We start from the raw sequence: 72,089 nt of genomic DNA on the forward strand, positions 1-72,089 counted from the left end.
AATGATCATTTTCACTGTTTGTTCCTAACTCATCAAAATATTAGGCATTTTTAATATTTTTGAATTAAATTTTATATCATAGATACCTAGCCTAGATAAATAAATTCGTTTCTGTGTGTTTTACATAATATGTCAATATAAAAACAAACGTTTTTTGATTTAGTAAATTGATTTGAGATACTTTGAAAGAGGAGAATCATAGTCAAATAATGTACATATGCTTCCAGGTTAAAATACACTCTAATTATAGGTATGTATAGATACATTGATATTTACATTATATTATACTAGAACAGAAACGAATTAGGTACAAAATTGGTACTCTTTGTGGGTGGGGTCAGTTATTACAATTCGATTGGAACTAATTTTAATTTTTACATAATTTACAGTCTGCTTGTAAGATATTTGCTTTAAAACCAATTATACCAATTCCAGCGTTTTTATAATAGATCTTTGGTAGGGACATCGTTATCGTTCGGATTTGTTTGCTGGTAGGAAGGTAAAATAAAAAAAAAAAGCCACAAAAAAAAAAACGACTCCAAACACCTACATGTAGATTACCTTGGAAACTAAAACTTTTTCAAACGATTTGAGCTTGCTATGAATTTTGAAAAAATGCTAAAATATTTTTATAACTCAATTTTATCAGAAGTTAAAGCTTACAGAGACAATTTAAAGTAAGTACAATGAAATTTTTATGTTATGTCATAATAAATATCTTGATGAAACCAAACGTAATATACGCATATATTATGTTATGTCATAATAAATATCCTGATGAAAGCAAACTTAATGTACGCATATATATAGGGTTGACTACTAAATCAGAAGTTTGTCTTTTTTAAACTAATACTACAAATTATTCATACACTAAAAACTAAAGTAGCTTTAATTTTCAGAAAAACATCTTGTAAATTAAAAAAGTGAGCGCTAATTTACCAAGGTACGAAAGGAATATAGTTACTACCGGGTGTCCCACGATACCTCGCGTTTTTATGTTTTTGTTTTTTCAAGAACATTTTCTCTGAATTTTAATTTTTTCAATTTTAGAGCTGTACAATAAAAGAAAATGTTTGAAGTTGGTGGTCCATTATCTCGCTTGATCCAAAAAATATAAACTACAATATAAAAAACTGAGTTTTTTAACTCAGTATTTTACTTAAATTTATTTTGAGTATTAACATTGGGATTTCGGAGCAGTATTGAGACTTTGGTCAATGCACATCTATATCATTTCAATTTCTACCTCTTTCAAACATATTTCTTTAATTGGCCTCTTAATAAATTAGTATTAAATGCAATCCAATTCTGGATTATAATTTATAGTTTAGATCCTACTTAAGTGATTATTTATAAATAGTTGCCTTAAAAACCCTGATTATAAATAATCATACGTTTTAATATGACACTTGTACAATAAATTAAAAATAAATTATTTTTCGTTTGATTTGGTTAAACTGATTTATTCATAAGGTTGCAGGTAAACTTGGAATTTTTAAAGGTAAAAAAAGTAGAGGATTAACAAAAATATTAAATTATCGGTACCTGCTCTTTACACACACTGAATTCCATTACTCATCGATCCATAAAGTAAGTATACCTACTCAGAGTATTACATCTTATATATCTCCTAATATACATAATAATGGGAGCAATGCGGACTAATTTTTGAAGTCATAAAAGACACAAACAGTTTCAGGCTGGTGCAAAAATGGTGTAAGAAGGTTCAATAACCGCTCAAACACACTCAAATGAATTACATCAACTTTACCTGACTGATTTTATTAAGCAAAATACATAAATTCAAAGTCAATTGAAGTGACAAAAATTTCACTGCTAGTATGTCAACATATTCGGGGAATATTTCAGGTTCTAAATTTAGTTTTGGACCTGAGGGAGATATAGTTTTGTGGTGAACGTGGAAGAGCTAAAAAACGGAAAAAGGTAATCATAGAATGATTTTTTATGACTTAAAGCATTGCATGTACCTTTCTAAGCATATTAAAACTTTTAACTTAGGGCAGTATACCATGTAAAAAAGTGCCAGATTTACATTCTGGTTTCCATTTATAAATATAGAATTATGATTTATATTAAAAAAAAAATAAATAATACATTTTTTTCAAAGGAGTAAAAAAATTCAGTAGGTAGTTTTGTAAAATGTATAAAGTGTTATTAAAAATTTGTTAATAAATCAATCAAATTCATTGTATTTTTGTATGAAATAATAACAAATAAATAAATGAAATATAATATTGAAAAAAAATTATGATGCAAATTATTTTAAAGACTCTAAGTTGGTGTAGGTGGAGTGAATATGATGTATTTTGATATTTACTTACCTAAAATAGACAGTATTGTATTACATATTTAACACAGGTAATCACACCTAAACGGCTTTACTGCGTGGATATAAAAACTGGCTTTACTGCAAGGATATAAAAAAAAAACTGTCGAGCACCAGAGCTTCGTTACTTCTCCCTTATTAGCGGCTTCTAATTGTTTAAGTTTCATCAAAGAATCTATGAGAACGAAGATACTGACAAATTTGACAAAAAGGGTGCGTGTACTCCCTTAAACGGTCCAGAATCATTTCTAAGCGTTTCAGAGCATTCTCAATTGAAGAAAAATTCTTTGAGGATACTAAGTGACCTGCTTACTGGCCAATATAAACTCAATTATATGCACAAAATTAATCTTCCCGAAAAAGATCTCTGCAGATTTTGTAATGAGGAAGCTGAAACTGTAATACCTACTCCGTGTGAAAGGAAGAGGCGCTCTCTCTCAAACGACATCAAGTGGACACCACTTGGGGTGGCCTAATATCTACTCAAGGGAAATAAAATAAGTACCATTCAGGAATATCCTAAGGTTTATTAAAGCTGCAAGCCTTCTAGAGTACCTTTGAAGCAAAGGAGGTGCAAGAGAACAAATTGATCGCAGTAGAAAATATTATCTTAGACTTACTTCCAACAAAAATCTTGCCTAATACATTCTGTACTGCATACCAGAGAAGTAACAAAATTACTCTCTTATATTTTGAAATACATTTTTTGCAGCATAACTTAGGAAGATCTGTATTAAATATGAATTATTTTTATTTATTAAAAATGAATACCTTTTGCATATCACATTATTTTAAATATTTGTTTTGAGGCTACTTAATTAATACTTTTGATGTTATTTTTTTCAATTTTTTTTTCAGTGCAATTAACATTTATTAAATTAAAATAAATTCTGTAATTTAATGATACAGTAAAACTCTTATTAACGTTTTTAAATGTGAATATTTTTAAACAGCAGGGGTTGCTGTTTTACTTTGTTTTTATATAAAAAAACCAAAAAAAATAGTTTATTTATACTTGGAAACTTGAAAAATATAATTCTTGACAATTTAAAATATGTTATTATTTAAAGATTTTTACATTAATGACAATAAATTTTTAAAGGTTCTCATTATTATATTTTTTAAGTTGAGAGTTATTGATAGCTATTAATATAAATATTAAGTCTACCTACTGATTTTTATACCATGCATATATGTAATATGCATGGTATACTAAGTTTAGTTCCAAGTTTGTAACGATTAAAAATATTGATGCTATGAACAAAATTTTGGTATAGGTGTTTATAAAATCACCTAATTAGTCCATTTTCGGTTGTCTATCCGTCTGTCTGCCAATACGATAACTCAAAAACGAAAAAAGATATCAAGTTGAAATTTACAGCGTACTCAGGACGTAAAAAGTGAGGTCAAGTTTGTAACATAGCAACATAAGTCATTTGGGTCTTGACCTATGGGTCCGAAGGACCCATCTTGTTAGAGATAGAACAAAAGATTATATGTAAAAAGTCTTCTTAATTAAAAAATAAACAACTTTTGTTCGAAAAATTTTTTCGTAAATTTTATAGTATCTATTATATGGGGATATCAGTTACGTATGTGTGACATGTATGTATGTGTAATGTAATAGAGTAATCAACACTGTCCATGCATGGTATTTCAACAATTAACTCAGTCAATTGTTTGTTTTCACTTGTTTTTTTGTAGTTTCGTTGGCTAATTAATTGACTTTAGTAGTAGTCTAGGAAATTTCATTTTTTCTATACCATTTTAGGATGAAACGTACATTGAAAACTATCAATCACACGCAAAAAATTAAACAAGCCGTGTATCGAGTCTGATGTGACCTCTGAGGTCCACACGAATATCTTCCCAGCACAATAAAAAGAAATAAAAAAATTTAAAGAATAACTCGACCGATTCATAACGACTTGATCGAATATTCTGAAATTCTTTTCGGATCATATTGCCTTTAATACGCATCGATCGACACCTCAACTAAGTCGATATCACACACACACACACACACACACACACACACACATACTTCTTCTCGAAATTAGTGTTAATGCCTTGTGCTAACCCTGAAAAGAAAGATATGTTTAAAATTTCGATTTCGAAAATCGAACAATTACAATAACTTCCTATATGTAAGTTATCGAATATAATTTTCAAATTTAGAAAACTTTTTCAATGGCCTTGTAAAGCTTGAAAAGCCCTTAACTTGCGGCTTTAAACAACCTTTTCTGTAAAAAGATAAGGGTAGGTCGACCCAGATCGGGATCTCGTACTAATATGGGTACCGAATTCCACAATCTTTAGAACACTGGGAAGATAATGATTTATTCAATAATATGTAATATCTTGTTCAAACAAAATATTGGTTACTCCTTATCGTTATTTTAAAAAGAATTATAAAGCCATCATGTTTGTTGCTTTGTAATCAACTAGATTTCTTTTCAAACTTGTAACGCTACCTTTACAGTTGATACAAATTAGCAAGACTGTCACAGTTAAATAAAGAAATTACAGGAATGTTTCGATTTAAAAAAAAATTTAACGTTTTTTTCGCATCATCTTAAAAGTTTTATTGTCTACAGATTGCAGCAATATTTATTGATAAGATATATACTTCCAATACTAATTAATTAATGCTAAAACCATATTATCCATCTATATATGATTAAAATTGCCATTACAACTTAATTTGTCCTTATTTATACACATTTGTTCAATTGCATTTTTAATTAGTTTAATATGAGCTCATGTATATGTTCTATTTGTGTAATAGTGTATACATTATTTACGCTAAGTGTTAATAGGAAAAGATATGTGATGATACACAATGATATCCCTTTCTTATTCTAATTACACTTATTGTACTGCACCGGGCTAAAATGAACAAATTGCAATAATATTTTGTATGGAAGTTGTACTATTTAATACACATAAATTGTAACTTAAAAAGCATTCCATAACCATTTATAAAAATATAAAATGTTAATAAAATATATTAGTCCAAGCTCTCACATTAGTAACTATTACGTCTAAGATAAGAATTAAAGGTGAAAATTATAGTAAAAAAAACATATAAAAACTTGAAACTCGTAGCGCAAAACTGATACACGTCAGAAAAACATTAATTTTATTAAGTTAATATAAATTTATTGTTATCTATGTAAATAAAATTGTTATGTTCGTTTGTGTATTGCTTATGAACTGAAAAAGTTCTGCATCATTTAAGCTCAAATTTTTACACGATAGACTACCTGCTTCGAGAATGGTTATTATCTATATTTAATCCTCCGGGGATGAAATTTTGCATATGGCAACCCCATGTAATTACTTCAAATTACAAATACTCCATACTATTTTAAAGCGGACGCTTTTTACTTTCTCTGTGGAGGTATCTCCATATACGGATGAGGTACTTTTGCAAAAATAAAAAATGGGAGCACTAAATTCACAAAGGTTAGATTATTGAATATCCTCTTTATAACAGTGTGGATTATTACTGTAGCCATGGACCTTTTCATCTATCAGTGATGTATTATAACGAATTGGTAACTGACATTGGGGCTTGAACTATAATATAGATATATATTTATTTAAAAGTATAACAACTAACAAGAAATATTATATTTTCGTTATTAATATTTATAACATGTAGTTATTATTATTATTATTTTAATAATTATTATTATCATTAAAAATATTATTATTATATTTTATATAAAAACTAGTAATTAATTAAATAATGATTCTTCTTCATTATTGTATATTAATTTTAATAAAAATATGAATGTAAATTATTTTATGAAAGAAAAAACAAGATCATAAATAATCTTTAATTTTTTTATTATTGTTATTTTTTAAGTCTTTTATTATTTGATTTGTATAATTTTTATTTATTTTATATATTACCATGTTATCGACATTTCTAAATAAATTAATTGCAGGTTAAAATTAGTTATTCTACCAAGATTTTAAATGAGATGTTACCACTTAAATGGAAGAGACATCTTTTTGGACAAAATGCTTAACAAACTATTGATCAATTCTATGGAAGTTTTATTAAAATCCTAAGTGAAGAAGTTCGCTGGGTGAACAAATCTTTCAATATCACTAGGTAAGACAAAAATTAACTTTAAGAATATAATATATTTTAAAAACGTTCTTGTCTTCATACCACGAACAAAGGTATTTTAGTCCAGGTGAGCGGCTAAAATGATACTTTATTATTTATCTTAAAAATTTAGAAAATTTTGATAATTTTATTTTGATTTAACAATATATGTGGTTTATAACCACATAGAAAAAATCACAAATCAGGAGCATATTTTTTCTTGCAACATAAAAATCAAACTAACAATTTTCCGAGATATCTTCAAGTAAATAAACGGCCACATATTCTATTATGTTTATATAGATTTTATAAGTTATATTTATAATAAAGTATTCATTATTTCTGTAATAAACTCATATTTTGGTATGTAAACTTGTCGGGAAACAAGGTTCGACTTGCGATTGTTAATTTTTTTGTACATTGGGACACCTATGGTATAATTACGTTAATATTGATGATGAAAAATTATGCTGTTTTTATTAAAAATATTAATAATTTGATATTCAATATCTACGTGAGTCAATATGAATCCTTTTTTTGATAATAATATTATTAATTTAATACAAATTACGGTTTTTTAAATAAATGATAAATAATAGGTCTTAATTTATACTTGACCAGTTCACCTCCTAAAATCACCAGTCATTTATGTAAACATAATTTGTGACCAAGAAAAATAAATGGAGAAATAAATTCAATATTTAAATATTATTAATACAGTTAAAAATAATTTTTATTTATTTGACAAGTAGTACAAGAGATTATCCCAAAAAATTATACAAAAGTATGGAACCCAGTATTGACAATACATAAAATGATGTGTTTATAGCAAATAAATACGTATTGCAAACTAATGAATAACAAACTATCACATGAATGATTTATAAACCGCAAGTGACAGGATCATCAGGTTTCCCTCCTATTATTTCTCAATAAATTGATTAGTCAAGAGAAATAAGTTGTTACACAATAAACAACAAAATTTTTAGAAAGAGCATAGCTGTACAATTGAAACTTCATTGATATACAAAATGTGATCTTTTCTTACACCCTATCTTCTCTAAAAATAATATTTTTCGCTACTTTTTGTGGAGTAAAAAAAGGATTTTGTCGACGACAAAATTTCTTAAAACTTAAAATTATTGTTTTAACAAAAAATTTTTCCTGATAACTAAAAATATTTTTTAATTTCTACAACAAGAGTTCAATGCTCGTCAGATCTACAACTCATTCCAAGATACCTACACGGTAAGAAATACATTTACTACAATGCTGGTATGGTAGAGAGACAGAGACTATAGAATTTATTTTAGCGTAAGTAATATTATAGTATTAAATAGGGCTATCCACCAGAAATACTGTGGGTATCGGAAATCAGTATGGGCCTGACGCCCATTGTAGATTGAAACCTCCGCCATAACTGCTAATGTTACTATCTCCTCATTACAGTACACAGTATGGCGCTCACAACGATACTGGTATAGGCATATCCACAAAAAGTCTCTTACCAAGGTCTTTTCCGGGAAAAAAGTCTCCAGCGTTCTTCGTTAACTTAAATCAATCTATATTGAAGTATATTAAATAATCGTATAAGAAAGATTCCACATTTTTGTTATCAAGTATAATATTAAATATAATAATAAATTAAAAAAATTATATTTACATATGCTAAGAAAAACCACTCCTTTTCACACACACAAAATATTAATTTTTTTTGTTTCATACAAATACTTAACAAATTATCGAACATGGGTATTAAAATTACTAAATGAATTGTTTTTGCAATACTCTTAAATATTTTTAAAATCGGGTGCCCTGCCTTGAAGATAGTCAGACAGTCTTTTTTTGTAATTTTTTGGTGAATTATCCATATTTTATTGAAATCTGTTGATATTTGATCTTTTTGTGGCCAAATCATGTGTGATAATTTTTGCAGTTTAATTCATATTTCTGTTTTTATCAACATTAAGATTACAATTTTATATGTCTTCCAAAATAATCGGTGTCCCATAATCACTCGATCAAGCAGAAACTATTAATTACTTTTATAAGTATTTTTGAAGATAATAAATGAGAACTCTAGGATATTTCGAATTTAATTTTAATTTCTTCCTAATTCATTCACTGTAAGAGTAATTACGATTGGGTGATTCATACTGATGACTAAATGGTAGTCGAAATGCGTATTTATATAATACAGAAATTTATCTAGAAAATTCGGACGAAATTTAATTTAATACGATAAATTTACTTCTAGATATATAATACGATAAATTTACTTCTAGATATATAATACGATAAATTTACTAGAGTTCTAAGCTTAAAAATTCAAACTGTACATTTTATGGCTTTTTAAAAGAAATTTCCCTACAATTCCCAAGTCGTAATATATGTTGGTTTTTTCGTCAATAAGTGCTTTTAAAAATGTTACCATTTACATAGAAAACATTTATTGATATTCCTCAAGGTTTTTGTTCTGAAGAATGAGAATGTCGCACATACGTAGGTATCCTGGACAAAAATCTTAGAACGAATATTTATACGAACACTAATATACATGAAAATACCTGGTAGTATAAGTTTATAAAAGTTTAATAACCCTGACTCAAATAATGACTCTACGTAGAATTTTACAACTTTTTCGATACATTCAATTCTGCGTATATGATGCTGTATACACAATCATATGAGTAAATGTATAAAATATATTTATAAAATTTATTGATGTTATCGACATAAATAACAAAATTCTATTTAAAAACTTGACATTAAAATCAAATTTGATTAATGTTGATAATGAGAAACAAACGTTTGAGGATATATTTGAAAGGCATCTGGGAGTTACACCATACACAATATTGTATATTACTATATTATATTATCTTTCTAAACCAATTGCACCTAAATGTTCAGGAAACATTCAATGGTTTGTATACTTTTTATTGTGGTGTATTGACAGTTACGAATAAATGGAAACCCATGGAAAAAATTGTTGAAAGTGATGGAAGCCAAATTAGTAAAATTTAGTTTATTATTTTAGTAGTCCGAAACTAAATCAGGGTTGTGTTTGATACATAGTTGTCTGAGTGTTCCTAATTGCTGTTTTCTCCAAAGACACAATAGAAAATACTCAACTAGTCATCAACTAAACCTGATTTTTGTATTTTTTGAGTCAAAATTACTCTATAAACCCCTCACAAACTAAAAAAATTCTTGTGGTTTTTTCGATTTTTTAAGGAACACATACCCCTGTCGAAAATTGAGTATAATTTCGTGTCTCCAATTTTAAGAAAACTCTGTGCATACGATAATATTGCTGTAAAACTTGGGTTCATTTTCGAAGGAAGATTAGATGAGTAGTTTCTGTATTGTGGCTGGATTTTTAAAATTTTAAGCGATATCCCGAAAATTACATGACCAATTATAAATTGTAATCGGTTTTTGTATTTTTGTTTTGGAATACTAAAGCCAAAACTTATTTATAATATTTTAATTTAAATGTTTTTTCAATTTGTTAAAGAAGAAGTACCCTTTAATAATTTCTCAACAAATCGGGTAAGTTTTATATTTCTGATTTACATAAAAAAAAAAATAAAAATAAAAATAAAAATAGGTTCTTATTGGTGATGGAATGTGTAGTTTCTGAGATTTCCGCTAGAATTACATACGAAAAGCGATTTCTCCGATTCGGATTCGGATTCTCCATTTCAGAGAATTTTTTAGAAAATATTTGACTTATACAATAATAATCTGAATTCTCATTAATTTTAGATTTTATTTTCTATAGTGAATCCAAAACTATCGACAATTATAATTTGGATTGTTTTCATTTTTTTAGGTTACGGTTATGATTTAAAAGTAGGTGCAGGTAAAATCGTATATAAACTCATAATACATACTGTTACTGATATAAACTTCGTTAATTCCATGCGAGAAAGCTCATCTGACAAAACCTAATTTATTTTGAAGATTAAAATATCATATTTGCTGAGAACAAGGCTATATTATCAACGAAAATTCAAATTGTACGTTTGTTTTATAAATTTAACCATCGTCTGTGTTCAGTTTATACACAATTTACTATATTTTTTTTAAATAAAAATGTGAGCAGGTATATAAAGACAAATGCACTTATTTTATTTGCGTTTTATTCTTCACAACATCTTTTTACAACATAAAATTGTTTAGATGTACCTAATCTAGAAAACAATATCTTTTACTACGTATGGGTAATGTTGTTGTCATACATGATACTCAGAACATTCGACTATTTCTATAAAACACTTTATCATTGCGATTAATAAGTGTATTTACTGACAGTTTGTACAAATATACCATTTGTAGATTAAATGCAACAAATTTTATTACCTCTATATGTGAAACAGTAAGTAAATTTTAAAAAAAATTAACTTTTTATAAAACTTACTGGTAAATAGGGATGATATACAGCCCGATACGAAGCCAAGGCTTTATATCATATGCGCCAGGATCATTCTGGTCGTAAGATTTATACTATTTTCCTTAATCTTCTAGCTGAATACGGCCAAAGCAAATTTTGTGGCTGGCTCAGGTGGCTGCTATAACAGACCCATAAGAAAATGTAAGCCACAAAGATCGCTACATACATAGCAAAGTTATTATTCGTCATCCAATCTTGAAAACGTAATATGATGACCTTCGATTTTGGAATTATACTTTATAAGCTTTATTTTGATCGATTTTTTGGCAAATCGGTTTTATTCCGGTTTTTTAAAACGATAGAAAGAGTAAATTGTTTTGCAACGGTTCTGATATTTTTATCTGTAATATTTTTTTCAACCGAAACCTATATCAGTCGAAGTGTACAATACGGGTTTTATCAACGACTTACTTGTTAATCCTACATGGATGTTGCGTGAGTCTTCTAGCAAATTTTTTCAAATAATATTTTAAAAAGAGTACATTGTGAACAATTCTAATCATATTGTATGCATCTTTGCAAGTTTATGGTTTCACCTAAAATCAAGGCAATAAATGTAATTCTTTTAATCTCATTTCATCTAATGTAATTAAAAACCTATGGACAACTAAGCATGCAATAAAATTTCTGTTACTTCCCTCCGTATTAAAAGTTAAAAATTGCAACCCCCATTTTTACAAATATATAATTAGATTTCCCACCCAATTTAACCACAGTAATAAAATGGCAATCTGGAAACTAACTGCTCAACAAAAATTTTGTTTATTTGCATATTCATGCATAATTCTTCAAAATAGTTCCAAACATTTTAAATGGATTAGCCCATGTCTTAAATATTCAAAGAAAATAAATTCAGTTATTCAACCCCTTTTGCAAAACAAGTTCAAAAATTTCTATTGAAATAAAAACGGAAGACATTTCACAAATCAAACATACTTTTAAGATGAATACACAAGGTAGTAAACGTTTTGAAGATATGATTTATGAACAAATAAAAAAAGAAGGAATGTTTTGTCCTTTCAGTATCCAGCTAAGATGAACATTAGAAAGGAATTAGTAGTTTTAACTGTATCCATGTATTGCGGTTAATGAATATAATAATGATTTTTGAAAGATAATTTTAAAACTGAATGTGGTTGTAAATTATTGACAAATTAGGGGATGAACTTCAAACATGTTTTATTGAGACTTTAAACCTCAATATAATATATAATAAATTACAGAATATTTTTGGAATTTTTGTATTTTAGGAGAAATATGTATAGATCGCACTTATGGTCAGTTTTTTTATTTATTAAATTAATTACTGATGAGCGATAAAATAAGAGTACAAGTGAAATTTACAAAAATTAAAAAAACTCCGACAAATTGCACTTGAAACATAGCTAAGAACACTTTCCATTCAATTACCTTTCAAACGATTCATCCGTTTAGGCGCTACGATGCCACAGACAGACACACACACATAGGTGTCAAACTTATAACACCCCCTTTTTTTTAGTAAGTAAATATTTAGATTTAATACATGGGTTGAGTAGGTCAAACTAACCTGGTCCAGAAAAATTTGATCCAGTTGGCAGGTTTGTTGATCTAAGAATGCTTCCAATTTTGTGTTCAACTCGATTTTAGTTAAGTTTTCGCTTGAAAGTTTCATTTATAATTTTTTGTGATATGAAAAATCGATCTCCTTTGTTGAAAGAGATAATTGGAGATTCTTTTAATTTCTTCATCTTATGTACCAGATTAGTTCCGTAGCTTGAGTAGGAAATAAAACGGGCTGCGCCGCCGTCTGTTGGTTATATAGTCAATTTTTTATGAGGGCACACATACCCGATAAACGGACAGGGGGTGGATAAATGAAGGATAAAAACAAAAGGTGAATTGCTTAGGTAAGTATTTGCAATCAAGAGCAGCCATAACCGACAAAAAAAGCAGACGTTGGATTCAGCAGAACTGGAAAAGAAAAAAAAATTGGGTTTGAATGAAGCAACTTTTTTACACCAGTATCTTCACAACTATTAAACAAGAGCTTTTGATAGAATTTGCAGCATCAAATAAGTATGGATGTTACATCCGGCCATTTTAGCTTGAATGAGGTTTGCCTTTTAAATTTTAATTTTATCGTAAAGATAAGAAACAAAGAATAAACAATCGAAGAAGAAATCCTGAAATAGCAAGCAGCGTTTGTAAATTCTGCTCATAGAAACAAATTGATTTGCGCTTTGTATTTATAATTGGATTACTCTGGTTTCATCCTTATAAAAAAATTAATAGCCATTTATAGACAAATATTTGCATTGTTTTCTAAACTGGATTAGTATATCCGATTCGACTATCATGTACGTAGATTACGGGAAAATTAATAATACTATGTGTAAATAAATGTTGTCTTAGCTGGAAATTAAGTCGGAAAATCATTCAAGTCCAATGCCACATCAAGAATCATATTTTGGTTTTAATATCTCTCCTAGTTTATGTCACGAAAAGTTTATGTCACGTTGATATGGCACGAAAAAAAACGTCAAATTTCTTATACTGAAAATTGATCTAGCATAACATGATGGCCTATGAAACTGGTTTTTGTTTTAATTCACACAAAATTATTGAGCGGCATGCCGCTAATAAGAGAGTCTTTTATATTTATGTCTGCTGATTTCTAAGTAGGCTTGAAACACGTATTGAAAGCTTGGAAAAAAAATTTTTTTTTTTGGTCCTTAGAAGTGACATCTATATTCACAAAAGAATATTGGTTGTCAAAATTTGTAATATCGAGGCGGATATTTTGATATACAAAGACTGGGTTTTATTTAATACTTTAGGGAATTTAAAAAACAATAAAAGTATTTCATAAAATTTATTTGTAAATAATGAGCCAAATTTCAAAAGACGACTTAAACTCATTTGGGAATATCCCAAAAATATTTATGTATGACAAAACTAGATTAAAAATTTGTTAAAAAGATTTTAAAATTATATGTAACAAAACATATTGTTGCTTAAAAATACATGTACCAGCTATAGCTAAAGGAATTCACAACAAATCTGCCACTCATAAACTTAAATATTTTACAACCTATTGTCTATTTATTTTGACTTTTATCTTCACATAAACTAGCCATTTGTTATTTTAAATGTTTGATTACTAATCTTTCTTCAAAGAGGCGAGCATTATATATTTCCTTAGCATTGATGTTTGATACTAAAAATTTTGATTGTTTCTGAATATAAGGCTAGAAGGCGTGTTGAAAAAGAAATATAATGCATCTGTGTATTTACAGCATGGATATTTACTATTACAGATAAAATTGTAATATAGTAAAGTTAGGGCGTGTTGGTTCGATTTTAGTCCGTATCCCAAAAACTATTCGAACAGTCATCAAATGCACCCGATTTTTGTACTTTTTGGGTCAAAATTACTTTATATACTGAGTTCTATCGAAATAGGAGATAACAAAATTTCTCGATTTATTGCAATTTTTTAAGGATGTAAAAATTTGTAAAAATCAAGAAAAACGTAAAAAATAGAATTTGATGAAACTCGGTGGATGGGGTAATTTTGATCCAAAAAATATAAAAATCAGGTTAATTTAGCGGATAGGTAAAATCTAATTTTGGAAATGGATATAAAAATGAAAACTAGCCCATAAAAATCAGACAAGCAGATACTACGCGCTAAAAGGGGAGGAAGTAAAAATAAGAATTACTTGTATGAACCAATATGAAGGGATAACAATGTTGCAATTGTTACAGTGTATCCCCTATTATACTGTGTCCCCTTCACCTAAGAATCTTTTGAGGTTTTTCTCGGATTTATAACATTCAGTTTAATCTTGAATAGATCTTCATAAACTAACAGTACTTAAAAATTTGTATAATAAACAAATCTTAAATTTAATTAAAATATTTTGGTATAATTATTTCCCGGATCATATTGACCCCAAAACAAAAATATTCATAAAGAGGTAGTATAAGTATTATTAAAGTATATTATTTATGAAATTGTATTTCATTCATGATTTCACTTATAAATTGCGATATTATGCAAAAATATATGCTATGTCACTATACAAATATCATCAGTGATTTTTTTTTCATCTTGTTTTTGCATATTATATTACGGTTTAAGACATTATTCTGCATTCTTAATGAAAAATATGATGATTTGACTTCATAACTGCATTACATCATAACTGCAACAATCTTCACTTTGTCTTGATGTGGTAATTTCTAGTTTTTCTCTTCTTCAAAGAACATGTGTGTATCAAACATATCGATACTGTAATATGAAAATAAGGAAATTTTTGCCACGACTTAGTAAATTATAGTATTCTTTAATAAATTTTTGTCATAAATTCTCTATTATCAAGAGGAACGGAATAATATATTACAATTTTTACCTCGTTTCACTTGGATTATTTTAATTTAACCCATCTGTTATTAACTGCCCAGTATAGGAAGTTATTGTAATGGATCTGATTTTTGAAATCGAAATTTTCAACATCTCTATGGTTCATGGTCAGGACCAGGCCTTAGCACCAGTTTTGAAAAGAAGTATGCGTGTTTATGTGTACGTGAGTGTGTGTGTGTGTGTGTGTGTGTGTACGTACCCACATTCAAGGTCAATTTTTTCGTCATATCGATATCGTGCGATAAAAAAATGATATCGATTAAGTTGGCATGTCGATCGAATCGTATTAACGGCAATATGAGCCGAATTATTTATTATGGTGGGAAGTTTTTTTGTGTCGACCTCAAGGGTCGCATCAGACCCCACGACTTGTTTTATTAACGGTTGTATGAATTTTTACATTTTTTACAGTGATATAGACTATAGAACCAAGTCTTAGTACCAAACCTTTAAAATTTAATGCAAAGCACTTTCAGTTTTGTATTCACATAAAGTACGACAGAAAATATAAACGTTTATATAACGAAGTATGTGCGAATGAAAATTGTCGGAGTTAACTAAAGCTGTTTTTTTTTTTAGAAAAATCTAAACATTAATGCGGTAGGAGTAAGTCAATAAAATTTTGATTTACGAATAATATACTTTGCTTTTTACTTCTGTCGCCAACGCAATGGTTTTCAAATTATTACAAGCAACTTCAAAATGTAATACATGAATTGAAAGCCACTGCTGTAACATATCTTACTATTAGTTGACTGCCGAAAAATAACACATAGATACATATAGTACATATTTTTGACCACATGTCGCGTATTTTTGACATTGATCGAATGCAGACAAGTAAGGTGACAACTCTAAGAATTACTATTAAACCATAATATTATGATCTTACAACGGGTACAAAAAAACACAATAAACAACTAAATCCAACTAATTCAATACTAAATGCTATAGCCACTGTAGTGAATAAATACTAGGACGTCATACCAGGTCATTTTTATTCTACTTCGTAATTTTTGTATTATATTTATCGAAAATAATAAAATTGTATTCAAATTTTGATATTAAAAATAACCGTCACTTAAATCAGTTATGGAAATGGATCATATAGCTGAAATTTTTTTCGAGAGACACTCCTCTCGTAATAGATTTCGACACTCACTTACTTCAATTTTGTTCGTTATTTTTTCGTTAAAATCGCTTCTATAGAAATAGTTTTATCAAAAACTCAGACCTACGTGTGGTACACAGCTTTCAAAGAATAACAAAAAATCACTTCGAAAATGTAACAAGTGGGAAAATCGAATAAAAGCATTCTTAAAATAAAAACAATTATAATGGATTGTCAGAAATTAAAGGTCTTTACAATAAACTACTTCGATAATGATTTTGTGTTAAAGTGATGACGATTGGTCTTTCAGAAATTGGTTTCAAAAACAGGAAGTCAAAAACACTTTTATCTAGTTGTATAGGATCACTTGGTTGCGAAGATTCTTCAAAAATAATTCGCTCTATAGAACAATGATTTTCGCTGTGCAAAATGGAATGTTTTCGTTTATCCGTACTTCTTTTTTAACCGTAAACAAATAATTCCACATCTTGGTAATGTATTTGAGTATAACGTGTTCATCGTAAATTCAAATTCGAATGGAAAACAATCTAAGCGAATTGGCCGAAAGTTGTTGCTTGTTGTACTAAAATAATTTTTGACAAAGCACGAGTCGCAATACAAAATCTGAGATTCAACAGTATTTAAGCATATATTGTTATTTAGTATATTTCTTATTTTAAAGGTAAGAAAGACCCTAAATAAAATTCAATGGAACAACAAAAGTATCAACCATTAATAAAATGAAGATCTAACAATATATTTGATATAATTTCTTCAGAAACCAGGTCAAAATTTATTGATAATGTCATCATGATTAATTCATAATAATCTTTTTGTATACACAAAAAAAAAAAAAAAATACACTCCAAAACTTTTTGTTGTTATTTAATGCTCTTTTGTTATATATTTTTATTATTTATGTATAACAATTTTTCAATAAACAAAAGAAAACTTTATTAAATTTATTTATTTATATACATTTATGTTTGTTAAACGTAAAGCCAAAAAAAGAATTTGGGTGAGCAATAATAACAAGTGTTTTATCTAGATTAATTTTTATTTGAAAATATAATAATAACCCAAATAAGCATCGACTTAATACGCAGATTAATGTAGCTCAATTTATTTTAAGATAATCTTCTTATTTACATTTATTAAAGATTTAGAATTATATATTCAATACAAGGCAGTAAAACCTGTTGAATAATCAAGCAATAGTTCAATTACGATGTTCGTCGATGAAAAAAAAATCAATTAGCTTCTTTCATTTTGTTTGAAAATAATGTTTATACGCTTTAATATATAATTTTTCATCGCTTCTAACAAACTGTTTTCTTTAAAAATATTTTAAAAGTGGGCGAAAATGGGCTTACAATATTTGTGAGTATAATTCTTCATGCATGTTGTTTAGCACAACATTTTAGTGTAACGTGCAAATATTGAGAAATAGTTAAGAACAGAACCGTATATCATTCTGATTATGATAATCAAGTGGTAAGTTATTCATGGAATATTCCATTGGGTATTTATAATATGAATGTATTTTTCTCTTCTTGTTTCATGTGGTTTAAAAAGTATCTTAAATTCTTTTGAGTAACATGGAGTTTATGAAACTTTACACACAAAACGATTTCGGACAATATTGGACAAAGGATGCTCAAGGCACATATCCTTGATTAAAATAAAATTATTTTTTTTTTGTGCATATATGAATATTTCAACCCATAGTCAGTTAGATTTAGGCTAAAATTAGTACGACAAATTTTTAACATCAGGGCATTCAAATCAAAAAATACTTCTTCGTAGGTATTTGGGTGAACAATAATATAACAATTTCTTCTATATTAATGTTCAGGTATTTAACACGGAGAGAGTCGGGAGTTCTTTAAAAAACAAGAAAACAAAAAGCAATTTTAAGGTGAATGTCTAAAACACTACGCCTGTACAAATTTCGATTCGATCCAAAATAATTTCTAGAAATTAATTTATACCTATTTACAAGCTTTAATTTAGTTTTTTCTGTCCGTTGTTGTAATTAATTCTGGAAAATTAAATTTGACCCTCTTGCCTGTTTCCAATTAAGATGAGATTTTCTGTGTACGTATACGTTAATCGGATGATAATGCATTTTTATGGTAAGTATGATTTGATTTTCCTATCGCTTCCACTAGTTTTAATTTAAAAATACTCTTTTGAGGACAAGCATTTATTATACTGAAAAGTAAAACATATTTTTTCGTATGCGTGACTCATACAGTACTATTTGTAGAAGCTTGAGGCATCCAGATTGACAAAAAGTTACGTTAGAATGACTGATAAAATAAATTATTTTCTACTGTTTAGTAAAATAAAAACTTGCCCTTGATATAATTCCTCTAGCAAAAATATATACATCTCATCAGTCTCATTTTATTTAAAATATTTGATTGTCTAATGCAAACACACATCATGTCGGGAAATTTACCATCCGAATACAAGAAAATGTTGACAAATGGTTGTTGAATTATACATTTAAATAATTTTAACTTCAAATCGTTTGCTGTCGTCAATTGTTTTATGTAAAACTGTTGGATGCCTGTGATGAAACTTTATCATAATTATTTAATATAATTTATAATTTAATTAATAAAGTTGGCCATAAGAACCGTTCCCATCGAATTCAAAAATAAATAAAATTGTCTCATGATACATTTTTTTAAAGAAATAGTTATACAGTATTATAGAATCGTATATTTCGACTTTGCCCACCCACTGCTCTGTGAATAGTTCACACAAACACAACTGGATACTAAATTTATAAATATTACCTCTACACCCACAACATACACACAAATCTATTACATTGATCTTATTTCAATTCATATATAAAATACATATGGTGTCTCTATCTAATTTATGTAACTGTCTCTCATCATGGTAATGTATAACGTTGACGACAATCTTTACTTTAAAAGAGAAAAAAAGGACTAGTTAACGCAATTCAACACGAAGATCTGTAACAATAAATATATTATAACGATCTTCAAAAACTCAACATTCCTTTTTTGTGTCGAAGTGGTTGAACTTTTTTTTATTCAAGTGTGTAATATTTTATCTTTTTATTGGGTTTTGTTTATTTTGGTCTTTGTTAACAAAAAATATAAAATGTCAAACATTTTTGGTGTGTAAAAATATAGTCAAAATTAGTTCAAATATAAAATATTTTTCAAAGATATTTATTCTTTATCAAGATCGATAATTTATAAACATACCTATTTAGTTGAAATTTTAGTACATATTTGTCTAAAGAAGCAGTGCTATGAAATTATATTTTTTGGAAGTACTTAAGCTCTCTTTAAAATGAAAAAAAATTGGAAATTTCAACTACTACAATTGTTTCAGCTTCCAGTGTCTATTTTTTTTTTTTTTTTTTTTTGGTTAAAGGAGACATCAACGCTAGGATAAGTGTAAAACCCATTTTAATATCATCTCCTAAAATCGAAATTTTATTAAAGTACCTAGTTTCGTTAGATTCGATGATTATGAGTAAAGGCAAGCAAAGTGCTTAGTTGCTAAATTAATTGCTAGTGTAGTCAAAGTAGTAGTAATCAAATTATTTTGGTAAAAACTTTATGTGAAACTTCCTAACTATTAGACTAAAAGTTCTCTAAAATTTACCTTTTGATACTACCGCTTAGATCAGAAAGACAAATCACTGGTGCTTTAAGTCCAACAACACTCATATGGAGCCAGATCGTAACTAAACCTATTTAAATAGAATATTTTAATTTAAAACTCCATTCCTATAAGTTTCTTAACCATTATTTTTAAAAAAATTTTCAGATAATAACAATACCTTAAAATAACAATAAATTAAATAAATATAAAAATAAATAAACAAAATGAAATATTAGACTGTAATATTAAATTTTATGGAACCCACAAATTTAGTGGAATGTCATCAAATATTCATAAAAATAATAAAATACAAATATCTATTGGATATTTAGGGTATAAATGACATTTTGAATACAAAAAATGGACAATATTAAAAAAAAAAGATTCAAATAACCGATTAAATAATATTCCAACCAATTTTTAAATTGTTTTAAACGTCGCGACCATATTATTACCAACCTAAAAAAATAAATAAACATTATTGTATGGTGAAATAATATCAGATTACTGTTGCAAGTATGTATATGTTGAAAAATTCCAGATAATCGGGAATATAGTTAGTTATAGTCGGGACCACCACATAAAGAGAGCGAACACCATGGGGTCATCGCAGGTGTATAGTTCCAATGATACTTATGTTTTATGTATGACAACATACATACCTATATTGTGAGCTCGATACCTGAAATATTTAATCGTGACGTTTCTTAGTTAAAATTTAAAGTCTCTGATATAAATGCTTTTGATTTAAGAAAAATGTATTTCAAATGATTTTCGAATATATTTGTATTCTTTCATAAATATGTTACTGGGCAGAAAATAATTCTACTTTTTACTTTTCTTTGCGGAAATATTTCTACTGCAAAAATATACCACTAAAATATAATTACTTAAAAATAATTATACCATGTATATATGAAATATACATAGTATATTAAGTTATTATATCATGTATATAAGAAATATACATAGTATATTAAGTTTAGTCCCAAGTTTGTAACGCTTGAAAATAATGATGCTAGGAAAAAAATTTTGTCATAGGTGTTCATTAAATCACCTAATTAGTCCATTTCCGGTTGTCCGCCCGTCCGTCTGTGGACACGATAACTCAAAAACGAAAAAAGATATCGAGCTGAAAATTTTATAGCATACTCAGGACGTAAAAAGTGAGGTCAAGTTCGTAAATGAGCATCATAGGTCAATTGAGTCTTGGTTCTGTAGGACCCATCTTGTAAACCGTTAGAGATACATCACTGTTTACCCGTGAGGGCGCCAATTAGGCGGAAATTTTATAATATGTACCATACTTGATTATCAGTTATGTATGTGTCACATGTTTGTATGTGTTATGTGATAAAGAAATCAACACTGACTATGCATGGTATTTCAACAATTAACTCAGTCAATTGTTTGTTTTCACTTGTTGTACGTTAAATTTTGATTTCACTTTCTTGTTTGTTTGATGTTTGTCTGATTCATGGTTTGTATCATTATCAAACTTCAAATGACTATTTTCTTTCATTATTTTCTCTAGATTCTTGTATTGTAATTCATTTGTCTTGAGCAAAATTCAAAACTATTTAAAGAAAAAATTTGTTTCTCTTACTCCAACAACTTCCTCAACAAATTGTAAAGATTATCTAAAAATTTAATTCATCTCAAAAATTTAATCTTCTTTAATTCATCAAAAATTTGTAATAATTATGCATAAAATACCAAAAAATAAAATAAATTTACTTAACTGTTTCGTACTTAAGTTGAATAATAAGTATATTATCCGCGATATTAAGCACATGCTGGGTTCAAATGAATTCATTTAAAATTATACATATATATGTAACTTAAGTAAAGTAGCTCAGTAGTCATTTTCTGATAGAGATAAGGAACAGCAGAATCTTTTGTACAAGGTGGACCCACAGCTGAATCAAGGGTGTAAGAAAGAATTTTTTTTCAAATCAAAACTGCACTTTTCTATCAAAATCAAATTGACAGCGGTGAGTATTATATCTCTTAGGACGCTGAGTGAATTCCTATCGATGGCGACTAGTTTGTTCTCAAAATACGTATTTATGGTATACAAAATTGATCTAACCATTAGGACGCCTTTGAAACTATATTTTATCATACTTTGGGCTTAAAACCCCAATACCAAGTTGAATGATTTCCACTTATGGCCTTTTTCCTTTTCACACATTTCCTTTCATTAACTCTTTGTTTTTATTTTGCCCTCGATTCGTATAAGAAAGCATATAGACCCCTTCGGAATACTGATGTATACATTTATTTTTTCATTTTCTTTACTTTAAGAATTTGAATAGTTATAAAAAGTTTAAGCATTCATTTGTGTATTCGCGTACACGATAATTGAAAAACTTAAGTTCTCCGTTTAGAAAAAACCTTCGAATCGAAACAAATTGAGGAGTATTTGAATGCTCAAGTATCAGCATGATGTTTTGTGCTCCTAATGCAATTAGCTCTGTTACTTTTTGTTTTTATTTATTTCAGTTCAGTTTCAGTTGTTCTGATTTTCTTTCTTATTCAAACCTCGCATGAGTTTTATTTCAAGAGTTTTCATGGTGAAGATACACTATTTTATTAAAATAATTTTATGTATAGACTAGTCTATGGTTTGTATATATGATTTACATTGAAAATTTAATATTATTTTTTAACAAATTAAAATAAGTTTTTATGTTAATTTACATTTAAAAAATATTATGTATTTATGTAGTTCGTCTTTTTTGTTTTCAGTCTAACAAGTTATATTATTTTTTTAAAAATAAAAAAAATTATCTTACCCATGATATGCCCTCAATTTATATACAGAACTAAACGATATGTTTACGTGCTTTATTTTCGAAGGACTACCTGTAAACGAAACTGCTGTATAAATACAAGGGTACAAAAATCTTCTTAAAAAACAAAATATATTTTGAATTGTTAAAACAAAAGTATAAATTCTTTTTTAAACAATATAAAAACCTGACTTAAGTACGTTTATAATACAATAAATATAAAAAGCGTGGTCTTATTTTCTTGTGTGTGTGGCTGAATGACAAATGACCATAATTTAAATCTTCAATTATTTTTGTGATGTGCCTACTTCTTGGGTGCATACACAGAACAGTAGCGGATGCTAATACGATATTATGTATTGTAATATAAAAATAACAATTGACAAGCAGACAAAGTTATCTAGATCAAAATTATGGACTTAATATATTGTGATACAAAACAGTAAATGAAAGAAATATTAAAATATATATATCATAACTGTGTACCATTCATTTTATAATGTCCGTAAAGCTAGCGTAACCGCATCATAGAGCCATATTGTTTTTATTCACTTGAAGCTTTATTAGCTTTTTTTATGCCCGGGTGGAATTTTATAATTGATTTTCAACTTCCCGATGAGCTAGACACTTGAAATTTGATCCATAGCTCAAAAGTGGATGGCAATGTGCTTACAAAATCCTAAAAAGCACAAAATAAAGTAAAACATTAAAATTTTTTAATACACCATATTTTTGTAACGGACTAAAAGTATAAAATAATTTTTACTTCTCAAAGCTATTAATATACTTGTAAGATTGTAAACGAAAAATATGGGGCGTTTCAACGATATCTACCAACTACATGCGTCCCATGTTTTTCGCGTCCAATCTTATAAGTGTTTTACAAACTACCAAAGTAATACTTATTTTATACTTTTTAGTTCTTTATAAAAACAAGGTACATTATTTTTATTTTATTTTTAAAAACATGGTACTTATATCCAAGAAACGGTTTTCCCTTAGTTTAAAGTTAGGGATGTCTTTGTTGAATCTCAAAATATAAAGGTGATATTGACAGATTTACTGCGCTAATACAACAACAAAAAAAGTTGAATTTTTTGAAAACTTTGACTTTGGCTACGCTAGCTTTATAGATATTGTTTTAAAAAGCAGATAGCTCTAGTGCGGCTTAAAGGATACACATAGTTTTATTTTTTTTCATATGCATATCAAATTGGAATTGAAAAAAATTATATGCTACAAAGTATTTGTTTATGTAATTTATGTACAAAATTTGTTTATGTAATGTAATTTATGTAATGTATGCTGGGTATTGTTTAACATCGATTTGTTGCTTTGATAATCTAGGCTAAGATACATTTAGCAAAATATAGAAACCCAAAGTTAAAATTTGAATTAGTCTCTTTCCTAATTTATCGACTGCATACAGCTAAAATTATGATTGCAGTCAGATAGATGTAATTGTATTATTATAAGAAAACTAATAAGCTCAACACCGGTGTCCCAGTAGTAACATCACAACTTCAATTCATATATTTCAATTAAAATTTATTTTTTCAATCTTTGCTACTGTTTTCTTCAGCTTTGATTATTCTTCTTTAAGGGAAAAATGAAAGCTTATTCATTCTACGTGATCACAACACTATCCATCCCTTTAAAATTATTTGATTTGATTGAGTTTTTACTTTAGTTTTTAATTTTGAAATATATTTAAAAACAATCAATTTGTTAACTTTAACTTACAGGTTCCCCATAAATATAGAAATATTAAATTCATTGACAATTATTTTTGTATAACTAAAACCTGTTAATTTTACTCTGAGAAGAAAAATTTTCTCTTATTTGCATATTAAATTTCATTTAAAACTTTTTTCTCATATTTACTACAGATGCAATATTACATAACGAGACTGAATACTCGTTGAAAAATTATCAAATTCATTTAGTTTCAACTTTAAAAAAAGTCATTTATTATTGAATACCAAATTATAAAATCTTCGATTAGAGCTTTTGTATCTACTACAGCTATCGTGTCAAGTGAAAATTTTATATTAAAGGCAAGGACCACTGAAAAATTAAACTACTTTTTAAATATTCGCAAATTATATTTCCAAAAATTTCTACAAGTTTAATTTCTTTCAATTTTCTTCCCAACGATAAATTTTCCATGGGTTTAGCCAAAGAATCGTTTCAGCTTTTTTTAATACTATTATGATCAATTACATAGATTCTACTGGATATGAGAAGGCCATATTTTCCCTCCCATTTAGTCCGTCATAATGACGTAGGAGATTTCTTATCATTGAGCTGACAATGTATATGTGCATTATCAAAACAATTTTTAAGCACTGGAAGCGCATCCGACAGGAAAGGTTTCAAATCCCACAGGCCATACTTCGGCTTATGGTGAATTATACAATCAAGACTCACTTGCACAAATATTTACACCGAGACGAGCTCTTATTGGGGTTTAAACTTATAAAAAATTAAAAAAACCTTTATTAATGAATTTACGCAGAACACAATTTTTTTTTATAAATGTAATATTATAACATGGTAGAGGGATAGTTGGAAAAATTGATGGGATTTCTGTTTATACCGTTTTCCAAATCGCACATTTCTCAGCTCCACTCGTGTTTCATAATGGAAAATTCCAATTTTCTACGCTATATTTTTGAGATAGGATCTTCGGATATTCCACATGAAACAAAGTGTAAAATTCATTGTATATAATATGATTTGTTTATTTATATAATAATATAATAGCTAATATAAATATCCGGATTCCATTGCTTCATATTCAATACGTTGTTTGGTTGGTTACTATAATATGAAAAAGATACATAAAAATATTATTATAAAATAATAATAATAATAATATAATTGTAGGAATGCATTTTGTAAATTTATGCAAAACTATTTCTTGTACATTCATATAATAGTTAACACAAATATCAATTAAATATAGTAAGTAACTAATATAAACATTATATTCATACTAGCAGATACCCGCCCGCTTTGCTGGGAAATTTATCCTTTTTAAAACAAAGACTATCACGTTATTGCCCTCACTTACCCTCCTTTTTCTTCACCATTTTATGGGATTTTAATTTTTTGGTGGGGAACTCTAACTTTTTACATTATAACTTTCTATAGGTCCAATCATTAAATAATTAACGTGATTTTTATACTTTTTGGATAAAAATTACCCCATCCACCAAGATTTATCAAATTAAAAATTTTTTTTCCCGACTTTCTCGCTTTTTTTAAATGGGTTCACCCCTCAAAAAAACTCCAAAAAATCGAAAAATTTTGTTTATCTCCAATTGCGATAAAACTAAGTATATAGGGTATTTTTGACCCAAAAAGTACAAAAATCGGGTGCATTTGTTGACTATTAGAATAGTTTTTGAGATACAGACTAAAATCGATTCAAGTATAGCGATACCTTAGAAACTCTGAATCCAATCATTAAACTTACCTGATTTTTATACTTTTTGGATCAAAATTGCCGGTTTGAAGTTAAAGTATATAGCTTCAAAACCATTTCTTTAAATATTTCGTACAACGATTAAATATACTTTCAGATTTTCGATTTATAAAAAAGCATTCATATCATACCGCTTGGGAGAAGAATGATTATTTTTTGAATATTGTAAATATTGTTGATTAAGAAAACCTTGGTAACATTATAACATACGATGATCTATATTTGTCTTTAAAATTATTAACATGCAGTTCCCATATACAAAATTCGCATCCCCTTTTGAGTCATTTAGGGGTTGAATTTCCAAAAATCCTTTCTTACTGCTCACTTACGTTACTTAAAGAACGTGGGTAAAAATTCTCAGGCTTCTAGACCGAGCGGTTTCAGCTGTGCGTTGATCGATCAGTCAGCTTCCATTCTTCTATATAGAGATATTATTAATTTTAACAACGCACTAACGAAAAAATTGTATTTTGAATAAATTTATTCTTATTAGTACAGTGGGTTAGTACTAACAGCGGTTTTGCCTTTTTTGGTGGTCCCTGAGTATTTTGACTAGCAGATTCTGAAAAAATTCATATTTCCTGTTTTTCCAGCAAAATTTCGAATTAAATTATGTAAAAATAGTTCAATTCATACGTAAAACGAAACACACGTTTTTCAAATATTTCATAAATCTTTATTCGTAGATTACATCGTAGATTAACAGTTGTTGCACAATAAAGGTAATGCACAAACGGAAATCGCTTTGCTCATTTTACCCGTTGTAAATAGTACTAAGGAAACACTTTTGCGGAAAAGGCTCACCAAATACGCCAACCGCCTTTGGCCGCCGTACTATATGTGGTCATACTATTCACAGTTGTATTTAGATATTTATTATTTTATTTATAACTTTATTAATAAACTTCTTAATGGAATGTACAGTGCGTTGCAATAAAACTGCATGGTTTTAGTGGAGACGTTAGAATTCAGTTGTGAAAAGTACAAAAATGATTCGGAAATAGTTAAAATGGATTTACTCTAGTGGACCTCTATTTACCCTAGTAGACTTACCCTCCTGGGCAAGATCAAACTTCGGTGGTGTATGTTAGTGGAATCCGTATGCTCCACCTAGAAACTATAGGTTCTATTATTTTATTATATTAATGAAATTTAGCTATGAAAAAAAGGTGGGTATACATAACTGCACCGATCTATGCTTCAACATATTATCTGAAGATTCTTTTGCAAGCTAGGTAGATATGATCATCTTTAAGGACCTTAACAGTTTTTCTCGAAAACAGAGCCATACCGATTAAATTGTTGCATCTTTTAAAGCGTTAAGATTTCTTCTACTGGTACATAGAGCGGCAAAGATTTCCAACTTGAAAAAGACTTTCAAAACTTGTTTTATGCCAAACTTTGCAAAGTTTATAATATCTCATGAGTCTTAAGATATTTTGGAATGCATTAGCAATTGACAAAGAACAATCTAATAAAAAAATGAAAGCAGTTTCTACTTAAATTTAAAAAAACAACAAAACAAAACAAGAATTGGATTGTAGTTGAATAAGTTTGAAGAAGGTGAAACAAAATGTAAAATTATAAATACTTCAAAAACTTTTCTATAAGTATACATAAATGATTTTTTAAAAAGAAAAGAAACAAAAAAACTAAAAATTAATATAATAATTTTTTGCTGATGTCATTGATTTAAATGATTGTTATAAACGGCGATGATTCCTGTTCATATAATATTTCTGGGAAGGTTGTCAAGATCAGTCGTGCTTCAGAGTTATCAAGAAACGAAGTATTTTCCTAATTTTTTATATTTTATTGTCGAAGCAAACCTGGCGTTAAAAACACACACATTGTATGCTGAAATTATTTCAAATAATGTAGAACGGTCATTAAGCGATGAATATAGCAAAATTTATTACATATTTTATCTTTGTCACCACCAAAGTTGTTCATGATAGGTTATATTACCTCGTCATGATTCTCAGCGCTCTTTATGGTACAGAGGGTATCCACTATGTACGACGATATAGTTTATTTGATTGTTTTTTCCGTAATGCACCGGTAAAAGAACTATACATAAATTTCATGTTGTTTTTGGTTTTGTTAAAATTCATAGTTTGAATCCATAAACTGTTCCACTTAAACCATAATCAATTTTGTCTTAGTAATTAAACACCTCATACAAAAGCGCCATGGCTTTGAATAACTACTATGCTTACCCCTGTGTATATTTCAAAGAAAAATTTAAAAAAAACTGTTTCGTAAATTTATTTGCAGCTTGTATTCTGCAAATGGAAAATTCAATACAATTAAACTACCTTTTAACATATTTGACAAATATAATAAAATTTGCTTAAAAACGCAGTTAATTTTCTGTTGTAGTATAAAATGGTAAAGAGATAATTTGGAAAAATTGATTGGATTTCTTTTTCTAGCGTTTTAAACATCGCACATTTCTCTGCTCCACCTTATTGATTTCAAAATGGAAAATTCAAATTTGCTCCGATCTATTGTCTTTGAGGTATGATCTTCGGATATTTTACACTAATTGTAAAGCAAGGGTATTGCCAAAACTGGTCAAATTTAAATGACATGAATAGTTCTTATTATTACTAGGAAAAATCAATAAGATACAAATTGAATGATATCCTATCAGGAAAACAGGTCTACCTAGACAACTATTTACTACAACAAGAAATACACTTTTGATATGATTTTATTGTTATAAATTTTTTGAAACCAATATCTCATAAAAGTTATTCTAATGTCTGTTACTACTGCCATTTATATTGTAACTTCTTGATTTTAATATCTTTCATTCAAAGTCACCTTTTTGTTTTCATCTTAAGCTTCATAAACCTCTCGGCAATGTTTTTTTCTTTCTTCTTTATATTGTCCGTGGTAACATGTGAAACGATGATGTGTGTATTATTCAAATGTAATTTTCAATATTAGAGCTAATATATTTGTCAATGTCTTACATATTAAATTCTCATTTTGAAACGGGCAGTGATTATAAATATGTACATTGGATGATTTATTTTATAAAAGATATAATGAATGGTTAAAATTTTATCTTTTATTTTGTTTTTATCTTTACATAGAGACTTTACTTTTAAGTTGGGTAGACTACAAAGTAAAGTTTATGTAGGTTCGACTTTCCAAATTGATTGTTTCCTTCCATATTTCCAAATTCATAGCTTTCAAATCTTTCCAAATCCACTATTTTATACATTATCTTAAAATGGAATGTTTGCAAATAATAATGCAGCTTTCGAAAAAATAAGTTTTTGGATGAATCATGTTGCTGGAAATCATTAAAAATCTCTTTTGGTCTATTCAAATATTGTCTCTTATCCTAATTTTAAAAAATGTTTCTTTTTCAATAATTCACTTTTTGAGATTTATTTGGTACCACACCGAGAAGCTAAGACGATAGCTTATTTTTAACGGGATTGTAATTCACTGAATAAGAGATCCCAAGAAGATAATTGTGTGTCGGGAATTTTATTAAGTTGGGTTTGAACCTCCAATTTATGTGCCCAAGGTTTGGATGTTAATAAACTATTTAATTATATTTCCATTGTAAAATTGCAAATCTCTGTTTGGTTCGGGTGTTAAAAATTATTACTTGTTCATGGTGGAAATGCAAGGAAATGGCACATTTAAAAAAACGCAATAACTGCACAACCATGAAATGGAATAATAATCTTCATCAAAAATTGAACTAACAACACAACCTTAATTAATAAATCCTTCAAATAGAAAAAAAACAAAACAAAACAAAACAAAAAACGGCTCTAGAATGGATTGATTTTTTCATTTTTATACTGAAAACAATCGTATTTTTTCCAAGTTTACAAGAGGATATTCAATTTTTAATAATATGCATTGAAAAATGAATAACTTCGTGTATTAAAAATGAGTAACCATGAGTAACCTAAGTGTATTAAAAAAGCTCTTAAAAAATGTCATGCTCCAAAAGTTGAATATAAGTAAAAAAATGACAATTTTATGGATAATTAAAAATATCTTCTTCCCGAAATTAATTTATAAAAAAAATGTAATCAAGCGCTTATTTTCCACCAAGAATATTTAGATATTCAATTATCAGCTTCGTGTTTTCTCTAAAATTTATTCAAAGCTTGTTATTGCTTATTCCCATATTCCAACTTATGATTGTCTAAGCAAGTTTAAAGAGGCAAAAGTGTTTAATTATTTGAAGTACACTAATTAATATCGAAATAAGATAAAACTGGTATTCAAATCATAAAAATAAATTTTCTCGTAATAAATCTCATTCATAAAAGGCATATTAGTATCGTTAACAATGTAACCACTAATTACAACAATGAAAAAAGTAAATAAAATCCGTTAATTACATTTATATATATATATATAAGTTTACCCTGAGGCACAAAAATAGTAACTCAATGTTTAATTAATGAATTGTGAACACAAGACTTTAATGAATTAACTTATGAAATAAAAAATAATTTTTTTAAGTTTACAATATGGATATCTAATCAGTTAGACAAGAAGCTAGCGTACCTACGTACATATTTAGAATTATTTGTACCAGATCAAAAAGTAATGAGGGTCTAGTTCTTAGGTAGTTAAACAACATTGAGCAAGACCGTTATTGAAACAATCACGCTTTTAAAATTCTGACTGTAGTGATACCAATTTTTATTTTTTTTTTTAAATAAATTATATCTCATGTGTTATTCTGAAGAATGAGCTATATTGCTGTACAGTTACATTAAAAACCATTCGCTAGTTTTAGCGTGAAAACGTAACAAACAAACAAACAAACATGCTTTTTTTCGCATTTATAATATATAGAGGTTAAAATATATGAATATCTCCTAAATTTCGTATTATAATAATTTTTCTTGGGACAAAAAAAGATGAAATTATCAAACTGTCGAACTATTGATACCCATCGTGTCGAGTGTGGAATAAAATGGTTTTGTTTAAAATGTTGTTTATCTTCTTCTCAGTAAAAAATAAATTTTAAGCCTGTGAACTTTTAAAACTCTGCCAGAGCCAGAACATAAAATCTCGGCTCCCACAATAAGATGCATGTTCAATTTTGTTGCCCTACTGAAGGGTTAGTCTAGACAATTTTTGATTAGTAGCAAATAATTTCAAAAAATACACGCAAGCTTTTTACCTAATATGAATATACCTAATAAGTATAAAGATAAGTACTCATGCAGTAGCGTTATTATTGTTGGGTCAATGTACCTGAATATATCTACGTACGCATTCATATGGTTTATGGACAAAGCGGGTGTCACAACTTATTGTATAATAATATTTTTTTTTACGTTTCGTATAGTAAAATGTAATCGTTTATTAAAAACAACATCTTTTAATAACAAACACAGCAACGATGTGTAAAATCTAAATATACTCTGTAAATAAATAAATCATAGAATCAATAAGAATAGAGCTTTGAAAATTTATAGTCAAAAGTACTTGAAATAGCTTAAACCAGAGCGAAAGATAAATTCCATCTTAACATTAAAACAAAAAGCCTACAGTGTAAATCTATACGTGTTTACCAACTTTTTCTTGATTTTTTTGACTTTTCAACTATTTTGAATAACCTAGCAAACCTTTTTCAAGCATATACCATGTATATATATATAGCATGCAATGCACCAACCCGATATATTATCGTTTCAAACCCATTTCCCTAGGCATCGTGGGAACGAAATTGAATACGCTTTAACTAACTAATTCACCAGGCTTAGTACGTATATCTTAACAAATGACAAGCAGAAACCTCAACCACTTTCTAAATTTGTGTTATTAAAAATAATCATTTTATTTGTTATAAATATATGTATATATAACAGAAGCTGGTTCTCATAGAAAAACTTGGGTAAAAAAAAAACTAGGCTTTATGTTAGCGGTGAAAATTGAAAATCTTTATAGTCATTGCACATAAAATCAAATAAGTAAAATTTTAACAAAATATGTTAAAACCACAAACTCCTGTTTGATTTCATACTCGAGTAATTATGTTGTATAGGCAGCCACCCGCTTGAATTAATCAAAATCGGATATTTTTGTCTAAAAATTAGCCACATACAGACACATCTTTTTTTTTACAATTTTTTATGATATAAACATTTTCTCTGAGCACTACTCCAATCACAGAAACATCAAAATCAGTCGCCTAGTTTTTCAGAAAATCATGGCCATAAAACATATATGAAGGCAAAACAAATAATTTTAATTACTCTTTAAAACGGTTAAATGAATGTTAAATACTTAAATGGTCTCTTAAATTAAATCTACTGTTTACAATCTCTTGCGCGGACTGAAATACAAGAAAACGAACTGATAGACATTGATGTACAGATTTTCACCAAACACAGGTGAAATATAAAATGTCAGGACATCAAAAATTATCTGAAATTTTTAGTAATGCACGAGCCGATGAAAATACAGTATTAAACAAAACAACCATAATTAAGTATTTCTAACATTTATTTTTACAGTTATTGTTTAGGCCACATGTTAATAAAAAAAAGGCTGCTTGATTTTTCTAAACCATATTAATTTGGTGGTCTTATTTTCAAAAACCTTCTGTTCATAACCATATCTTCACGTAATATATCGGGATTACTATTTCCTATTAAAACCAATCTATTCTTAATAAGTTTATTAATAGTAAGAATATATACGGATATGAGAAAAAGCATCTTCTTACTACCACACTTCTTTAAATAATGTAACGAATAATAAAAAAAACTTTGTGAAGATTATAAAATGCTTGGAATGTTATAAATGTGTATAAGGTGTTTCATTTAACTTTAGATATACACATCTTTTTAGATATTGATCGCATATTTCCACAAATAAATAAATAGATCACGACAAATTCCAAGAATTTCAAATATTTTTAACCTTGATGTGAACCAACAAAATTATTTTGTGTTTCTATAAATCAATATATATTAGTAAGTTTAATTAATTAAATTTTTGGTTATTTAAAACATTTAATTAATTTAACCAATCTCTAAAATAGGTTTGGGAATATGGAGTGTCTTATGAATAGTTAGAATATAACTGAAGAATTGAGTATTAGCAAGGAATTAAGAACTATACATGTGTTTTCAATAAAGATGGTTACAAAAACACTAATATTTTGGAATCACATTAGAAAAAATATCTATTAACAAATGCTTCAACTGCTTTTTTATGTATTTTCAAGGGCGCAAGCAGATAAAAAAGAAAAATGAAGGTACTGTTGGAAAAACAGTTTGTTACAAAAAATGTATTAATTTTGTTTGAGACTTCTTTAACTGGCGTTCCTAAGAAATTGTTAACGTTTGTAGAGTCGTGGCGACCGTAACTTGTCTTGTATTGTTTTGTCTGTATTGTCTTGTATTCTATCGATTTTTAAAAGTTTTCTGTGGGCTTAAGATTTGTTTAAACAATTAAAAAAGCATTTCTATATACATAATGATTATTTCTAATTGATTAACATATCCACCGAATATAGAAATTAGGATTCTTCGAGTTTGTCTTTTGAATATTTATCAAACACCAGGATTAGTTTTGTCTTATGCTGCATCATTTCTATTTGTACAATTTTTATCTCTCACGGCATCACTATTCAGAATCATAAAGCCTTTGCGTAATTTTTGTGATTTTCGACAGCATTATACTTCTCTAATAAGACATACAATTTAAGATGTACCAAAGGTATGAATTCTCATTAAAAAAAATGTAAGTTAACTGTTTGATATTGTTGAGAGTATAATTCTTAAAGTACATATAACAAAGCACATATAATCCTAGCTGATTTGATGATCAAATCCCATAAGTTTTAGCTAAGAGAGCTGTGTACATTGGATATATAGCTTGAGACATATGAATGCATACCACACAGCTGTGAAATATCCTCAGCTAGACTATTATTTATTAGCAATGATGTCAAAGTGTTACTCCTTGTTTCATAATTTTTATTTAATGTGTTATTTTATCATAAATATTAACCAGAAATTTTTCTTTTTAGATGACTTACGAGCTTCTTTTATTTCTATTTTTTTAACACATAGATATACAAATTTCACTTGAAAAAATTGTAAATTGTTGAAGAGATTACAATTGGTTGATGAAGTGCTACAGTCAACAGATTTCAATTATAAAAGCCTATATGACCATTTCAATTGCTTAAGGTATTTATCTTTGCACAATATTGTAAAAATAGTGTACTACATCATACAGCAATGGTATGTACGTACCTATAGATATGCTTAGCACACTCAAATAAGTATTAATTTTAACAAGCTTTTAATTCGACTGTCCATTTATCACGTATTCTGTATGATAATAGCATGATAATAAACATCTGTAATTCTGTATATAATATAATCATTTCTCTTACACTACTTATACTCTAAATATAATTGTTTTTGTTATACAAAAAATTTAAATAACTTTGAGTGACTATATATCAAAAATGAAGCGGTCAATAGTTTTGGTTTTTTTTTTTTGAAACTCGCATGCACTTGAATGGTCAGAAAATTGAATTAGGTATGCGTGTAAGCATATCTAATTCAATAAGTACATCTAATTGAAATTCTGGATAGTTTATAATAACTGAGACATAATAAGTCATGTTTGTGCATCAATCGTCAGTGAGATACACTTACTGCTTATCGTTAATAAGATGACGGTAATGATTTAGTTTAGTCATAATTTTTGTTATATGCAAATTTAGATAATTATTACAGATGAGAGATGACCTTTAAACGATAAAATATTTTGCAGTATTATTTATCTTTAACATATTTGTATGACATACTATATATACTTTTATTCTCAACGTATTTACTATAAATTCCAGGTATGACAATCAATCTTGAGAGTTATGAATAATTTTTTTGAGCTTAAAATGTAGGATGCTTCGAGATATTTTTGATACTTTTTTTACCTGGTACAAGAAAACTTTTTCTCTAAGGATGATAACTATATTCTCTTTTTGGTGTATCATTTCTTTGGAGTTGGTAGATGTATCTTCAGCTTTTGTAGTATCTATATGCACTAGTCAAAGGTAAAAATGCTTTTATTTTTAGTTTTATTATTTGTAGTCGGTAATTTTTAACACAAATACAGTAAGCTGTCTCGTATTTGAGATTTTTTTCCATGGGATCTTTTTAACAACACCGCAAAAAACGAGACCAAAAATATACAAATATTAGTTTCATTTGACGATTAGACTATATAGTAGCTTCTGAGATAATGCCTGTAAATCTTTAAATTTGAATGTTTCGGAAACGGTACGCCTAATCGCAAAAATATTTTTTGTGTTTTTGGGTGAAATGAACCTTATAAACTACGCCTTTCCGAATGCCGAAACAGAAAAAAATTTAGAGAAGTTTTTACTCTTTTTTAAAAAGGGTGAGTGCTTTCAAAGAAAATAGAAAAAAATCGAGTAAATTTTTGTATTTCTGATTTCCATAAAACTCATTTTATGAGGTAATATTGACTCAAAAATACAAAAATCAAGTTTATTCAGGGTTTGGATGCATAGTTTTTTAAAGTCCTAAGATATCGTTCGTAATCACATAAAAAAAAAATGAATTTCTGAAAAAATATTTGTTTAACAGGTATATAAACTGAATTTTCATTTCTTTTGTGCTCTAACTTTTATTAAAAAAATCCAAAGAAGAGAAAAAATATTTTTAGATGCTGATCATGATGACAATCAGTCAGTTAAATGTAAGAACAGTGCTGGTCAGTCAGCCCTTATTTATGTCCAATAAATAAATAAGATTATTTTATGGTTATGATGATTTGAATTTTTATAATAAATAATAATGGGGTTTAACCTCCGTTTTTGTGACGCATGCCTAATCACAGAGGCCACCCACATCATTATTTGTTAATCTTTATTTAATCAATTACATACAATTACATTTTTGATGTGGGTGGAGTCGGTTACTTCGTTCTTATCCAAGCGACGACAATGTGATCAAATCTGCACTCCCATTAATTATAAATTGTTCACACTGCCGCTGCCTGGTTTCGAACCCGCAACCTAAGTCTAAATAATCCTACGTTCTAAAACTAGCGCTTTAAACCGCACGGCCATTTGGACTCTTTGAATTTTTATACAACAATATACAATCTGTATAACAATTTTCAGCTTTAGTAAACTCATGTTAGAACCTCGCTAAATTGCACCGTTTCGATAGCATATATCTGACCCCTGTTCTTTCGTTCACTTTACTGACCGCAGTATGTGTGTGCACACAACTACTATCATCAATCCTCAAATTTTCAGCTTTAGTAAATTCAATTAGAATTTTTTTGGCCTGGCTTTTAATCTGTATGTCATGCATGGTAAATTTTCATTAACCTATAATAAAGCTTTTTTTATGTGGGTGTACTTTATGTATATAAGCTCTTAGTATATAGAAGATATAAATATAGATAGATACCATATATATACTGAATATACAAGTACGTCACTTGCATAATGACCTATGACCTCCTATTTCATACATACATACAACCTCATCATTGCATTACATATATTGATGCAATATAATGCAGCAGTGTATGTACAGTACATTATTAGAATATGTTTTATATCTCTCTGCAGGTGTACTGATATATTATTATTATTCATTATAAGAGGTACCTTTTATAATAATATCAGAAATTATAATGTATTAAAAGTATAATAATGTCTTGCAATACGAGATTTGTAAATTTTTTTTATTTTTTTAAAAATAATGTTTAGTTATTATTACTTGTAAAAGAAAATAATAGTAATAATGATATTAATATGAGAACGAATTACTTTTTGTGTTAATTTTATTACATAATTTTAATTTGTTTTGCAAAGTTGTCGTTCAAGCTGATAGGATTGAATTTTATAGTCCAAGTTCCCCATGAGAAGATATACCTGATACGACATAAAACATCTAAAAACAAGTGAAAATAAACATTTGATTGAGTTGATTGTTGAAATACCATGTATAGACAGTGATGTAAGTAATCAAAGTTGCTCATTTACGAACTCAACCTCCCTTTTTAGGCTCTGAACACGCTATAAAAGTTTCAGCTTGATATCTCTTTTCATTTTTGAGTTATCGTGATCACAGATGAACAGGCTGACAGATAGAAGCACACACAGACAGACGGACAACCGAAAATGGACTTTTTAGGTAATTTTACGATCACTTATTCCATAATTTTGTTCATAGCATCAATATTTGTAAGCACTACAAACTTGGGATTCAACTTAGCATACCTTGATATATTTCATATATTCATGGTATAAAAGTTGGAATAAATTATATACATTACTGATAGTATATGCAAACTGCTTTGCAAATTTTAATTGCTCTACCATCTTAAATTATATCTTCCTATTTAAAAAGTAATTAATTAATATTAATTTAAAGTTGGCAGGGTACTAAAAAATTTATCGGGCATATAGCTTAAGTAGTTCAGTTTGCTAACTTAACTTCATAGTTAGTGTCGTTGGATACCCACAAACAAAAAATTCAAATCGGAGCTGCGATTCCTCAGACACAAAGGTTCACAGGCGCTTGTTTTTGGTCGAGGATTAAAAAACAAATATATTTCCAAAAGAAAATTTATTATAAAGTCTTCCCTAATTTTGAACGACATAGTGTATCCAATGTTGTTGTTTCATATACGTTTTTGTTATTAATAAAACAGCATAACCAATTTAATATTAACGTAATATAAATGTTTTAAAAACTTATTTATGACCATGTCCTATCACATCACATGAGTAAATTATTGACCGATACAGAACAGAAAATAACGATTACATCCAATTTATATGCCAAGAGTGGCATACTCAGATTACAAAATACGTTTTTTTTAACCAATTTGTTAACTGATAAAATGAATCGTGGGTAGCTTTACATGGTGAACATAAACAACTATTCAGAAACTGCTAATCACGTCCAAATTCCGAAATTTTCCACTGCTACATCAAACGTAATATATTATGAACAAATGAAAACAATTTACTGAATTAATGGTTGAAGTACCATGTAAAGGCAGTGTTGATTACGCTTTCGTTTGTTTTTTTACGTCATGTAAGGAAAGAAAGATAAACAAACAAACACATACATAATATATGTAACGTTTTAATTTAAAATACAAACAATAGGTACCTGGGACAGACAGACAACCGAAAATAGCATCAATATTTTTAAGCGTAACAAACTTGGAACTAAACTTATTCTTTGATATATTTCATACATATATGGTATAAAAATTAAAAAGTAGGAACCTACGCAAGAATGGCCGCTTATGTTAAAAATTTTCTTCTTGACATCGATTATTAAGAACTGATTTAAATAAATTGTTAATGAATTATTTGTAAATAAAAATTATCATTCAACTACTATCAAAACCACTGACCTTTTCTAGATATAGCTCTTTTAAGTAACCTTTGTCTTAGATTATATGCAAGCGTTGATTTATTTAACAACACGATTCATAGATTGCGATTTATATATTGATATTCTTAAATATTTACATAATATTATTTAATAAACGACCTTCTAAAATCGTAAACGCATGAAAATGAGTAAAATTTAAATTAGGTACAACAAATTAAATTATTAATTTGTTGTAATGAACATTGCTCTTTATATTTGAACGCACTGCTTAACATTTAAAAATGTATATTTGAATTACATAATTTATAAGTAGGAGATTTATTATGAACGTTCATCCGTCTAAATATATGATTATGAAATAACTCTTGTTCATTAGTAAAAATGATAATAACAGGCGCCTATATACCCGGACTACTCTATTATTCCTTTCAGTTAATGAGGGTTTATAATTCCTAGTTATAAATGTTTGTTTAATATCACGATTCCTGGTGAAGCTAACCTTGTGCGTACAAGTTCTGTAGGAATATTGTTTGGCTTTAACATTCTCCACTACACGGTAAGAAACTTTTTGTAGATATCACTATGTCAGTATCGGTATGAACGCTATACTGATTTGACATGATTTCATACCGATCGTAGGAATGAGCTAGTAGCCACATATCGATATTTTATTTTACAATTCGAAAACATTCAAAATCAATAATTAATAAATAGGATTGTCATTTGAATGACCATCTCGATACTGTAACCTCAAATATAATCAAAAATGTGCAAACGAAAACTATCGGTGAAACATTAATTGATTATTGTTCATTTGCACATTGCCGTCTCAGCTTGGAGTTAGTCAATAAATTGAAACGAAAGTAATATATGACCGATACAAGTATCGTACTTGTGTGTAGAACAACGTCGAAAAGTGAAATTTAGAAAATTTAATAAGCTCCCGACTAATTTATCGGAACGGAACCCTAAACTCGCACTTGAAACATATATAAGAACACTGTCCATTAAATTACCTTTTTTCAGGTACGGATCCCCAAACTCGTACTTGCAACATAGTTAAGAAAACTAATTTACATTTCAAGAGAAAAACGAAACTCTTCCATAAATTACCTTTCAAGCGAAACCAAAAAAATTAAAATCCATTTAGGCGCTACGATGTCACAGACAGACACGCAGACAGAGCGGTCAAACTTATAAGAGCCCTGTTTTTTGTTCGGACGTTAAAAAATGAACATATCTGACTATTTCATTCACAATACCTTGTATAACTGTTTTGATGTAGGTATATAAAATAATTCGCATGCTTTTAATAATTAAGCGTGTGTTATATTAAATTCAACAACAATATTACATATGTTTTCTATTGTAATTTGTTTTTTATTCCAAACAACAACAAAAAGCGTTGTTAATTTTTTAAAGTTTTGTTAATTTTATGCTAAGAAAGTTATTATTCCTAATTAGTAAATCATTTGAGAAACAATATTTTGTTAAATAATACCTATGTTTTTTTATAATTCAGTTCATTTCTCAGCCCAGAAAATCTCAGTTGATTAAACGGTTAATTATTCATATTTGAACTGACTGGAAGGTTGCGGGCTCGAATCTCGACAGCAGCAGTGTGAACAAAGTTAAAGGGGTGGTAAATTGATCACACTATCGTCGCTTGGATAAGAACGAAGTAATCGACTCCACCCACTTCTTAAAATTGTATAACTACTCAGTTGTAGTTTAAGAAAAAATTAAAGATGAAAAATAATGATATGGGTGTCCTCTGTTATAGACGTGGTCTGAGAAACGGAAGTTAAACCCCATTATTTTTAATTATTCTCAGGTTCTGATTTAATTCAGAATAACCATTATTTATGACTATTTAGGGAGGTCCTAATTTTGTTAGTACAAAAACTTTTTATCAAATCAAATTGAGAAACTGATATTTGTATTAGGTACTTTGAGTAATCTATATCTGATGTTGATGAGGTAAGATTGGCTTTTTTCTATTTTTCCCACAGTAATGAATAGTACCCTGTTAAGATTAACCCAAACTGGTATTTGATAATTCGATATCCCGGAAATTAAAAATATGACATGATATCCTTTATAAGTTGAATACGTATTTTTTAGTTTGATTATAATATCTATCTATCAATAACACTATGAAAAATTTCACGCCCTATATTTAAAAAAATTCCTTATTAAATAAATATAGATATCTCGGTTAATATCATGTCTGTTACAAATTAAACGCTACATACCAAAAATTAAAAACTGATATATAAAAAAATACTACAAAAAAAATCAAAGAAACCATTTTTTTTAAATCTTAAAACAAAATTACTCAAATAGTTGTTAAGGTAACTTTTGAACTCAATATTTTACACCTATAGTGTGGAATCCTATTGTTTACTGTGACGAAGATAAATTACATTAAATAGTGCAAGACATCATTTACTGATTTAGATGTTTAAAAACATTTTTTTTTTTTCAGTTCATTGTGTTACATGAAATTAGATCAAAGTAGAAATCTTTAAGGTTTTAGTTTTAAACTTATTATTTTAGGATGTTCAGGTTCTCTTTATATCAGAGCTTAAATTAATTAACGCAGGGCACTGACAACGTCATATCAAAATTATCTTAATAAAATTTCTTCGTCAAACTTGAAAACAAAATTGTTTTCATCATTTTTCATTTTTTCCAAATAGTACCCTCCTGAGAATTAAATTAAGCAAATTGTAGAAAATTAACAAATAATTTGTTTTGTCTATTTTGCATAAAAACTCGATTTCAGAATGACTTTAACTTTAAAAATTTGCAAAATACGCTTTAAATAGGGAAAATTCGGGAAAATGTTACGTTTTTAACTATAGTGTGACATAGGAAACTCTCTTCTAGAAATTTTAAAAATTATTTTCTATAATATTAACAAAATCATAAAATTAGATCAATTTTTTGTGTGTACAAATTACAAGTTAATTAATTCCATTTACTACACTAAATTTAGTTATAAAAATAAAGAATTAATACCTTGATCTAGTGTTACAAATTGAAGAGTGTGGATGTTTTGTATGAAGTATTTATTTTATTATATTCATGAACAATTATATTATAACATAGAGTACAACTGTACAAATTGAAGAAGACAATTGGTTCAACATGAATGCCTTTGAAAAAGATATTAAAATATATTATTATTATTATTATTATTTCTAATACCGGGGATAGGTATAAAGCAAGCGTTCATTTTTTCGAATATTTTATACTGTTTTAAAATTTTTGATGATATAGTCAACTGCCCGGAGTAAAGGCTTTATTCTGAGAGTTACGTTCTGACTTTATTTAAATAAAATACAAATCGAAAATATTTTTTAAAATAGTTAACTAAGCAACGTGACACTTTGTTTGCAAGGTTTGGATTATATAAATCCCTTTTTTCAAGTGTCTGAGAAAATGATTCATTAAGGTGTGCTAGGACCCGTAATCCAAAAGTGTGCCTTTCTAAATAACAGCCTTGCTCAGTATTGTTAACAGTTTTAAATGTCTGATACTGCAGATTATGTTTGTATCTGCTTGCAATGAATGTATGTTTGTCCGACTGGAATATTCAAACTCAATTTTAAAGCAGTTATCCTCAACTGATTGAGCTGAAATTTTGTATTAACGTTTAGTTTGGATAACAATGCATGGTAAGGTAGTAGCTTCCCGATTTTCCAATCGCTTCCCCCACATATGTATGCATGTATGTTTGTCTTGGGGGAATCATACAACTAAATTTTGAAGCACTTATTTTCAACCGATTGAGCTGAAATTGTTTATACACTTTTGGTTTGGATGGCAATGCATGGTAATGTAGTGGTGTCCTGATCTTTTATATTGAGCGCCTCAAGCTTTTACAAATAGTCATGTCTAAGTGCCTCCTAAAATAATATTTTCTACTTTTTAGTACAATAAAACTTTCTATAAATTTTTAAAATTCTTTAAAAAGCAATTTTATTTAAATTTTTTTATCTTCTGTGGTCTGAAATTTTGAAAAATGTGTAATTAAGTGCTTTGAACATTTATATTTTAGTATTTGTAAAAATTTTCAAAATCAATTTTCCTCTATATGAAGTAAAACTTCTTAAACTGAATTGATGAGAGAAATTTCGTCTTTATCCCTATTTTATAAATGGTACGGCTTGCTTTATTATTATTATTATTTCAAATACCAGAAATGTGAAAATAAAGTATAGTTCTTTATTGCAATTGAAGAGTATTAAAATATCTAACACCGTTCAAATATTATAACTATAACCAAGCCAATTAACTTAATAATATTTATTAATGTAAAGCGTTTAAAATTATTTATGAGGAATGAATTACTTATATAGAAATGTTGTTTTTATTTGTAAAATATAATTATTTTTTGTTTAATATCTTTATTAAGGTGAGTGAAATATTTTGAAAATTGGTTAAAGACGAAAAACTTTACCGATCATTATCTATTAAATGCAATGTAGTCACTTGTACAGGGTTGTATAATTAGACGTTTCCATCCATTTGGAAGATATTTCGTCCAAATAGATATTATCACTTAAACGGGTTAGTTTATTAAAATACATGTGAGATCGTGTGAGTATTTTATTGGACAGTAGTATTTGCACCCCAGAAAGTGAAAAATAAGAAATGTCCCATGAAAAATATCCTTAAAGTGAAATTGTATAGAAATACAGAATGAAATAAACCTCACAAAAATTTCGAGTGAAAATGGTTTTGTATGAAAATTATGTTGTATTATTATGTTTAAACTTTTATTATAAAGTGTTTCTATTATGAACTTTTGTAAAAGAAAATTCTTACAAAGCATTTCCTCAATCAGTTGGGTTAAAGAATAGTCCCGAAAATACTGATACTTCTAACAATAGTTTCACCGAATTTAGATTAACATTCCGAAATAGTGCCAACAAACAGATAAATAGATACATCTCTATATATTACAAATTCGAAAGTAAGCATGTTTGTTTGTTTGTTTGTTTGTTTGTTACGCTTTCACGCTTAAACTAGCGAATGGTTTTTAATGAAATTGTACAGCAATATAGCTGATATATCAGAATAACACATGAACTATAATTTACAAAGATATATTAAAAATAAAAATAAAAAAATGTAATTTAATTTGACATTTGAAATTACCATAAATTACAGATTTCTGTAAAAATAGTCAATATAAAATATTACAAGGCCATCTTCTCTGATATACATATAATTACTATTATACATTTAAAAAAATAATATATTTTACCTGTTTCAGCATTCTTCACATGAATTCATAATGACAATTCCAAAGAGGTAAAGAGAGATATGGAAAACGATGGAAGTGTAAGATAATTAATCAGCGATTTCAACGAGTAATCGCTAGAAACACATAGTTTCATAATGCGAAAATTTTTCGAAATATGTAAATATTATATTCAATAGTTTTTATGCCATCTTTATGGTCTTTGCATCTTTTGTAACTATAAAAAGTTCACTACGAACTAATTAGTTTAATTATGGAAAATTTTATGGCTCTGATACCTGTAGGTGGTATTCAGCTAGACTTCAAACAAAAATCGTAATGGTAATTTTAATTCTATAACAATAAAGAACCTATGTACAAACAGAATAAATAAAGTATTCAAAATTTGAAAGATTTTTTAATATTTTTTTAAACAACTCATCTAATTGATTTAAGTACCCAATTTTTATGACCAAGAAAAAAAACTATATAAAATGTCAAATTTTTCTATAAAATCAATAAAATCAAATGTTTATATCCCCAAAAATTAAAAATAATTATCTCAATTTAAATTAAAGTTAATTAATTATTATAAATACTACTTATAGGATAACTTTTTCCTGTAATATCAAGGTCTTCTCTATTAAATTTTGGGAATTATTGCTTTCACCCTGAAAACAGACATCTAAAATACTATTGAAATTAACGTTTCCATGTTCTATCGTTACTAGATTTTTTTAGATTTTACACTAATTTAATTAATGTTTTTACACTTATTTTAAAAAAAAACTTTGTAGTAAATCTTTATCGCATTATCAATTTTTTTCCAGAAAACAAATCTTTCATTGTGGGTCTAATATTTGGAGTAATTTGCGTTTTTAGACGAAAAAACAATTTTTGTGTTTTCTTAAGTATTTTTCGTGAAATGGAAATAATTAATTATAGCACAGTTCCAGAAAATGTAAACTTTACCAAAATTTATTTTTTTGTGGACGTCTCACCATCAAATAATTATCGCACAGTTTTTTTAAAATGAATTCTTAACTGTAGTTTTCATACATATTTGTGAATATATTGTTCTATGATTTGTTTGTTTGGTCCAGAAAAGAACTTGAGGCCTTAAATGTAGACTTTTTACGGGCCGTCAAATTTAGATGCTCCATTTTCTCATATTTTCCGCGGAGGTAGCTTAAAACTTTCAGTATTAACATAATTCAGAAGCAATTTTGAAGTAATCTACGAAATAAACCGATATTGTCTCCCAAACTTCTGATTGGAAGAATTTGTAAAATATTTCTAAAACGCAGAAAATGTTCATGTTTCCTCAGGAAATAAGGTTTTTTTCAACCCCTTTTGCTACTTGATACCAGTAGTCTATCGTTTTCGAATTCCAGGAGCTATTATAAGATATCTTTTCCAACACTGTTACTTTACGAATAAAAGTAGATGGTCTAGCATCTAAAGCTTATATTTAGCAACCGTTTGTTTGTGACACAGTAAAAGTTTGTATTTTTTAAAAACAAGTTTGATTACATATAAAAATAAAAACAATTTCTGTCAAATCAGGATTCTATATACATAAGTATAAGTATCCATCCATAATACACCAGGTAGGACCTTGACTTTTGCATTAAATGGGTATAAAATATCGTTTAATTATTTAAATTACTTTATATTATATTAACCTTGAATAATAATTAAATAATCATCTTCGATAATATTAATTAGAGCTTGAATTTTAGATGACATTTCAATAATAATAAGATAATAACTGTTTTATACCATATGTATATAAAATGTATCATCGTACACTCAAACAATATTGTAAACGGTTTTCTGTTGAAAATGGTAGTATTTAAATTTAAACTATACAACTTTTGGGTGAGATATTATAAAATATTTCTTTGAGAAAGTATTTTATGGCAATTTGGTTGATATGTGATACTAGTCAAATGTCAATATAAGCTTCGTTTGACATGCGTAATTTATTTAATATTGAGTAAATCATCATGCAATACTATATGCAATTCTGAACAATGCATAGAAATTATACTTCCCTGATCTAAAAATTAGTGTCCAGTTTGGTGAAATTTTGAGCTGGTAGAGTAAATAATTAAACAACAAACGTAATATGACACACAAATTCATGTGTCAATTAAGTTTTCATGACAAAAACAATTAACACAGGGTATATTCTTTATTAGTTTACGGTAAAATATACCCGTTAAAAAACTAATGATAAAAATGAGCCTTTAGAAGATAGGTAGGTATATTATTTTCAGATTAATTTTTTAGGCATGTCAGTTTAATAATAAAAATTGATTTCCGTTCAGTTCATTACTTTGCAATTATTAAAAGCGACTATTGAACAGTGAACATCGCCAATTCAACGAAATTAAATATTTGTTAATGAACAAACAACTCTTCAATAACTACGCACCAAATAAATCAAATAGATTTTTGTTGTGCGATGTTAAACATCTGGTTCTAAAAACAAAGTGTTAAAATTGTAATTAATAACATTATAATTTGTTTTTTATTTTTTTTCGAAAATTGTTCAAAATAGTTAATTTTTTTACATCATGAGAAATATCTTGTTTAAAATATTTTACATGTTAATTAATAAGGTGAGACGTTGAACTTTGAAATTAACACTTTATCAATCATCACAAGCGTTCATCGGAAACATCATATGACTACAATTATAGATTTACTAAGCCCGAAACACGTGAGGCCAAAACTTCAATTCAACATAGTGATCTGCATCTGTAAAAATTATCATAACTTTTTTCAACTAATTTACTTTTTTCAATGTTTAATGACTAATATTGGCTTACTATTCAGGCTGGAATCGTTAACCTCACGTATTCTTGTGGGCATTATTGATACGATCAATTAAACAAAAATGTTTAAGGAATTGTAAGAACGAAATTCAGTCATTTCAAATTGCCGCAGGAAATTTCGACTAAAAAGTTAGTATGTTCCAGCATAGTTGCGAGTCTGTAATAAATTGAGAGTTTTTCAATAAAAACCGTACTTTCGTAAAATTTGAAATCCCAAACCATAAAGATGGGTGTTTTAAATTTGTTGATTATTATGTGCGTATGTCTATCTGTCTGTGACATCGTAGTTCCTAAACGAATGACCTGATTTTGATTGCCTTTGTTTTATTTGAAAAGTAATTAAATGGAGAGTATTCTTAACTATGTGCGAGTTTAGAGTTCCCAAAATAGCAAAAAAGATTCGATAATCTTCACAATCTGTTCACTGTGGAGAGATCTTCAAAGGAAAATCCGCATTTGTCGAGGGTTTATTAAATTTTTTAAATTTCACTTTTTCCCTACACCCCTTACATTCTAATATTTATCTGAGCGAGTTCAGCATTCTTTAATTATGGAAGTAGAAAAATAGATCTGTAATGTAATTCATATATTAAAAACAAATGGTTTTGTAGTTAATCCAAATGTCTTTTTTTTTAAGAAATGATTTATTTACCAAAAAAATTAGAGAAAATACCTACATTTAATTGTATTTTCTAACTAAAAATACAACGAACTTTTTTACAAATACAAGAATAGTTTTAAAACGTCTTTAGACAAACGTGCTTAATATTTATAGAGTGTATTTATTTAAATCTATACTTCTAGCCAATATAACATAAATGAGAAAGTTGGAAATTTTTTTATCACAATCAAATTTACAGAAAAATACTATCACACTGAAGTCAAAATAACTATCATACAACAGTTATAAATCTCTTATTATGGCTTGTTACGGGAAAATATCTTAGTTTTTTCGCTTAGTTTAGTGCTTCAATTTCTAAATGTTATCAACCATTTACTAGCCCATCCACTAACAATAATTTTACTACACCGGGAAACAATCAAAGCAATAGTAAAATATCCTCGTTTTCTAATATGGACTTCAAAAGCGAAATAAATACGTTTCATGAAACAAGTTTATTTATTCTCAATGAATTTTCAAAGTTTCAAAAATAGTCAATTCAATTCAACTTTTTATAAACCTAACAAATTATTCGACTAGTTTTGCTTTGGCGATTCTAACAAATTTTACAAAATGTAGTAATAATGAAATTATTTTTCCTACCTGAAAATTCGATAGTGAATTTTTAACGGATCTTTACATTTTTAAACTCTGATTCCAAAAATTCTATCTTTAGTCAGTTTTTTTTAATGACAAGAAAGATGCTTGAGTATACTGTGCTGCCAATTTTATTTTATTTTATTTTCAATGACTTACTTTCGATACGCACGAAAATCCATCGAACTTTTTTCCGTCCAGAATACATTTTTCATAGCAAAAGTTGATGGATTAAAATAGAACTACGATAAAATGCTTAATTTTAATTGTGGTTGGTGTTGATTAAATAGATGGATGTTAACAAACCGTAGTAATTTGTAATAAAACTTAACATAATTAATTAACTTAATTAACTCAAATGTATAAATAAACTTATTGGTCATGCTTATCTTACTTTTATTTTAGTTATCCCATAGAACACTATTGCTATCATATTGACTACTTGACTCAGTTGATTTTTCCAATCACTAGACCCAATAGGAGCAAATACATTGTACGTAAATACAAAGGTTGTGTGTTGATCACACCATATTTTTTTGAACTAATAATAATCTTCAAATCAACTTTTGAACTTAAAATAAGATCAGTAGGCATAGGAAATTTTTTTTTTGGCTATTTGTGTACTTTATATATTGCAATAGATAAATATGCATAATTCTATCAATAGAAAGATTATGGTAAAAGATATAGGAACTATATTAATACACTTTTATTATAAAAGGGACCAATCAATACTTTGTAAGTATATTTTACACTTGAAATACTGTTAAGTGTAAAGCAAATAATATTTTATTTTATGTCAGACAAAACGATCGATATAAGGGGAATATTAAAGTTACTCAAAACATAATAAAATAAAATAAAAAAGATCAAGAGATCTAGTTTTTATGTTAATAAATAAACATATGATATATAAATATTGCTCCCTATTTTGACATAAGTGTGTCTAAATTATAAATAATGAGAACAACTTCATTTTTTGATATAAAATGATATACCTCTATTTTTTATGTGTAACAATTTTGTTAAGTCTATTATCACACACACACACATTCCCCAAAAAACACCAAACTAACCTTTTAACCCTTTTTTTTTGAGAATATGTATATTGTTACCGCAACACAGATCATATCACATATATGTTTTTATTTAGGTTGATTAATAATACTTAATCTGCTTAACCGGTTATCTAAATCCTTCTAAGATTTCTAATGTACTTTTTTTATTAACTTTAGGTACAGTTAAAATAGGAAAAAGTTGAACTACAATTATATCTTACACTCAGTTGTTTATTTCACATATAGTTCTTAAAATTTCAGATGATCACCTTGAAAAGATAATAATTTTTCTTCTTAAAATGATAAGCATTTGGAACATCGTGCTCATTGAGGCTTCTGATCAAAGTATAAAAGTCTATAAAATTATGTAATGTGCAAAAATTTGCAAAATGATGATAGAATATGTACATGTCACTTTCCCTCCTTTTTTGTCATAGTAAAACTTCGGTTCTTTATAGGTAAAAATTGGTTCGATTTGGTCCACTTTTTTAAGCTTACTGTATGAACTAATGCTGGGATATAACCTAGAACCAATGGATTACAAATTGCAAAGGAGTTTGGAAGATTTCCACCTTTTAGAAATTCCTATCAATTGAAAGTATAAAAGAAATTACCTTGAATCCTACAAAAAATATTGCCGTTAGTTCCGAGAATGGGCAAGTAATATTCAAAGCCTGAAAAATGAACGATATCTTCTCCGAGGTAGAAGGGATATTTTGATGACATAGGCCTTTTCGTTATTCAGAAAGGGTCAATATTTTTAATCAAGAGTGTACATTGTACCTACAGAAAACGGTTACTGAATTTTTTTTCATTGAAGAATACATGAAAAAAATGTTATAAATGTTTTTAGCTTCAATTGTTAAAATTTATATTAATTGTATAAATTTAAATTTTAATGTCAGATTTTGTGTAAAAAAATTTTATTTTTTAAATTTATAGGATCAAAATGAAATTCATATGTTATAGATTAGAACTATTAATCTTTTATTATGTTTTTTGATAGGAAAATATTATTTAATAGATAAATAACATAATAATATTTCTATTTTTGTTTATATCAAGATCGAATTTTTTCTTTGAAGTATGATCGCAATATTTATGTAGGCAGTGGCTGTCAAGAAAACATGTGTATATATTACAATAAAAAAAAACAGAACCACCCACGTCATTATGAATATTATACATTTTATATTCGAAATATTTTATCTATATATTGTTCTGATTATTATTTATGCAAAGCATAACGTGTATGTATTACATAGTAAGTTATTAGTCAAGGAAAATTAAATCTAATAAAAAAAATAAGGCGTAAGTAGACGCATGTGAAAAAACTACCGAAAGAAGTTTGATTGTAATATAAAGTCTTTAATAACTTCTGTATTTTAATAAAAGTGTGGAAAATGACTTTATTCATTTGGTTAACATTGACAGTCAATTTTTAAACATTTAGAAGCATAAAAAATTGGTTCAGTTAAAAACTTCATTAGACCAAATGAGCTTAAAATATTGAAAGACCAACTTTGTAATAATTTAAAACTTTGTGTGTACATTACTTGAATCTTAATACTTTTTTTATAAAAACAAAATATTATAGAATAAATTTCTGAATATTTCTTTCTCTGTAGTGTATGTTTTTCGGTATATATAAAATTTCGGTATAAATGAAAGTTTTTTTAAGCTTACTTGAAACATAGCTAAGAACACTCTTCATTAAGTTATCTTTCATAAAAAAACAAAAAAATCAAATTAATTTTAGCTCGTGAGTATAAAATAGAAAAAAAAGAGGTAAAAACATTTGAAATAGTCTTGCGAAACAGAAACATTGTTTCGATCTAGATTTTGGTCTTCTTCAGTTAAATCCGACAAGAACAAGACTGCTTTTTAACCCCCGAACTAAAAAAAAGGTGTTATAAGTTTGACCGCTATGTGTGTGCGTCTGTCTGTGTGTGTATCTGTCTGTCTGTGGCATCGTATTGCCTAAACGGATGAACCTATTAACGGATTTTTTTGGTTTAATTTGAAAGAAAAAAGAACAGGGAGTGTCAAGTGCGAGTTTAGAGTTCCATCTCAAAAAAACTTAAAAAAGGCGATGATCTTCAATATCAATTCAGTTTGGAAAAGGTTTTAAGGAAAAAGGTAATTTATACTAGAGTGGTTTTAGATATGTTTCAAGTGCAAGTTTAGACTCCGTATCAGAAAAACATGGCAAGGTTTTTAAAATTTTGTAAATTTTACTTGTGTTCATCATTGATTAGGGTTTGCCATGTTTATGTTGTTTGTATGTCCAAGTGTAGTACTAAGTTTGCGGATATAGCAATTAATGAAAATATAAGTGGTTATTTTTTTCGCAAAAATTAAAATGTAATAATAATGATAATAATTTATAATAATCAGTTTATCTTTCATAATAATAATATTATCTTCATTGTAACGCTGCTATCTATAGTCAATATAAAATAAGGTATTGGCTGGTTGAATGGTACTTGGTATGTGCTGTCAGTTTGAATTATTATTTGTTAACCTCTTTCATTTACCTCATTTTACTAATTATCTCGTATCTATCCATTTATGTATTCATTCATATTCATTCATTTATTTTAACAAATCACTTGATTCCTGTGAATTTGTTGTTCACAGAATACCCGTTGAAATTCTTGTGGTTAAACTTCAGGTATTCGATGTGTGCATAGTTATGGTAGGGACATTAAAATCGATTCCAGGACGCTGATTAGGACGATAAAGGACGCTGTTATGACTAATTTGAAATTCAAATTAAAATTGTTGAAAAACACTAATTAATTCAATTGCACAAATATTATTTGTCAAATATAAATTATCATAATTATTTATTTAAATTTGTGAGACAATAATATAAAATTTTCAATGTAAGTCATAAATACAATCCATACAATTATATATGCATCCATACAATTCTATAATTAAAGTATTGTATTGTTACCATGGAACCACCTCCAATAAAACTTCGCAACTACAAGTTGCGAAAAGGTTATAATTCTCGATATTTCAGGTCGAAAGACAGTTTAATGAAAATATTTAAATGCTTTAAATCTATTCTGAATTATAGTTCTTGAGCAATCAGTTTCACTTGGCTTTGGAATAAGTTGACAACGTCATTTCTCGAAAAAAAGCAGACAATAAATATGAATTTAAAAAAACCGAAAAAAAAAAACAAAAACAAAACACATAGTTGAAAAAAGCTGAACTAAGTAGTAGAGAATAATTTCTGTATAAAAGAAAAATAGAACAAAAAAAATAGAAAAATAATTTTATCACAAAGAAACGATTTTTTCTTGATCACACAATTTAAACTTACAGAAATTGTTTCTACTTTTTAATTTAGCTTAAGTTACAAAAGAGTATCTCTTATTTTTTTAAAGTATCATTTATTTTCTGCTTTTTAGTTAAGCTAGTTACAAAAGCGTGTTTTTTAGTTTTTTAAACTATCATTTTTTAATTTTATGGAATGATATCGTTTATCTTCCACCATCAAATATTTTTTTAGATAATCGCTTATCCTGAAAATCTTGAAAAGGATAATCGGACATAGTTATTAAATTATTGTATTTTCATTGGTCCTTCATAAGTGTGCGATGTTTCAATTCATTTCGATATTTTAAAGTGGATGAAAATCACGTTTAAAAATTTCGTAACATAGATACATACCCAGCTACTAAAAGCGTCTTAAAAACAGAATACATTCAAAAATTTCTTTAGAAACTCAACACATTTGATGTCTCATAGTGTTGGAGAAAATTTAAGTCGATATTTTATAACAAACTAGACTTGTGGCAGTTATTTTATCTCTACAAATCTTTGACTTAAACCTACATGCAAAGATTTGAATTCAAGGCCTTGTGAGTATAAAAATTAAGCTCTCATTATCTCTGATCATAGAACAGTAGACAATGGATGTACATGATAGTTGAGTAAAATGATAGACAATCATTTCTATCTTTAATACAAACAATATATTATAAATAAATAGATATGTGTATTATATTGAACACTTGACCTTATCGAAACAGTGATTCTGAAAATGTTGTAAATCTAAATCAATTTTTTTCCTTCTGGTGATCAAAACTAATTTGATCTATTTTTCATTCAGATATTTGAAAAAACGAGATGTTGATAGGTGGGGAACGAATTTACCTAGAGGAGATTTTTTTGCTGCCTGAAAGATGAAGTAACCAAAATTGAAATTAAAAATACTAAAGTTTTAAGACTACTTTCATCCTAGACTTAGGATACGAATACAATTGCCAATTAGCAATAATGTATATAAATTCATTATTTGGAATAACATAATAAACTTTGTTGTTTTTGTTTACTGTTATTACCCGCATTACTTTAGAAAATGTCTACATAAAATTTTTAAATTTTAATTTATATTTTCCTTAATACATTAAATGAACTTTTTACTTGCTCAAAATGACCTACCCAATAACATTTATAGTAAAACCCGGTTTATAGATCTCATTTGTTATAATTTTGTAAATTGAATAGTGAAAAAAGTTTGCTAAATATATCGTCTTAAAAATCATCAAAATTCGGTAAACCAGACTATTTCTTTCTGTAGTAATCATCTGAAATTTTAAAATAAAATGATACAATTTGTTTTACTTGTTGATTTTATGGAACCTGAAAAATTATTGATTAACATTGACTGTTTTCGAGATTCGTAATCTTCGGTAGTCTCAAAAACCTATTTTAATTAACTTATTGTAATTAAATATATTTTGATTATTCAAATAACTTAAGAATTGTATCGTAAATTTTTTATTCTCAAGTACGATAGATAAACGGAAGTAAAATATTCCCAGAAATAATTTTTTTTTTTTTTCATTTTGATTAAGTAACTTTTTTTTTGTATGTGTATTATGAAGAACCCTTTTGTATCATTTAATACATATCATAAATAGTACTTATTGATTCGTTACAGATTCTTCTTAAAAAATTTTTTCATTTTAATAAAGCAATTGCAAAAGGTATAAAATATATGTGTAATACATAACACGTATTGAGATTTACTTAACCCTCTCTCTTAAAAAATCAACAACTGTGACGAACTAAATTTATTAAAATAATTATGTAATAAATTATTTGAACATCTTTTTATTATTCAAATATTTTTATACGAAAAGATCCGGAACCATAGTTTCGACAGTTACATACGTGTTTTTTTTTTGCTGTCAATAAATTTTACTTATTTCTTTTACGGTTTTATTCAGATGATTTGATTTTGGAACAACTCTTATCTCAAAGTTTAAAATCTTAAAAAATGCAATAGCACATATTGTAGCAACCTACAATTTAGGAATTTAGGATTAAGATGGGACTGATTGGTTGAAAAAGTTCGAAGCGAGACAACATTAGTAGGTGAAGAAACTCTTTTTGAGGATTAAATACTAATCGATTTGGAGAATTAACTACCAATCGAGTGTGTCAAGCGCGGTGCGTTAGAAAAAACATTAACCTTTCTCTTTTGCTTACATTTTGGATAACCATGCAACACTTAAAATCTTCGAGTATTTTGGATTAATATCAAAATAACTAAGATTACCCAAAATATATTATTTTGGATCCCAAATCAATAAGGTATTATCGTTAGTCAAAAATAAATCATGAAATTTGAAAAAAGTTAAAATTTATGTAAAAATATACTTAAATATTCTGATTTCGAGTCATAAAAGCACATTTTTCTTTTAAAATATTAAAATTAGATATCGTAATTTTTAAACTGTATATCACGTGACCAAAAGCGCGGGTAAGCCCTGCTGTGATGTCATAGCGGTATGAGTCATAGACCATCAGTTAGTTCAGTGTAGACAGCTGGGTATAATATATACATAGATAATAAGTATTTATATTTATTATAATTAGATGTCTATGAATATATCTGTCAAACTTATTTGTGTTATTTCGTATAGTGATACCCATATTACGTCATTAAATTGGATGCCCGCGTTTTTGACAGTTTAAAAAAGGTTTAAAATTTAATTTAAGTTTTTGGCAAGAAAGCGTGTGTATTTTTCCGGAATAAATTTTGGATGACTTTTTATTAGCAAAATCAACATTTTGAAGTACTTTTTCAAAAATAGTGGAATACCCTATTAAGGATACCAAACGCTACTTGCCTGAAAATATTATGTTATTTTGGCGAAACAAAAAGTATCACAAAATTAAAATGGGTTTGAAGAAATTGCTTAGAGTTTTTAAAGTTATATTTTTATGGTTTTACGAGAAAAGTGATAATTAAAATAAGTTTAATTATCACCTAGAAAGTTGACAACAAACATATACATGAAGCTTACCCATGCCAAATAAGTGAGTAAGAATGATTTAAATTGTTGAGCTAATAACTCAGACAATAATTACAATACTTCAAGGAAATCAGTTTTTTAGCAGATGTTTTCAAAACACAGAAACACAATAATCAATTGTTATTTATGGATTTCAAAATAAATAAAACATTTAAGAATAAATAAAGAAAAGGCATTTGACTTTCAAAAAAACGTTAAAATTAATCCAAATAAATGATATAATATCGGAGTCAGATATTTACTACAGTTATTGGATAATGATGACTTCAACAAAAAGAAAAAAGAGAACAAGTCTAGTTGTGCCTTGTTAAGGAATTATAAAAATGTGCTATGTCTGCTTATTCTTGGCTCTATACACCATTAACTTTTACTCTCGTCTAAATTTATAATATAATGGAATATAACCTCTCTCTATATACAAACAAAAAAGTGAACTGTACAAGAGATCAATGAAGAAAATTGTTCCGCTCGGCTTTTTTTATATTTGATTTTAAAAAAATTGTAAAATAAATGACATCAAAGAAATCTCCTAAGTATCAGTGTCATTTATTACATTGAATAAAAATGATCATTATTAATAATATGGACCTGCAAAATTCTAGACTGTTGGTACAGTAAAAACATTTATTCTGCCCAAGATAAAATAATATTATTTTTTAATCATGTCTTCTACAAAAATAAAAACTTATACACGCACTGTATCGAAGTTCAAAGGGGGGAGAGTGAGATTGTAGTTTAGATCCGTTTCATGACCGTGAAAACAAGTTAAGGAGTTTTGAGATGCCTGATTATTTCTTTCCCGCTACTTTTGGACATCGGTATAAAAAGTAATTTACTAGAGGAATTCCCACCACAAAAAAGGTGATTTTTGCATTAAATGTCAAAAATTAGATTTTTATTTTGGAAGCATATCGAAGTGCTGGGCAACAAAATAATTTGTTCTTACAGATTTTTATTCACAAAATTTCGTCTTTCATCAAACATAATAAAAAGAACAATTGCGGTGAATTCAGACTAATTTAATAAAACCAAGTCTATTTTTTGTGAACTACGATTATTTTTTCCAAGGTTATTTTGACATACGACAGCTTTCGACCTATCGACTCATTCTCTAGTATTTATTTCATGTTGTCAGTCATGTTTGCACATACTTGGACACGATTATATCACCATCGAACTACACAAATAAGACCATAGTAAAAGATTTGTGTTTTCCATTTTCTTTCTTCTGCTCCTGAAGTGCTGATAATATTTCAATGCTGGCTAGAAAAGGTATAAATATTTTCAGATTTCTGTATAGAAAATATGTCACAAATTTATTTTTCAATTTCAAGGCCATATACCAATTTTCAGGCCATAGCAATATTTTTGATTAACCTCTCGGCAATTATTTCCATTCATTTTCGATTAAATTTTCCTAATCACAGTAATTGCTTTGTTGCCTTAGATTATCAAGTTTCTACTTCTACTTTTTTACTTTATGCAAGTTCTGCCAAAGATCTCATTAACGGCTATCAATATCATGGACAACTTTTCGACGTTTTAACCATGTAAAAATGGTCATCATTCTGTCGAAAATGAAATATTTTTCAGTTTCATCGGTGGCCAAGAAAAAACAAAGCATAAATTTTTAACAAGAATCGACAAAAAAGGCCTCCATTCAATATATTATCAACAAAATTCTTTAGAGAGCAAGTAGAATTCTATGAATGTAAAACCTTCATGATTGCCTATGAGTAAGAGAAAAAATGAAATAATTTAATTAAATATAAAAGCACATTTTTTGAAGCAGTACTTTTTTATAGTAGTTTTACTGTACAAAAATAATCATTCTATATATTTATAAGCATTATTTAGTATATGAGACGAATTGCATGGAATAGGTCACAGGGGTTGACATCTTCAAGATATATACTATTTGTCACAAAAACCACATTAACATCCTGTCACAGACGAGAGAAACATGTTTAAATTTCTTTACATGCCATATACTGAAACTTTTCTGTTATATGTACATATTAAACAAAGCCAACCATATATAATTTTATATAAACATCTCTGTTTTATAAAATTCAGAAAAATAATATTATATATTTATCTATTATAGTATTTAACACCCTGCATATATAGGTATGTGAGTATAGAATCTAGCTTACTTTGTTTTGTATACAAGTCATTGTATCAGCTATCTTTATCATACATTTTATAAAAGCACAACACTATTTTCAGTGATTAATTATCATTAAGATTATGTAACAAATGGTCGTCGGTCGTATGGTGTATATATGGGTGTTCGTATGTGTGAAGATGAGAAAAAAGACATGTTTAGCGATGCACAACAAGAGATCATTTTTAAATGAACAATGTTTATACAGTTAACACAAGAAAAATGTAATATGGACAAAAAATCTGTAAGACAGTAACTGATTCCCTATCATTTTTCCGCTACGGCCTCGTAGCGAGTTGATCAATATTTCAATGAGAGAGTAAACTTCATGAATAACGTTTCGAAAAGTTATTTTTCCATTTTCAGGCCCTTAAGCTTAATTTGTCCACATGCAGACGCAAAATATTATGTGAGGTCTCACAGCCTCCGTTTTTATACTGTCAAAGTCGTGGTTAATTCGAAAATCGAAAAAAGTTTTTTTTCTTGGCATGTTATTTATACGGAAAATTTAGAAATTTTAACGTATTCTAGACAAAACTGATATAATTTTTCACATATTATGGCAAAACAGGAAGGAGAAAATACAGCACCTTGATATGTCATCCAGTTAAAGTCCAGAACAAATATTAGTTATTCCGACCAAAAAAGCAATTTTCTTTGTTTAGTGTTAACTAGCTGTGAACTACTTGCTTTGCGGGTAGCTTTGTAGTGTACACATTCATGCTTTATTATTTGATACTCTACTTGAATATATTTGAGAATATTCCATTATTCATCACCATTTTCTCGCTACACTTTCCATCCCCCGATGGTTATAAATAGATAAAAATCCTTGAAGCTGGTTGTATATCTTATCAATATTTGAGCTTAATCGATGCACAACTTTTTAAGTTTTTGAATCCCTGTTAACTCCTAACTCTACTATATTATGCATGTATTTTACATAAAAACCTTCCTCTCGAATCACTCTATCTACTAGAAAACCACATCGAAAACTGCATCAAAATCCGTTGAGTAGTTTTAAAGGTCTAAACATACAAGCTTGTGAATATCCTAGATAGACTTGATATAGAACTGCAAAAATTAAGAAATTTAGAAATTTTGCCTTAAACCTCCTTATTGTCTAGGTTTGCCGATCGTTGAATGAAGTCAACAAAATGTATGCAAAACAAACAGAATGAATATTTTATGAGAAAGTGAATTTAATTAAATAAAAAGTCATATTCAGACTTTTTTTTCTGCTTTTTTATTCGGAGTTACAATAACGTTCTGTGGTAAATTTAGGATCACTCCGTTTAGATATCGACAAGCTATGAACTTTTCTAATAATTTTGCCTTCATCCAATTGAAATTCATTGTAGCAACGGTAACTAATGGCAATAATCATTGAATGATTTCGACCCAACATACATTTTTGTTATATTAACTGTACAATGTATATTTGTTTATATTTATCAGTATTTTTTATAAATGTGTCTACAGAATAAAATAGCCTAAACAATAGGGGTTAAGTACGTTTATGAATATCACTGTGTGGCCTAAAAATATACACCTTTTATGTATCTATATCCTTTGCAAAAAAAAAAAAGAAACAGAAACTTAGGTACAACAAACACAGTAAAAATAACATTTTATTTATAATTAATGATCATGATATCGCAACAACAAAGCCAAGATTTTAAAATTGTATCATATTAACATATTATTTGAAAATTTTATAAAGATAATATTTAGTTCATTTTTCATTATTCAATTGAATAGTAGTTCGTTTAAAATGAATAAAAGTTTTTAAATTGAAATTTAAACATTTGTGGTTTTTGTTTGGATTTTAAATTGTTTGTTTAAATTCTAATCTATTATGTTTTTTTTTCTTATTCTTTGAATTCAATGGTGGATAAAAACAACAAATAGGGCGGGAAACTACTAGTTCTTGTATGAATAAGATAGTTATTTCCGTAAAATTTTGCTCATTAGTAAGTTTTATCAATATATCAATATGTAAGAAAATCAAAATATCCGAGCCTGTGGGAATACAGTGAACAAAAACCCGGCTAGTTCAATATCTTATAAGGTAAGGACTTAGTAAAACTTCTATAAGCAAAAATCAGGTTAATTTAATGATTGGATGCAGAGTTTCTGAGATATCGTAATATTTGGATTAAGTCTGTATCTCAAAAACTATTCAACCAGTCAGCAAATGCACTTTTTGCGATTTTTGAACTTTTTGGGTCAAAATTACCTTATATATTGAGTTTTATCGAAATTGGAGATTAAAAATATTTCTCGATTTTTTGCAATTTTTTAAAGGGGTACCTTTTGAAAAAATCGAGAAAATCGCAAACAAATTTTTCTTTTGGAATATGATGAAACTCGGTGGATGGGGTTTTTTTGATTAAAAAAGTATAAAATCAGGTTAATTTAATGATCGGGCTTATAGAAAGTTGCAATGTGAGCGTGTATCATGAGCAAAACTTCATTTTCAAAAAAGTTAGAGTTCTTCATCAAAAGACTTAAATCCATAAAATTTTGAACAAAAGGGAGAATAAGTGAGGGCTATATCGTGATAGTCTTTGTTTTTAAAAGAAAAATTGCCCAGCAAAGCGGGCGGGTATCTGTTAGTTATAGTATATTACACAGTATGTATTATATGGGAATATGAGTTATGTGTGTGTGTTTTGTATATACACTGTGGCTATCTAAGAATGGATATCTCTTTTTACGTACATGACGTAAAAAAACAAACGATTGCATGATCAACACTGTCAATACATGGTTTTTCAACAATTAATTCAGTCAATTGTTTGTTTTTACTTGTTTCGAATTAAATATTGTGCATTTAATTTATACTCAACAAGCATTTCAGCTTTACTTGAGTAGTTAATGCATCTTATCCTATTTTATTATTTTAAAATGTTACATAAAAGCATAAATAGGAATGTAAAAATAATTTCAATTAACAAAAAACATAATAAAACAAATATGAAAATTCCATCACAAATCTTTTATGACATTTTGATAACATGTAAATCAAACTTACATATTTTACTACATAAATAGCACTTACAATTTTAATATTTATAGTGTAAGTTGAAGAAGTGGTCAGTCATACGTACAATTAAACAATATTTTTATTATTTAACATATAAATAATTTATTACTATGTAAATTAATGGTCAAATAAACCTGGCTCAATTCATTTCGAAAAGTGAAATGGTAAAATAATTAGGTAATTCAAAACAATAATTCAAAAGAACAAAGTCAACTCAAATATTTCAATTTCAATTAACGTATTTCCAAAATTTTGTCCCAAAAAAGCTCTCTAAGTATTCTTTTCATCTCATCTGATGTCCTTGATCGTCACTTTGGTAATGATTTAAGAAGGAGTGTTATAAGTTTAAAGTGATTATCTGTCATCTGTGTGTTTCTCATTGTCATCCTAGTCCCTTAACGGTCGAACCGACTTGATTAGGCCCATTTTATAGCTAAGTTTCCAAAAATTGGTTTACAAGGAATAAATCGCATTTGTCGGGTTTTTTTTTTTTAAATTTTGAAAATTTCACTTGTAAACAATGTGTTACGTTTGAGATAATCCTGCATAGAATCTAAAAAAAAAAATGTTCATCTACGTTTCTTAATCGCGTGTATGAAAGTTATATGGTTTTCTTGTGACATAAAAGATGTTAGTTGTACTTTATAAGTTGCTCTTACTACATTATATAACATTATAGTCACATATAATACGTTAGATAATAATAATATGAATATTATTTTACTTATTAATAAAAACAAGTCAAATAGATACATATAATAGAAAGAACATGAATGTTTAGTTTAACATTTATTTCATTTATACACTATACGTATGACATTTTTCAAATGCAATAATAATGTTTCATCTTGTTATGTTATTTGTGAAGAAAGCAATCATCATATCATATAAGTAAGACGATGCTATACATTTATATAATTTTTTTGTATGTTCGATGTGTAATGTTAGATATATGATGTATTTTTAATGCCAACACTTCTTCTCCTTGAACTGTTTATCCTATCATTCAAGAACAATATCATTTCAAGTATAATTGTAAGATAATGACTGAACCAAGCATTATACAGGCTGTTCTGTAATTGATAGCAGAAAATTATACCCATAAATTAAGCTTATCAAGACAATTGGAAAAGCTCTTTTCTAAATTTCGATTTGAGGCCTGATTAGGGTGATATGACTATGGGAAAAATAGAAAAAAAAATTTGAATTCACTGACCTATCAAATTCATTAAATTAGTAGGTGTCATATTATAATATAGAGGGGACAATCAATCAGATGAATCCGATTATTGAAGTTATTGAGTTAACATTACCTTAACAACTGAGATCTCTTATATTCTTGATTTTCGATTATTTTCAAATTTCTTAAAGGGGTCCTTTCGAAAAAAGTGAAAAGATCACTATTAAGTTTTTGTTTTGGAATTTGTTAAAAGTCGCTTAATAAGCATTTTGATTTAAAAAAAAAAAAGAATATAGTTTAAAAAACTAGAAAACACGCTTGTTGCTTGCTCTAAGTATATATGTATAGTATGGTTATCGGTAGTACAATAAATGTATATAACTGATGATGTCCTATGCATGGGTATGATATTAGAGTGTCACATAGAAACATACAAACATACATACATACATAGAGATGAAGTTAATATATGTTTATGATTCTTCTCTAATTTATCGAGGCCACATAAGTACACCGTGATTTGGCATACTGCTTCTAATTTATTGAATATGACATTGAATCTTTGATTTTATTCAACAATTTGATATTTCTGTACACTGACTTTCAAAAAACAGAGCAGATTTTGGTCATTGTCATTAATTTTTTTTTACAATAAAAGTGAAATTTTTCACAAAATCTCTCAACAAGATAGCCGTTGATTTTTCAATAGGTTTTCTATTTCATATAATAATAATATGAAATATGTTGTATGTGATGTGATGACGGTGTTGTTGTTAGATGGATGGACATTTGTTAAAAGAAGCACCATCGTTGGTGGTCGTGTTGTTTGTTATTAAAAAAGAAGGTGTTAAATACAACAACAACAGCAACAACAAGACAATAATAACAATTTTAATAATAACGCAATCATTATAAATGTGTTTGTATGTTTGTAAGACATATCTGTATGGACACGGTTTTGTAATATTTGTTGTGAATTTTCTTTAATTTCTAATGCCAGACTCATACACGCAGTAAAAACAAAGTCAGTGTATTTTGCTGAAATTATATACGGCAAGTTAAAAGAAAAATGTACGCATGTAATCATTAAAAACAACAATCGAAGACTTTATTGAGAAATTACCCTACAGCTATCTATAGAGTAGCACTGTTACAGATTAGGAAATGCAAAATAATCAAAAGGTTCAAGCTTTCTTCATATTTTTACAAAAAGTTTGTATCAGCTTGAGTCACTATATCAAAATAAAAATCAACAGCATAGCTATTAATAGTATAACCAATAATAGGGCATATAAACTTAATTTTACTAAAACAAAAGAAAAACAGACAATCGCTAGGGTATGGCAACTGTCTCCAGAAAGAAACAAATAATAAATGCGACTTAAATACGTAAATGAGAGAATTTAAGTTCATGAGTTTAAAATTTGATATAGGTATCTGAAAAATGAACGATCGAATGTCTCATCAATCTTATCTAGATATCGTTCATTTCCTGTATACTAGTAAAGATTCTTAAAAACCAACTTCACTTATCTGCACGTCTAGCTAGAATTATTCACCCGAATTCATCCTATTGTATCTCTTTCATTCTTTTTACAGAAATATGTAATTTTTGCTTTACAATGATGTTCATAGATGGTGCTGTTAAATGTAAAAACATAATTTAATTTTATTAAATGTTTTTATAAATATTACCTCATGATTTTTTTCTGAGATATTAGCTATATTATTTTAAAGTTCCATTACAAAACAAACAAACATACTTACTTTCACATTTATAATATATAAGGATAGTAACAATATATAATATGGATTAGACATGTAACAGTGATGAAAAGTATACATAGTTCTTCAGAGAAACTACTCACAACGGTCATTAAGTTCATTCTTTGATTAATGTAAATAAGTGTACATTATATTGTTAAGTGTACTAATTATTCAAAGACAAATGTTAAGTATTTATCAACATTTGCTCCATTAAATGAAATTCATTTCTGCAGCATATATTTTCTACATGTATAATTACTATTTACGATGCTTAATACTGTGTCCAAAAAATAAGATGACATTTGAATTTAAACTGCATTTGCGTAACGCTATCCGCCTAAAAAGGCTGGAATTGTGGAAACACAATTAATGGTTTTTACACCACGATAATGCACCATCCCATACTTCACTAATAATTCGTGATAATTTCGTTAAGGACAACCCGTGATCTGGCGCCGTGCGACTTCTAACTGTTCAGGAAGCTCAAACAACTGCTCCGGGGACACCGTTTTGATACGATAGGGGAGATTCAAGCCGCAGCGAAGACGGAATTGAAGGCAATCCCGGAAAGTGACTACAACCAGTGTTTCGAAGATTGGGAAATAAGTGCATTGCACCAGGAGGAGATTACTTTGAAGGCGATGAAATTGATTTGGAAGAATAAATAAAGAATTTTCAAAAGAAATACAATATCACCTTATTTTTTTCGCACCTCATAAGAAGTTCATGCAAAATTCTGAGTAATTATTACTTCAACAGCTGATTTTTCAAATTTCGAAGTGAATTTCGAAGTTGACTTCTTTTGAAGTTTGGTAAGATAACTTCGTTACGAAGTTTGATAAAATAATTTCGTTACAACATCCTAAAACAGTTTAAAAATAAAATCATACTATTGAAAAAATAAATCTAATCGAGTATTGTTCCAAAAAAAATCATCGAAACGATAATAAATTAAAACCATCAATAATTCCAACACTTTGTATTAAATTCGGCTAAATAACGGTCTCTCAAAGAGATATTTAAGTTAATATTCATTCATTAATATTAATTGTTAATCTATCATAACTTGTTAACACTTTGTGGAATTAGATTAACACTTTTTTTTAAAAAGTGTAACAAAATAATATGCATTATCATTCGATGTGATATCAATTGTTCGTATTCAAAATTAAAATCAATTCAGTATTTTTTTGTTGTTACCAGGTTTATTGTAAAGATTTTGGATGGATTCAAAAATAATTTTGAGCTTATTATTTAGCATGATATGCAAACGTATTCAAAACATATGGTAATTTAATAAAATGTAGTGATAAATCCTTAAACAGTTGTTGTAGTACGTTGACGAAGAAGGCAAATGGTTCAAAATTACGTTTCGTTATAAAAATCGAATACAAAGGAGCGATTTTGAAAAAAGCCTATAAATGTAATTTATAAACACAGTGAAAAAAGGTAGTAGGAGCAAATTATTCTCATGGTAATATTATTTTGGTTCAAGAAAATATTTACTGGCAATACTTACATTGCTAAGCAGCCAAGTTCTATTCTCGAAATTATTTTTAGAAGTGGGGATCAAGACCAATTCCTAGATTCCTAGACCAATTCCTGGAACAATTGACTTGGTCAATGAATATCGGCTATAGCAACCAATGTTTTTTGAAATTATAAGCTAACGATCAGGGTATCCAAAAGCACACTTTTTTTTACAAGTACACACTTTATAAACTAAACAAAACACTATGGCCATACTAGTTTTAACCCCTGAACCAAAAAATCGGCGTAATAAGTTTGACCGCTATGTGTGTGTGTGTCTTCCAATCTGTTTGTCTGTCTGTATGCCTGTCTATCTGTCTGTCTTCCTGTGGCATCGTAGCGCCGAAGCGGATGAACCGATGCTTATTTTTAAAGTGCGAGTTTAGGATTCCATACCCGGAACAACTGAAAAATAGGCGATGTTCCTGAAAATTGGTTTAGTTTGGAGAAAGCCTTAATTTCTACGAGTTTGTTTTTATTTTCAGTCTTATTAACTTTATTGACACTATGTTACTTTGCGATAGTAGTCTATTTCCAGTACGTGCAAACGTGATTCCAAAATAGTAAAGGAATACTTTTCTCGAGACAACTAATGCTTAACGATTATCGTTGAACTATCATGACTGAGTAATAATCGTAATAAACGTCTTTAGCAAAGTTTACTTTAAACATCTTAAGTCATTTAAAACCGTTATCAACAAAATTAATTGATTTTTAATAAAATCAAACTAGATTATAGTTAACAAACATATTTCAATGCATCCATATTTAATAAATCAATATTTAAAATAGTTCTTTAAAATATTTTCAAAAAACATATCAGTTTCGCCTCCAAAATATTACAATGCAATCAAACAACAAAAATAAGAAAGTCATGTTTTATAAACGGTTTACGAATAAATTTTTGATAAAGGATACATTCGTCTTTCATTTTTCAAAAAAAACTTTCATTCATTTTTATTTTTCAGATCAATACTACTGAAATTATGCAAAGTCACCAAAACAAATTTTTTCGTAAATATTACGAAAGTTTCTTGTGAATAAAATATTAATTAATCATATAAATGATTTTTGAATCAATAATAAAACTTTTAATATCATTCAGAAAATAATATTTTGTCTCTTAAAAAAAAAAGTTACATAAGATCAAATGGTTGGTATTTAAGGCCCTTTTATATTGTATTTCCGGGTCAAAAAATCAGATAATTAATGATCTTTTTTTATTTGGATTTTGTTCAATTTTAGTTCAAAGATATTGTTTGTATATAAGATTCACAGTTGGTTATGCACAAAGATGGATTATTTTTTAAAGTTTTTTTTTTCCAAATGATTATGTGACATTTCAGACGTACAGTTTATTTTTTGAATTTTCTAGGCATGACAGGAATAACTTTTTAATAAGGAGTAAACCTAAATAAGATCGTTAAGCCTTAGATTTGATAACATCTATCGAAATTCGTTTGCTCAAAGAATATGCTGTGACAGCCATGTTCACTAAATTTTTTCTATAATACAAGTGAAAACAAACAATTGACTGAGTTAATTGTTGAAATACCATGTATAGACAGTGTTGATGACGCAATCGTTTATTTTTTGACGTCACGTAAGTAAAGAAAGATATCCACTTTTAGATAGCCACACATTAGTAACTGGTATTCCCTTATAATACATACTATAAATTCGAATCTAATTTGGGCATTCGTGGATAAACAGTGATGTTTACCAAAAAAATGTTTCAAGCATAAGTTGTTAAAATTTTTTTATAAGGAACATTTTTCACATTAAAACTTTTGTTCTAACATCTCTAACTTCTTGCTCATTTACGAACTCGACCTCACTTTTTACGTCCTAAGCACGCTATAAAAATTTTAGGTTGATATCTTTTTTCGTTATCCTGCTTACAGACAGACAGACAGACAACCGGAAATGGACTAATTATATGATTTTATGAAACCCATACCAAAATTTTTTGGGTAGCATCAATATTTTTAAGCGTAACACACTTGGGACTAAACTTAATATACCTACTATGATATATTTCATATATACATGGTGTAGTAACGTTGGATAGAAAATGAGGAGATAAAAGTTGCAAATAACAAAAGAGGTTAGGTAAGGAAATGCTTTATAATGAAACAAGCGAATTTTCTGCGTGATAGAAATTTTCTCAATCAAAAATATGAATGTCAGTTCATTACATTAGATTACATTTAGATCATTTTAGTTCATTACATTAGATTACATTTATATCAAGTTTAAGTCTCGAAAAATGGAATTGATATGTATTGAAACTATTCAGATCTCTTGCAAGGGCGCCAACCTTTTTGATGATACTTTTTATATTTCCATTTTTTCTTCTACGCTTCTTTCTGCATAATCTATTAACTTTTGATGAAAAATACTTTTGGTGGTATGATTTGAAAAGGTCGATTTTGGTTACAGAAAATGTATATTCCATTTGAAGTCAATTTTTCAATGTCTAAATTAAATAATCTTTAATTAACAAGAACTTGGAAGTAGTTAACTCGATTTTAGGAACTTTTAATGTATGCAATCTTGGGCATATTATTTTACAATTCTGTGGAGAAATTTTATTAGTGGTATGGTACAAAAAATAATGATGGAGATGCGGAACAAAGCTTTGTAAAAATGATATTAGTTATATTGAATTCAATATCAAATTCAATAAAAAGAAATTGATTTTTAATTTTAAAGTTTCAATTCAAATTTCGTTTCTATTTTATTTTTTTTCATTGGTATTAATTATTTGTAGCACAACACAAAAAAAAAAAAAAAAAAAAAAAAAAAAAAAAAAAAAAAAAAAAAAAACAATTTAAATTCGGAAATTAACAAACATATTTCACCTGAGATAATTTAGTTTTATTATATCCAGAGTTTATAATTCAAGATCTATTGGAACGAAGAATTAAGTTATTTTAAGTTTTAAAGAATCAGTAAAATGAATGAATGAATTTTATCAGTATCTATCTTTATTGGTATTTTTGGATTTTTACATCAAATCTTTATATAAAATATCTATTTTGAATTTCTTTTATTTTATGATTTCGTACTGCCTTGTACATAACGATATCGAATATTTAACATTTTTCGAACAAGTCATTTGGTGTGCAATATCAGAAGTGTACTTTACGCTTTGGTTATTAAAATTTCCTAAAGAATTTTCAATAGTTAATTTCTTTCTCTTTGGTGTTGTTAACTTTCCAGCAGAAATCTAATGGATCCAAAAATCTAATTTGAAATTCAACAGTCATGGAAATGTTAAAGTACTTGTTCTTTAAAAGTTCGTAAACATTATTTCGTGTACGATTTCTTCTAATTAGCAGGTGATAACGATCTTGGTTTTTTGCTAATCGTTTTGTTATAGCAAGTACGATGTACCAAAGTGACAAAATCTATTCATAGAAAATAGAGTATATGGGTGTGAGAAGAAATTTTTTTGCTTATATCACAAAATTAGATATTTTGATGATTAGTAAAGTTGTAGAAAATTAATTTTGATCTGAATTTTTTCTGTAAAACTAACATTTACAGTAACGATTTACGATAATTGAATTTGTCAATTTGTCTTACATAAAAAGTTGTATTGGCGTCGAGTTTTGATTACAGTACTTTTTTCATAGCTTAGTTTTTGTTTATTAAATATTTAATATTGCAATGTTCTGGAAAACTTTTAATCACCATTTGCAAAAAGATACTTTTAAAGCATATCTACTTAGTTTTTTCATATTTTGAAATGTGTTGATGGTGGACCATAAGAGTCGTTTTTAACACCTGATTTAAAAAAGGGAGTGTTATAAGTTTGAACGCCATGTGTGTGTGTCTGTCTGTCTGTGGAATCCTAGCGCGTAAGTGGATGAAGCGATTTTCATTTTTTTGTTCTCGTTTGAAAGGTAATTTATGGGTAGTGTTCTTAGCTACAAGTGTGAGTTAAGGGTTTCGTACCCGAAAAAAACTAAATATATTGGATGTGATCTTCAAAATGCTTTAGGGAAAAACGTGATTTAATGGAGAGTGTTGTTATATATGTTTCAAGTGCAAGTTTGAGTTACATACTCAAAAAATGTATCGGGGGTTTTTTAAATTCTGTAAATTTCACTTGTTAAGTTGAAAACCATTATAGTAATATCTAAAATAGTACCTAAGCAATACCAGATATTAAAACAACACAAAATAAATATAAATTAAAAATTCCAATTTGAAAAAGAGTGCTTCTGTAAAATTACTGTTATTAATATTTATTTACACAAAATATAAAAAAAAGAATAATCATAATAATAATGATAATATTACAGTATATAACTTTGTACAACGTTAATTGAAGGTGTTCTTCGACATTGTGGCTGGATACCTTACATAGGTACTAGTAGGTTGATTACTGGCGCTTTAAGCCATGTTCATACTTACATACCACTTTGAGAGACAAGAGGAGTTTTCGAATGGACTGTATAATGCTGTGAGTAGTTGAGGGCTTATTCATATATACTGGATCTAACAGAAAACAATTATTTTTCTTTTTGTTACTAACCTAAGCGAAAGGTTCACTGGAATTAAATAAAAGCGGAATTATAGCTTACATCCAAAAATTCTTGTAATTATTAAATCCAAATTATATTATAAATATTATAATTTGTAGTATTAACTTTTTCTATAAGATATTCCATAAAGATCACATTCAGATGACAGCAGCGGTTAATAGGAAACTATTTTAAATAGAGTAATTTCCTGGTGTATGTATCATTATCCACATCAGCGTTTGTTAATTTTAGTGATGTCTTATGACAACGCGTTCTATAAATAATTATTTTTTAAACGAAGCAGGGTCCTAAAACTAGTTGCATCAATCAGTTAATAGTCTTGGTAATGAAAAAGAGCACATTTTTATATATTCGTATTTAGCTTCAAAAATTACTTCATATGCATGCGTTGTTTAACTTTTTTTGTGTATTTAACTCCAATAATCAAAAATTTTGAGGTATTTTAGTATTTTTGACTAAAAATATCTACAAACATAGACTAACGATTTTTTTTTTTTGGAACACTACTATCCTGAAAGAGCATTGATAAACAATTTAAATCAACAACTTTTTGTCAAAGGGAAAGTTTTATTGTACTAAAAAGTAGGAAATAATGATTTCTATAAATCACTCATACATGATTATTTTAAAAAGCTGGAGATGCTTAATTTAAATTTTAAAAATGAATCGGAGCATCTCAACCTTTTTCAATTAGTCATGCTGGAGTGGCTCATAGTTATTTTTTTACTTTTTAGTACAATAAAAGATTGCTCTTTAAAACTAAAAAAACCATATATCAAATATGGTGGAAGCTATGGAAAAATTCGGCCATGCTTATCATAAAAATGATTGTAAAAAAATATATGCTTAATGATTGACATTAAGTTTATACTCTCAAACTTTTTTAAGTAAGTATTTTTGTTAAGTTTCAAAATGACTATGAACTTGGAGGACAACTTTATAATATTTGCTCCAGGATGCATATAAGTATGAACATATCTTTATTTCGGTAATCTCAGTACGATAGACGCATATAATATTATTTATAGATAGATAGATAAAACTGACTGACTGATATTATAGACAGGTACCTTTATTTTAATATAATGTGTATGAAATATGATTCCGAAATAATAAATAAATACCCACCGGCTTTTTAAAATAAATGTTTTCAATTATTATCTATACCATGTACATGTGTGGTTCATAGGCTTACAAAATTTGTTAATTATATACTAGACATATCAATTATGAAACCTTTGAATAGTTTATTCCGTTAAATTTTTGCAACGAGGATATTGATTAGAACAGGTATAGTTTGAAAAATATTGTCATAATTGTGATATCTGCATTTTTTTTGCTGTTTTCATGTGATTAAAATGGTTTAGATTGACTGTCGTTGGATAACAAGTAAAATTTACAAAATACAAAAAAACTCCTGACAAATTTTTCAAATACGAATCCCTAAACTCGCAGATGAAACATATATAAGAACACTTTCCATTAAATTACCTTTTTCTTTAAAGCATTTTCCAAACTGAGCTGATTTGGTTGGTCATCACCAAATCAAGAAGTAATCAAGAAAATTAAAATCGATGTCACAGACAGACAGACACATAGACATAGCGGTCAAACTTATATCACCCCTTTTTTTTTTAGTTCGGGGTTAAAAATAACAAATTATGAAATACTAGAGTTGCTCCAGAGATTTGGTTCGACCATATATTACAGCTTGACTATACAGCTATTATACTACCGTAGATACTTAACTTGTCCAGCTGGAATAATATCCGGGTTTTTACAAACTGGTTACTTTGTAACCTTTATTTGAGTAAAATAGAAACAGCCCCAAATGGTTTCTTTCGTAATTTTGCAAACTATATGTATTATAAAATCTTTGTTTAGAGATACTCCTTAACTTTATTCAAACTTTAATTCAAGACAAACATTGGCTACCTATGTGTTTCAGAAATCAATTTTGACTCTTTAGTTTGTTTCTTGGAAATTGAAGATGCCAAGTTGCATTTTTTAATTATTTTAGGCTATCATTCTAAACAATACAAATTCACTTAATTCTAAGTTAACCATTAAAAATCAATTTCGATTAGAGATAGCTGCTTGCATAACGTATATGTGGGTGAAATAATTCGGATACTATGGTTATATTCGCAAAGTTAGAGGCAGGAGAGGAATAATTTAAAAAGAAATGAATTATTAAAACTAATAATTGATTTACACGACATTGAGTGTATAGTTTTTCTAGTTTTAAAGCCAAACAAAATATTTTGTATCTAC

Source organism: Chrysoperla carnea, chromosome 4 (assembly GCF_905475395.1).
Source record: "Chrysoperla carnea chromosome 4, inChrCarn1.1, whole genome shotgun sequence".
Taxonomy (NCBI): domain Eukaryota; kingdom Metazoa; phylum Arthropoda; class Insecta; order Neuroptera; family Chrysopidae; genus Chrysoperla; species Chrysoperla carnea.